Genomic DNA, 66,064 nt, shown 5'->3' with positions numbered 1-66,064 from the left:
CAGTGTTGGGGAGTAGATATACCTGCCTCAGTGTTGGGGGAGTAGATATACCTGCCTCAGTGTTGGGGGGGAGTAGATATACATGCCTCAGTGTTGAGGAAGTAGATATACCTGCTTCAGTGTTGGGGAGTAGATATACCTGCCACAGTGTTGGGGAAGTAGACATACCTGCCTCAGTGTTGGGGGAGTACCTTGATCTGTATTGCTCACATCACCACAGAGGCGAAAGGTTAAGTGCCACTTCATCCCCTTCCTTCCCCTCTGTGGTGGGGGAGAAAGTTCGGAACACTGAGTGCAACCCATCCTCAGAGTAGGGTCGTCCAAGTTCCTATACCGACCCCAACACATCCACAGTCTAGGCTCGTCCAAGCTCCTATACCGACCCCAACACATCCACAGTCTAGGCTCGTCCAAGCTCCTATACCGACCCCAACACATCCACAGTCTAGGCTCGTCCAAGCTCCTATACCGACCCCAACACATCCACAGTCTAGGCTCGTCCAAGCTTCTATACCGACCCCAACACATCCACAGTCTAGGCTCGTCCAAGCTCCTATACCGACCCCAACACATTCTCAGTCTAGGCTCGTCCAAGCTCCTATACCGACCCCAACACATCCTCAGTCTAGGCTCGTCCAAGCTCCTATACCGACCCCAACACATCCACAGTCTAGGCTCGTCCGGGCCGCGGTCTCTCCCTAACCAACCTCAAGGTATTCTCGTCTATGTATGTGGGTGAAGCATTCAGGGACTTGCGATTCGAACAAGGTTCGTCAGCGAACAAAAGTCCGAACGGCATCATTTGTGAGTTGTGTGTAAAGCAATCATCCATTTATAAACAGGGGCTTAGCTTTTGGTTGATGAGGACCGGCTGGATTCGAACAATGGTAGTGAGCCAAGTATTGTTCCAGGTAAGTTCAAACACAATAACATGCGAGATTGTAAACAGAGAACAGCTGGCATAGTGAAGGTAATTTTGGAAGGCTTTTAAGAGGACGGGCTGATGAGTTGTTCGTAAATCACAATTATCATCATAGCATTTCTTAAAAAGTGTTTCAATCATTTCCAATCTTCGAAGTGCACCAGTAAGAATGTTTTACACTTGTAATGTAAATTCAGTTAACGCTTCTCTGGAGCTCCACAATAAGGCATAATAGAGTGCAGCTCTTGAGTCTTTGGCGGTGTTCATGAGCTAAGGAACCAATTCCCTGAAAAAAAGGAATTGGTCGCATATCGGCCAAAGGTTATCTTGATTCTTGAGGTTATCTTGAGATGGTTTTAGGGCTTAGCGTCTCCGCGGCCCGGTCCTTGAACAGGGTCTCCTTTTTTTGCTACACACCCCCAGGAAGCAACCCGTAGCAGCTGACTAACTCCAAGGTACCTATTTACTGCTAGGTAACAGGGTCATCAAGGTGAAAGAAACATTTTGCCCATTTGTCTCCGCCTTCACCGGGGCTCGAACCCGGAACCTCAAGACTACGAATCCGAAGCGCTGTCCACCCAGCTGTCAGGTGCTCCAATGTATCCAATGCCATTGAAAACGAAGGTGTATAGAGAGCCCAACGGTCTATATATTGTTTGGATTCAACACTCTCTATACGGTTAGCGGGGCCACCTGTACACTAAAGCAGATATATCAGTCAGGGTGAATACACATAGGTAGTCCCACACCAGCTGGCTACCATTCCTCCAAGGATAGACAACACTGTGTTTCCAAGTGGTTGGCACACTGAATTTCCAAAATTTTGGGACTATAGAAATCGAAGTTCTCCCTCTGCTGGGCACTGGGGCTGTGGCAAGTCTATTTACTCCTGATGATGTAAATAAATCTAGTTGTTAAATCAATATCTATAAGAGAACGTCTGTTTGTGTGTCCAATTTTGGAGGCCAGATGATTGGGTCACCCAATCTTTGCAGGGAAAACATAGGTTGGTCGGGGTCGCCAAAATTAAAGAGAGAGCAGCATGTCATGATCACATACTGACCCCTCCCCAGTATATATTTTGGAAAAATAGAGCATTAAAATATAATTTGGGGGTATAGTAATATGAAACGTTATGCATTGCTCTCTGGAAAATTATATTTCTCTTTTTTTCTAACCATCATACTTTGCACGTAGTAGCATACAACAGACGATCCTCCACAGTTTCGAAAGACTTTCTGAAGCCCCGCCTCTTTTTCAAAGCCAAAGGGAAACTATTATATTTTTTAATATTTCACACCCTCAAACATATGGTTGATACAGCGCCGGTCGTACATGTTGGGCATCATTCCTTCCCTCCGTCCTATTCCAGCTCCTTGTCCCTCATATCCCAACTCCTTGTCCTCATACCCCAGCTCCTTATCCTCATACCCCAGCTCCTTGTTCTCATACCCCAGCAAATTGTCCTCATATCCCAGCTCCTTGTCCTCATATTCCTCTCAAGTGCTATATAGTCGTACTGACCTATAGCACGTTCTCCTCATAAGAACCTCTTCTTCACCCCCCCCCATCCTTTCCCCACTCAAGCATTGCTTTGACCTTCAGTTTTACCCAGCTTAGAAGACGCGCCTCGCCGACTATGCTTATTTTAAAACAGCGACAATTGGTCACATTTAACGCACGAGAACTTGTGTGTGTGTGTGTCTCTGTGGTGAGTATACCGCGGGAGCTCCCAGAGCGTCATTACTCCTGCCCCTGGGTAGGAGTAATGACTGACACACGCGCTGCGCAGTGTGCTAGGAATACTGAACATTTTTTCCCACGCGGGCAGATCGCATGGTGTTTTGTTCACCGCTGATTATATAGACGTTGTCACGAATACTGTATTAATAAATTGTTCCTCAGTGGCATTAGAAATACAAGCTAGTTTTTTGGGGGGTCTGTTTTGTATGAAAAGCCCAATTAGGCGTTGTAATGAGTTACGCCGCTTAGATATTTCCTGTATAATTGAAGTTCGTTAGATTAAGACTTGCAAACTAATGCAAGTTGTGAAATGGAATTTGCAGATAGCTCTTGCAAGCATTGTTTCTTTTGTTGGGTCTATTATTCGTACACTGCTTCAAAACTAAGCAATGGAGGCGCGGCTGAGATAAACAGATCTTTGAAACGAGTCACAGGTGGTAATATTATGGTTGCTAAAACTATCAACACTAAATAAAAAAAAACAGTGGAAACAGACGAGAATAGTTGAGTAAAAGTAAGATTTCCGTAAATAGTGGTGGTAGTGGTGGTGCTGGTGGTGGTAGTGGTGGTGGTAGTGGTGGTGGTAGTGGTGGTGCTGGTGGTGGTAGTGGTGGTGGTAGTGGTGGTGGGGAGATTACCGTCTATAGTGGGGTGCAGTGGAGGGGGGGGGGGATTACCGTCCCTAACAGAGGGCTCACACACAGGTTCTTGTGTGTCCAAATCACATAGATTGTCCTGATAACTTTTTAGGAATCAGTATCCACGTTTAAGTATCCATGGTGAGATCCCGTCTGGACCAACAGCCTTTCTAACATCCAGATCCAGCAGGTGTCTCTTGATCTCCTCTCTCGTAATTTCGAACTCTTCTAAGGCCGCCTGGTTTACCTCCCTTTCTCCTAGCACAGTGACCTCACCTTGTTCTATTGTGAAGACTTCCTGGAACCTCTTGTTGAGTTCTTCACACACCTCTCTGTCATTCTCTGTATACCTGTTCTCGCCTGTTCTAAGTTTCAATACTTGTTCTTTCACTGTTGTTTTCCTTCTGATGTGACTGTGGAGTAGCTTTGGTTCGGTCTTGGCTTTGTTTGTTATATCATTTTCAAAACTTTTCTCTGCTTCTCTTCTCATCCTGACGTACTCATTCCTGGTTCTCTGGTATCTCTCTCTGCTTTCTGGTGTTCTGTTATTCCGGAAGTTCCTCCACACCCTTTTGTTCAGTTTCTTCGCTTCCATACATGCCCTATTATACCATGGATTCTTCTGTTGCTAAGCGGATTTTTCCCTTTGGGCCGGGATGAACCTGTTTACTACCTCCTGACACTTTTGGGTAACATAGTCCATCATACCCTGTACAGACTTATCTCTGAGGTCTGTATTCCAAGGTATTTCACTTAGGAAACTTCTCATCTGTTCATAATTCCCCTTTCGGTATACCAGCCTTTTGATGTGTGTGTGTGTGTGTGTGTGTGTGTGTGTGTGTGTGTGTGTGTGTGTGTGTGTGTGTGTGTGTGTGTGTGTGTGTGTGTGTGTGTGTGTAAATCAGGATAAATAAACACGTGATTAAAAATGTGACAGTGTCAGACCACGGACGAAAATTGGAACAGGAATTACCTTAAGTACTTTCGTATATTAATACATCTTCAGAAGGAGTCCTTCTGAAGATGTATTAATATACGAAAGTACTTAAGGAAATTCCTGTTTCAATTTTCCTCCGTGGTCTGACACTGTCATATATATATATATGTCGTACCTAGTAGCCAGAACGCACTTCTCAGCCTACTATGCAAGGCCCGATTTGCCTAATAAGCCAAGTTTTCATGAATTATTTGTTTTTCGACTACCTAACCTACCTAACCTAACCTAACCTAACTTTTTCGGCTACCTAACCAAACCTAACCTATGAAGATAGGTTAGGTTAGGTTAGGTAGGGTTGGTTAGGTTCGGTCATATATCTACGTTAATTTTAACTCCAATAAAAAAAAATTGACCTCATACATAATGAAATGGGTAGCTTTATCATTTCATAAGAAAAAAATTAGAAAAAATATATTAATTCAGGAAAACTTGGCTTATTAGGCAAATCGGGCCTTGAATAGTAGGCCAAAAAGTAAAAAGTGAGTTCTGGCTACTAGGTACGACATATATATATATATATATATATATATATAACTGAAAACTCACACCCCAGAAGTGATTCAGTTGTATATAGTCCTGGGGACCATTCAGGCTTGTTTGCATTTGTGTTCCTCACGTGTGCCCCAAAGAATGAGGTGATTTGATAAAATGCTATGCCCAAGATTACCATCCGAGTGCCGGCGGGGAAGTGGTTCATATAGCCTCGGCTATCACTTCCTTATGTCCGGTCGTGATGGTCAAGCGGATTAAGGCGTCCCTGTACATACCAGTTGTGGGAGTATGGGTTCGAGTCACTTCTGGGGTGTGAGTTTTCAGTTGTATATAGTCCTGGGGACCATTCAGGCTTGTTTGCATATATATATATATATATATATATATATATATATATATATATATATATATATATATATATATATATATATATATATATATATATATGTGTGTGTGTGTGTGTGTGTGTGTGTGTGTGTGTGTGTGTGTGTAAATCAGGAAAATAAACACGATTAAAAATGTGACAGTGTATATATATATATATATATATATATATATATATATATATATATATATATATATATATATATATATATATATATATATATATATATATATATATATATATATATATATTAACCTCATGTATCTCAAAATAAAATTCATGGTTTCAAAAATTATTGTATATATTATTTGTAAATTCTCTAATATCAGTAAAATATAGTGACTATCAAATCCATCTATTTTGGCTAAATTCCCACCCGGGTTTTCCCTATGCGTAAGTCCCACCACAACAGTTTGATTAACCCCATTAAAATAAATGAGACAATAACACATGCCAGAGTGTGACATCTTTCCCACTGTGCTTCGTCAACACCCGCAAGTGTTGCCTCGTTGCTGGAAGTCAACCTCACCTCTGCAGGTGTTTGTTGTGTTGCGCGTTCATTGTAACACCTGTCAACACTCCGACATGAGAAGGTCTTAATAAAGTCCGCAAATGTGAGTCCGTGATACCCGAAATGTGATAAAAGTCCGTGAGCGCCACGTTGAGACGCAGATGTCAAGCTTAGAGTTATCTTAAGTTCTTCTCGGTAACTCGTGGCATCTCAGGGTGTTCTTGGCTTTATATTGACATGTTACCAAGCAACAGACCCACACACACTGGTGCTCCTCCAGCCAAGAACTCACATCTCGACGCATCGTAGTGAAGCAGGAGTCACCATGATGTCTGTCCGACACGTCGTGGTTGTGTGGTGTCTGGCGTGGTCCGCAGCCTCCGCCAGAGATGAAGTAACTGTTGACGAAATGCAGTCATCGTTGGTGTCGCAGTTGGTCTTGTCCCACCAATCAGAGGCGCTGCAGCTGCTGGTTAATGCCACGGAAACAGCGCTCCGCCTCTTAATGAAAGGTTTGGTTATAGTGTACAACTTCTTAACCTTTGTAAATGCGGGAATTTGGGCACATAAGTATTTGACATGCAGTACCAATTACTGTATCCTAACACGAGTCATTAGTCGTGAGATTAATGACTCATTAGTCGTTATATTGGTATTTTTTTCCTTATGACATTTTTCAGTTGATGTTTAGTGACTTTAGTGAATATAATTAGTGATCGTGAGCCTAATTTATTCCAAGTAACCTTCGAAGAGTAAACAATAGTCTTAACACGACCTCGCAAACATAAGTGTTACAAAGACTTCACAAACAACAGTGTTACCACGACCTCACAAACAACAGTGTTACCACAACCTCACAAACAACAGTGTTACCACGACCTCACAAACAACAGTCTTAAAACTATTGTTTATGAGGTGGTGTTAAGACTATTGTTTGATAGTCACAAACACTAGACGAGTGAGTGGTGATATTACAATGAGACTGTAAAGTGTTCCAACTGTCTGTTTGTACCGTCCGGATGTTCAGGCTATTAAGAACGGATTTTCCCATTTTTACAGCTTTCATCGGTTTGAAAGCAAAGAAGAGACCTGAAAATAAAGTGTGAACAAGTAGAGCAAAATGTAATGACTTGGATTTTCTACATATAATACGTTCTTTCCTAATTAATAAACATTGATAATTATATATATATATATATATATATATATATATATATATATATATATATATATATATATATATATATATATATATATATATATATATATATATATATATATATATATATATCATAGCCTCGGAGAAAAGCACACACGACGTATTAGAAGAGATTTTTGGGACCCCCCCCTCAATGCCGTTTTATATTATATATATACTTAAGATTCAGAATCACAATGCGGATTCAGAGCTGGCAGGTCCACCATCGACATGGTCTTTTCCCTCAGACAACTGCAGGAGAAATGCAGGGATCAGAAGCAGCCACTCTTCGTAGCCTTCATAGATCTGACGAAGGCCTTCGACCTCGTCAGCAGGGATGGCCTGTTCAAGATCCTCCCCAAGATCGGATGCCCACCCAGGCTCCTCAGCATCATCAGATCTTTCCAAGAGAACATGAGGGGCACCGTGGTCTTTGATGGCCTAACATCAGACGCCTTTGACATCCGAAGTGGAGTAAAGCAGGGCTGCGCACTGGCTCCAACCCTATTCGGGATTTTCTTCGCAGTTATGCTGCTGCACGTCTTCGGATCTGTCACGGAAGGCATTTACCTTCTGGACCAGGTCAGATGGAAAGCTCTTTAACCTCGCCAGGCTGAGAGCCAAGACGAAGGTTCGGCTGAGGTGTCTGCGCGACTTCCTTTTTGCCGACGACGCAGCAGTCACTGCCCACTCAGCTGAAGACCTCCAACGGCTCATAACCCGCTTCAGCGAGGCCTCTCAGGCTTTCGGACTCACCATCAGTCTGAAGAAAACACAAGTCATGGGACAAGGAGTGGACTCCCCACCTGACATCAGCATCTCCGATTCCAAACTGGAAGTCGTTCACGACTTCGTGTACCTGGGCTCCACAATCTCTGACTCCCTCTCTCTTGATACAGAGCTAAACAAACGCATCGGTAAGACATCTACTACCATGTCCAGACTGACAAAGAGAGTGTGGGCCAACAATAGGCTAACTGAGTATACTAAGATTTAGGTGTACAGAGCCTGTGTCCTGAGAACTCTTCTTTATGGCAGTGAGTCTTGGACACTCCGCGCCCGTCAGGAAAGACAGCTGAATGCCTACCACATGCGCTGCCTTAGACACATCTTGGACATCACCTGGCAGGACAAGGTGACAAACAACAACGTCTTGGGTAGAGTAAGAATCACCAGCATGTACACAATGCTGAAACAGAGACGAATGCGCTGGCTCGGGCACGTTGTGCGAATGGGCGACGGCAGAATCCCCAAGGATCTCCTGTACGGAGAGCTGATGCAGGGAAAGCGTCCAACAGGCAAGCCCCAGCTACGGTATAAAGACGTATGCAAGAGGGACCTGAAAGCCATGGACGTCGATCTTGCTATATGGGAGACACTGGCTGCAGACCGTTCAGCCTGGAGGCAGTCTGTTCAAAGAGGTCTCTCCAAGTTCGAGGAGTCACTTGCCAAGGAATCGGAGGCAAAGAGACAGAGAAGGAAAGCCGGTAGCCAGGAAGACAGACCAGAATCGGACTTCGTTTGTGCTCGGTGTGCTATTGACTGTCACTCTCGGATTGGCCTCAACAGTCACACCAGACGCTGCACCAGGATTAACAACTAGGGCGCAACTCCATAGTCTCCCGAGACTGAAGGATACCTACTACTACTACACTTTATACTATAATATATTCATATATAATATAATATGTATGACTGATGGATGCCTACTTATGTAAACCACACATATACTTCATTTCACTTATTTCGATTTTTTGTTATCTGTAAAACTGCATTATTCTTAATAGTTATAATTATTATGTTTATTAGTTTTAAATAGTTGAAGGTTTGATTATTAGGAATGCTTATAAAGAGTTAAATAGCTCATTATTCTTCAGATGAGCTGAATAATATATGTTGCTCTTCTTTTGTGGATTTTATTAAAAGTGGCCAATAGTGTTCGATCTGATGCCGTTGTAGTATTGCAAACGACAAACTGAACTTCGTTTTAATATAAGATTTATTGACATTTAATGTATTTTTCATCCCAGTTCACCAAAGACACCTAAGTTCACACCGAAGTGGGAGCCGGTCGGCCGAGCGGACAGCACACTGGATTTGTGATCCTGTGGTCCTGGGTTCGATCCCAGACGCCGGCGAGAAACAATGGGCAAAGTTTCTGTCACCCTATGCCCCTGTTACCTAGCAGTAAAATAGGTACCTGGGTGTTAGTCAGCTGTCACGGGCTGCTTCCTTGGGGGTGGAGGCCTGGTCGAGGACCGGGCCGCGGGGACACTAAAAAGCCCCGAAATCATTTAAAGATAACCTCAAGATAAGACATTATTCCAATTGAATTTTGCCTTTATCTTCAGGTTAAATAAAGTGCATTTTTCCTCACTGATAACACTATAGTTTGCTCATCCGATTCTTAACTATTGGACGGATCTACAATATTTACCATATTCACCGATTCAAAATCATTTTCACAATTATTTAAACGTAATGCCAAAAAAGTTCGTTGATGTTATCTCTGGGATACCGTTTGGATAGTTCAAAATCATCTATGCGGATTGTGATTGCTTATGTAAACAGTCTTGTTCCCTTAGTAAATTCAATCGATGTCAATTTTAATTTTATGCAGTTTTCGTAAAATGAAATATATCAAGATGAACTCAGATCAATAAAAAGTATTTGGCTTCACTTTGTTATTTTCTGTTTACAGAGATATCGTGTCCACCGCCTTACACCAGAGTGCTGGACGAGTGCTTCTTCGTCAGCAAGAAGAAGCTGAGCCACAGTGATGCTCGTACACACTGTCAGGGGATGGGGGGCGACCTGGCCACCCCCAGGAACCCCTACGCCCTGGTCTCTTATCTGTACGACAGAGGAGGTACGCTGCTGTCCACCTCTTGAGTCCTCATCTTGCAAATTAATGCTTATTTATAATACTTTTTAATTATCAAATAATCTCTTTGTTCTTAGAAAATGGGTTGTTGAGTTTGTGGCTGCATGAAATAGAAACGCAAAACTCAAGTGAAGGTTAGTTTAATAGGCTTGGGACTATTTACTTGGCGACCTTTGAAGGAAATAGTGCTATATTAATTGTTTTCTTATATAACATAGTAATAGCTTCATGCAATGCCAGCGGTAAATGGCTTTCCTTTCTAATTATTTATGAACAGAAATTGACAATGTGTTTTCTAAAGTGAACAAATCCACAAGGGCCGTGACGAGGATTCGAACCTACGTCCGAGAGCATCCCAGACACTGCCTTAATCGACTGAGCAGCGACATGGTATAAGAATTGCAACCAGAAATTCTACTGAATTTACCTGGATCCTGCAGCCTCTCCGAGACACAAACCAGGATTTTACACAATTCCCCCCATTCACTCGAGCTATGGCAATAGGCCGTTCTACCTCTTCGCCCTTACTTTATTACACACTTTCTGTGTTCTCAGAGCTCACAGATTTTGCTGATTAAGCTTTTACTAAAATTAATATCCTTATAGAGTATTCTTATAATCGCTCTGATATCGTCTTTATAATTCGCCTAATTTCTCACCGACATTTCACTAGAAGGCAATTACAGAATTCTAAGATTTTGACAAGTTAACCATTTAAATAAAGCCAGTATTCAAACCGTACGAAATACAAAATGAATTCCTCGCGGTCTGTTTAGGAGGAAGAGAGGCGGGAAGCCGGTGATGTATTGAGAAAGACTACACAGTGCGGTGTTGCACTGGGAATTGCAACAGACTGCCTGTGCTATCTTTTTTCGGTTTTGAAAACCATATTATGAAAAGTGATTGACATAGTAGTATTACCTGGAGTGGTTTTGGGAGTTCCTCTAACCCCCCCCCCCCCAAGCCAAACCAGGGGCCGGGCTTTTCTTGCGAGAACTTGATCCAGAAGGCTGTTGCTTGGAGCGGCTCACAGGCCCACATATATCCACTGCAACCCGGCTGGTCCAACATTTCCTGCAGGTTCTTCATCGGGTCTAGTCTGCATTTCCTACCATATCTTTCGCTCCAATATGTGGCTAATTTCGCTGTGTATATTAGGGTACCTGGCTTTCTAGTGTTGTCCTGTATGTTGAATATGATACCTCTTTCTCGTCTTCTTGCTAGAAAGTGCTTAGAGCCTTGATAGTACTTAGAAAGTGATAAGAGCTTAGAGACGATCCCAGTAGCTTAGGTGCGTAATCGTATTTATACGTACCGTACAAGTTTTCTGTATTCCCTCTATTTGAGCAATCTCTCCTGCTCTGAAGGTGGAAGTGCGTATCGAGCAGTACTCATTTCGGGACAGCACAAGTGATTTGAAGAGTAAAAAATAAACATTGAATCCCTAAATTTGAAGGTTCTCATAATCCCCGCTATCATTTGCCCGGTTGGTGACTTACTTGATTTCTTATACTCTTTAACCGTCGTTAGGTCGTCTGACATCATTATTCCCTGATACTTCACACGTTTTCATTCAATGAGGAGATTTCATTGTTTTTTTACCATGCATTTCGCTCCCGTTCTTTAATTTTACAATACATTAGTATAGTTGTTAAAATTCGTGTTATTTTCTACCGCCCAATTGATGACTTTATTGACATTAGCTTTTAGTTTTTTTGTATTCCTCAAAATAAATTTTCATGCTGATTTTTGTGTTTGTTTGCAAAGTATGATACGAAGCTGTCTTGTATTTTGGCCTGTATCAGATAGGAGAATGAGATACAGCAGTGGTGCAATGACTGTACCCTCGTGTATAGGAATTTTCACTGTGCCCAGACTTGATTTTGTTTGACTGTTACTCTTTGCAATCTGTTAGGCAGAAATTCAATATTCATCGCCATGCATTACTTTTTTTTTGCTAACGACCTTCATTTTTTGTATTATTATTATTTAGGGGGGGGGAGTCACATTTATGAAATGGCCCATTACAAAGTGCGTGTTCACAACATCTACATTTAGTTTTTCTACTCATGGTATCTTGATTTTGTCACAGTGATCGAGTAATTACGGGAGACTGGATCTTCTCGCTCTAAATCCATGTTGAGGTGGATTGTGAAGTTCATTGTTCTCCACAAAACTAGAGATATGGCTCCTAATCAACTCTTTTAAAAACTTAACTGTGTGTAATGATAATGCGAGTGGTCTATATAGTTTATTTTTTGGTTTTCTCCTCTTGTGGAGTGGAGCAATATCTCCTGCTTTGAATGATCAGGATATCTACCCTGTATCCATTCCTTCCCCCAATCATTATCCTGATCCCTTCCAAGTGCTATATAGTCGTAATGGCTTGGCGATTCTCCCTGATAAATCCCTTCCATTACCTTGCATCCAGACATACAACATACTCCATATTACACTGAGCGCTTTTGGTAGTGGAACTTTGCATTTCTTTATAAAAATAGAGTTCCAGGAGTCGGAACGCGGGGCTGGATGCACAGGCATGTTGCAATTCATCTTTCAAAGTCTGGAATGTTCGTGCTAATACCAGTATTAGTATAATACTAATAATTGTAACCCATCCTTCTAATAGAACGTCGCATTTTGACGTATACTCTACCGAAGGCAAAAAAAATCGTCGTACTAGAAAATGGCAGCGACTTGTGAAATTTACATACTGTCCCGTTTTCTGTTTTGGGTAACCCGCTCTCGCACAAGACAGCACATATATGACTTATTGCTTATGGTAGGTTAGGATAAAGGCACTCTAGCACGACAGTTTCTTGACGTTGGGAAAAAACTTAGGAAGACGGGCTGTATATATATTGTCCAATTTTTGGGTATATTTCTTACACAAAACAAATATTCCTGGATCTTCGACTCTAACGGTGCATCTTTATTTTAACAGAAATGTTCGTCTGGCTTGGAGCAACAGACGCAAATTCCGTGGAGTGGCGTTGGTTTGACGGCCGGCTCGTCGCTGCGGACTTGTGGGTGCGAAAATCCAATGGGAATGAACCCAGCGAAAAGAACAGATTTGGGGAGGCTGAAGACTGCTGCGAGATGTGGGCAGACTATCATCCTCCTCTTAACGACGAGGTGTGCAACACGCCAAAGATATTTGCGTGTCAGTTTAATCAAATGTAATAATTGGTTGCTCTCATTTGTGTTATAGAGTGTCAATATTTCATTCAAAATGATCTGCTACCAGAAATTTTAGCCAAATAGCCCCAGTTTGCTAACTGTAGGTAGTAACTAAGTGATTGTAACCTATCCACCGCTGCCCACTGGATGGGGGGCGGTGTGCAGGACAAATATATAAATTTTGACACTAGCTCTCCACATATGTCAGTTGCTTAATTTAGAACCTGTACTTGAGGTCGATCTCGAACCCATTGTTGATGTGATGACTTATATTGAATTTTGTAACTAGCTCATCAAGATTGTAACTTGCTTAGCTAAATGAATTGTGGGGTTCAGTCCCTGAGCCCATTATGTGCCTCTGTAACCCTTTCCACTACCGCCCACAAGATGGGTATGGGGTGCATAATAAATGAACTAAACTAAACTCTCATTTGTGTGACTGGTTCTGTCATTTTCTTTGTAGTCCCAAACTTGGTTTAAAAAAAATTTCTGATTTTAATATTTTTAGTTTGTTTCCAATCAATGTTATGTCTAGAGTAAGACAACAACAACGTAAAGCCCTTTATTTGGACGTCTACGATTGTGCCGGGACTAGTGAAATCACGAAAAATAAACACGTGATTAAAAATGTGACAGTGTCAGACCACGGAGGAAAATTGAAACAGGAATTTCCTTAAGTACTTTCGTATATTAATACATCTTCAGAAGGAGTGATTTTACAGGTCAAGTATAAGACATAAATAGGCCGAAGAGGCCATTTGTTGTTTTTTGACAGTTTTGAGCCTCAATATATATATATATATATATATATATATATATATATATATATATATATATATATATATATATATATATCATGTATCTCAAAATAAAATCCATGGTTTCAAAAATTATTGTATATATTATTTGTAAATTCTCTAATATCAGTAAAATAAAGTGACTATCAAATCCATCTATTTTGGCTAAATTCCCACCCGGGTTTTCCTTATGCGTAAGTCCCACCACAACAGTTTGATTAACCTCATTAAAATAAATGAGACAATAACACATGCCAGAGTGTGACATCTTTCCCACTGTGCTTCGTCAACACCCGCAAGTGTTGCCTCGTTGCTGGAAGTCAACCTCACCTCTGCAGGTGTTTGTTGTGTTGCGCGTTCATTGTAACACCTGTCAACACTCCGACATGAGAAGGTCTTAATAAAGTCCATAAATGTGAGTCCGTGATACCCGAAATGTGATAAAAGTCCGTTTGCGCCGCGTTGAGACGCAGATCTCAAGCTTAGAGTTATCTTAAGTTATCTTATCTTCTTCTCAGTAACTCGTGACATCACAGGATATCCTTGGCTTTATACTAACATGTTACCAAGCAAAGGACCCACACACACCGGCGCTCCTCCAGTCGAGGGCTCACATCATCCCGACGCATCGTAGTGAAGCAGGAGATACCATGATGTCTGTCCGACACGTCGTGGTTGTGTGGTGTCTGGCGTGGGCCGCAGCCTCCGCCGCAGATGAAGCAACTGTTGACGAAATGCAGTCATCGTTGGTGGTGTCGCAGTTGGTCTTGTCCCACCAATCAGAAGTGCTGCAGCTGCTGGTTAATGCCACGGAAACAACGCTCCGCATCTTAATGAAAGGTTTGGTTATAGTGTACAACTTCTTAACCTTTGTAAATTCAGGAATTTGGGCACATAAGTATTTACCATACGGTACCAATTACTGTACCCTAACACGAGTCATTAGTCGTGAGATTAATGACTTATTAGTCGTGAGATTAATGACTCATTAGTCGTGAGATTAATGACTCATTAGTCGTTAAATTGGTATTTTTTTCCTTATGACATTCTTCATTTGATGTTTAGTGACTTTAGTGAATATAATTAGTGATCGTGAGCCTAATTTACTCCAAGTAACCTTGGAAGAGTAAAAAATAGTCTTAGACAATAGTCTTAACACGACCTCACAAACAAAAGTGTTACAAAGACTTCACAAACAACAGTGTTACCACGACCTCACAAACAACAGTGTAACCACGACCTCCCTCACAAACAACAGTCTTAAAACTATTGTTTATGAGGTGGTGTTAAGACTATTGTTTGATAGTCACAAACACTAGACGAGTGGTTGGTGATATTACAATGAGAATGTAAAGTGTTCCAACTGTCTGTTTGTACCGTCCGGATGTTAAGGTAATTAAGAACGGATTTTTCCATTTTTACAGCTTTCATCGGTTTGAAAGCAGAGAAGAGACATGAAAATAGATTGTGAACAAGTAGAGCAATATTTAGTGATTTGGATTTTCTACATATAATACGTTCTTTCCTAATTAATAAACATTGATGATATATATTATATATATATATATATATATATATATATATATATATATATATATATATATATATATATATATATATATATATATTATTAAATATGACCGAAAAAGTCGAAAAATCAGTTGTGTATTTGTGAAGTCTTTGAAAATGTAATAAGTTTTACGAAACGCGCCCGTGTCGCGTCAGACTAGAAATAAAAATGAATTTTGGAGAAGTGATTTTTGATTTACCTCCAACAGTGAAGCGTAATGTACGAAAGATTGAGAAAATTCGTGTTAGAATTATTAATCTTACTTTTTCGGTCATATTTAATAATATATGTCTACAGGAAAGACTGCTACCAAAATATACTAATATATATATATATATATATATATATATATATATATATATATATATATATGCGAACAAGCCTGAATGGTCCCCAGGACAATATGCAACTGAAAAATCCCCATTTGGTAAAATGCTATGCCCAAGATTACTATCCGAGTGCCGGCGGTGGGGTGGTTCAAATAGCCTCGGCTATCACCTCATTATGTCCGGTCGTGATGGTCAAGTGGATTAAGGCGTCTTGTACATACCAGTTGTGTGGCTCCTGGGAGTATGGGTTCGAGTCACTTCTGGGGTGTGAGTTTTCAGTTGCATATTGTCCTGGGGACCATTCAGGCTTGTTCGCATTTGTGTTCCTCACGTGTGCCCCAAAGAATGAGGTGATTTGGTAAAATGCTATGCCCAAGATTACTATCCGAGTGCCGGCGGTGGGGTGGTTCAAATAGCCTCGGCTATCACCTCATTATGTCCGGTCGTGATGGTCAAGTGGATTAAGGCGTCTTGTACATACCAGTTGCGTGGCTCCTGGGAGTATGGGTTCGAGTCACTTCTGGGGTGTGAGTTTTCAGTTGCATATTGTCCTGGGGACCATTCAGGCTTGTTCGCATTTGTGTTCCTCACGTGTGCCCCAAAGAATGAGGTGATTTGGTAAAATGCTATGCCCAAGATTACTATCCGAGTGCCGGCGGTGGGGTGGTTCAAATAGCCTCGGCTATCACCTCATTATGTCCGGTCGTGATGGTCAAGTGGATTAAGGCGTCTTGTACATACCAGTTGCGTGGCTCCTGGGAGTATGGGTTCGAGTCACTTCTGGGGTGTGAGTTTTCAGTTATATATATATATATATATATATATATATATATATATATATATATATATATATATATATATATATATATATATATATATATAATGTCGTACCTAGTAGCCAGAATGCACTTCTCAGCCTACTATGCAAGGACCGATTTGCCTAATAAGCCAGAGCCATTGTTTCGTGTTCTGTCTTGTGTTTAGGAATTTAATACCCTATTAATGTATATTATATATATATATATATATATATATATATATATATATATATATATATATATATATATATATATATATATATATATATATATATATATATATATATATATATATATATATATATATATATATATGCAGAAAGCTGCATGAACGCGCAAGCCATATATCACTTCACGAATGATTTGGCTTCACTTTTTTATTTTCTGTTTACAGAGATATCGTGTCCACCGCCTTACACCAGAGTGCTGGACGAGTGCTTCTTCGTCAGCAAGAAGAAGCTGAGCCACAGTGATGCTCGTACACACTGTCAGGGGATGGGGGGCGACCTGGCCACCCCCAGGAACCCCTACGCCCTGGTCTCTTATCTGTACGACAGAGGAGGTACGCTGCTGTCCACCTCTTGAGTCCTTATCTTGCAAATTAATGCTTATTTATAATAGTTTTTTAATTATCAACTAATCTCTTTGTTCTTAGAAAATGGGTTGTTGAGTTTGTGGCTGCATGAAATAGAAACGCAAAACTCAAGTGAAGGTTAGTTAAATAGGCTTGGGACTATTTACTTGGCGACCTTTGAAAGAAATAGTGCTATAGTGATTGTTTTCTTATATAACATAATAATAGCTTCATGCAATGCCAGCGGTAAATGGCTTTCCTTTATTATTATTTATAAACATAAACTGACAATGTGTTCTCTAAAGTGTTTTGATATAAAGGCTTTTGTTTCAAGCTCTTATAATTTACGACGAAATGGAAACACACTAACTACACAGTACTCAGCTTTTTAACTCTGGTGTCTCAGAGCTTCAGAATTTGCTGATTAAGCTTTCACTAATATAATACCCTTATAGAGTATTCTTATAATCGCTTTGATATCGTATATAACTTCTCACCGACATTATTACCGACATTTCACTGGAAGGCAATTACAGTATTCTAAGATTTTGACAAGTTAACCATTTAAATAAAGACAGTATTCAAACCGTGCGAAATACAAAATGAATTCCTCGCGGTCTGTTTAGGAGGAAGAGAGGCGGGAAGCCGGTGATGTATTGAGAAAGACTGCACAGTGCGGTGTTGCACTGGAAATTGCAACAGACTGCCTGTGCTATCTTTTTTCGGTTTTTGAAAACCATATTATGAAAAGTTATTGACATAGTGGTATTACCTGGAGTGGTTTTGGGAGTTCCTCTAACCGCAAAGCCAAACCAGGGGCCGGGCTTGTCTTGCACTACTAAAAAGGTTAGCTTAGGTTGTGATTTTCTATTCAGCTTTTCAAGGTAAACTCAAATATTCACAATAAATTAGTATGTCACATATGCACTTATTCATAAGCAAGATATTGACTATATGCAAGTGCGAGAACGGGTTGCACATATATCCACTACAACCCGGCTGGTCCAACATTTCCTGCAGGTTCTTCATCGGGTCTAGTCTGCATTTCCTACCATATCATTCGCTCCAATATGTGGCTAATTTCACTGTGCATATTAGGGTACCAGGCTTTTTAGTGTTGTCCTGTATGTTGTATATGATACTTTTTTCTCGTCTCCTTACTAGAAAATGCATTATAAGAGCTTAGAGACGATCCCAACAGCTTAGGTGCTTAATCGTATTTAAATGTACCGTACATGTTCTCTGTATTCCCTCTATTTGAGCAATCTCTCCTGCTCTGAAGATGGAAGTGCGTATCAAGCAGTACTCAAGGCGGGACAGCACAACTGATTTGAAGAGTAATAAAAGCATTGAATCCCTAAATTTGAAGGTTCTCATAATCCCCGCTATCATTTGCCTGGTTGGTGACTTACTTGATTTCATATTCTCTTTAGGCGTCGTTAGGTCGTCTGATATCATTATTCCCATTATTACGACAGGGTTGAAAGGGTTGGTTCGGTTTCAACCCTTTTAACCCTGTCGTAGCTCAGTCGATTAAGGCAGTGTCTGGGATGCTCCCGGACGCAGGTTCGAATCTTCGTCACGGTCCTTGTGGATTTGTTCATAATCCTGATCCCTTTCAAGGGCTATATAGTCGTAATGGATTGGCGATTTCCCCCGATAATTACCTTCCATTACCTTGTATCCAGACTTCTTCTCCAAACTACACTGAGCACTTTTGGTAGTGGAACTTTTCATTTCTTTATAAAAATAGAGCTCCAGGAGCTCTATCGATTGTTTCAAGCGCGGGTTGGACAAGTATATGAGTGGGATTGGGTGGTTATAGATAGGAGCTGCCTCGTATGAGCCAATAGGCTTTCTGCAGTTACCTTTGTTCTTATGTTCTTCTTATGTTCTAGGAGTCAGAACCCGGGATGGTTTCTGACTCTTGGATGGGATGCCTGGATGTACAGGCATGTTGCAATTCCTCTTTCAATGTCTGCAATGCTCGTGCTAATACCAGTTCTATTGCAACTCCATCCTTCTAATGGAACGTCCCATTTTGACGTATACTCTACCGAAGGCAAAAAAAAACGTCGTACTAGAAAATGATAGCGGCTCGTGAAATAAACATACTGTCCCATTTTCTGTTTTGGGTACCTGTGGTAGGTTAGGATAAGGGCACGTTAGTACGACAGTTTCTTGACGTTGGGAAAACCCTTAGGAAGACGGGTTGTATATATTGTACAATCTTTTGGCTATTGTTGTTGTTTAAGATTCAGCTACTGGGAACAAAACGCTCCAAGTCGCACGGACTATGGTGAACCCGTAGTAGACTCACCTGGTACTGTATCGGGCCTATAACTTGGTGCTCGATCTTTTGGTATATTTCATACACAAAACAAATCTTCCTGGACCTTCCACTCTAACGCCGTATTTCTATTTTAACAGTAACATTCGCCTGGCTTGGAGCAACAGACGCAAATTCCGCGGAGTGGCGTTGGTTTGACGGCCGGCTCATCTCGGCGGACTTGTGGATGCGAAAACCCGATATGACGGAACCCAGCGGAAAGGACGATCGTGGGAAGGCTGAAGACTGCTGTGAGATGTGGGCAGACTATCATCCTCCTCTTAACGACGCGGTGTGCAACGACCTAAAGATATTTGTGTGTCAGTTTAATCAAGTGAAATAATGGTCATTTGTGTGACTAGTTCTGTTATTTTTTTGTAGTCCCAAACTTGGCTTAAAAATTGGTTCAGAGTTTAGAATGTAAACATTTCTATTTTGTTTCCAGTCAATATTATGTTTAGAGTTAGAGAATAACAACGTAAAGCCCTTTATTTGGGCGTCTACGATTGTGCCGGGACTAGTAACACACTTCCCTGTATATCTGGTATATATATATATATATATATATATATATATATATATATATATATATATATATATATATATATATATATATATATATATATATATATATATATATATATATATATATATATATATATATATATATATATATTTTATTAAATATGACCGAAAAAGTAAGATTAATAATTCTAACACGAATTTTCTCAATCTTTCGTACATTATGCTTCACTGTTGGAGGTAAATCAAAAATCACTTCTCCAAAATTCATTTTTATTTCTAGTCTGACGCGACACGGGCGCGTTTCGTAAAACTTATTACATTTTCAAAGACTTCACAAATACACAACTGATTAGAACTTGCATTTCCCTGATTTTATATCTACTTTTGAGTGAGGTGGGAAGGGTGATGTGGCATTACATTTGAGTGAGGTGGGAAGGATGATGTGGCATTAGAGGATATTAATAGGGTATTAAAAGTATCAACACAAGACAGAACACGAAACAATGGATATTGAATAGAAGTGTTTGTAGAAAGCCTATTGGTCCATATTTCTTGATGCTTCTATATTGGAGCGGAGTCTTGAGGTGGGTAGAATATAGTTGTGCAATAATTGGCTGTTGATTGCTGGTGTTGACTTCTTGATGTGTAGTGCCTCGCAAACGTCAAGCCGCCTGCTATCGCTGTATCTATCGATGATTTCTGTGTTGTTTACTAGGATTTCTCTGGCGATGGTTTGGTTATGGGAAGAGATTATATGTTCCTTAATGGAGCCCTGTTGTTTATGCATCGTTAAACGCCTAGAAAGAGATGTTGTTGTCTTGCCTATATACTGGGTTTTTTGGAGCTTACAGTCCCCAAGTGGGCATTTGAAGGCATAGACGACGTTAGTCTCTTTTAAAGCGTTCTGTTTCGTGTCTGGAGAGTTTCTCATGAGTAGGCTGGCCGTTTTTCTGGTTTTATAGTAAATCGTCAGTTGTATCCTCTGATTTTTGTCTGTAGGGATAACGTTTCTATTAACAATATCTTTCAGGACCCTTTCCTCTGTTTTATGAGCTGTGGAAAAGAAGTTCCTGTAAAATAGTCTAATAGGGGGTATAGGTGTTGTGTTAGTTGTCTCTTCAGAGGTTGCATGGCTTTTCACTTTCCTTCTTATGATGTCTTCGATGAAACCATTGGAGAAGCCGTTATTGACTAGAACCTGCCTTACCCTACAGAGTTCTTCGTCGACTTGCTTCCATTCTGAGCTGTGGCTGAGAGCACGGTCGACGTATGCGTTAACAACACTCCTCTTGTACCTGTCAGGGCAGTCGCTGTTGGCATTTAGGCACATTCCTATGTTTGTTTCCTTTGTGTAGACTGCAGTGTGGAAACCTCCGCCCTTTTCCATGACTGTTACATCTAGAAAAGGCAGCTTCCCATCCTTTTCCGTCTCGTAAGTGAAACGCAGCACGGAACTCTGCTCAAATGCCTCCTTCAGCTCCTGCAGATGTCTGACATCAGGTACCTGTGTAAAAATGTCGTCAACATACCTGCAGTATATGGCCGGTTTCAAGTTCATGTCGACTAAGACTTTTTGCTCGATGGTACCCATGTAGAAGTTTGCAAACAGGACACCTAGGGGAGAACCCATAGCGACCCCATCTACTTGCTTATACATATGCCCATCCGGGCTCAAGAAGGGTGCCTCTTTAGTACAAGCTTGGAGTAGTTTCCTCAGAATACTTTCTGGCATGTCAAGAGGAGTACAGGCTGGATCACGATACACTCTGTCGGCTATCATTCCGATTGTCTCGTCCACAGGTACGTTGGTAAACAGCGATTCTACGTCCAACGAGGCTCTTATCCCTGTGGCCCGTGCGCCCCGCAGTAAGTCCACAAATTCCTTTGGAGACTTCAGGCTGAAGGCGCAAGGAACATAAGGAGTCAGCAGGCCGTTGAGTCGCTTTGCCAATCTGTACGTGGGTGTGGGTATCTGGCTAATGATTGGCCGAAGTGGGTTTCCAGGCTTGTGCGTCTTGACATTTCCATACGCATATCCAGGTTTATATTCCCCAATGATCTTTGGCAGGTGGAGTCCGGATTTCTTGGCGTTCACAGTTTCGATCAGTTTGTTGACCTTTGCTTTTAATTCGGCTGTAGTGTCCTTCGTTACCCTTTGGAACTTAGTTTGGTCAGAGAGTATGATGTTCATTTTCGCCAGATATTCGTCTTTTTTAAGAATGACATATATTGGCGACTTGTCACCTCTCCTGACAACTATCTCCTTGTTCTCGCGAAGGCTTTTAGCTGCCGCTCTAAGCTCGGGGGACAGTATGGTGCTTCTGTAGTTGCCTCGATTCTTTCCTCCTTCTGCAATAAGTTCTGCTTGTAAGGTATCTTTGGTAGTGACCTTCTTTTGTGTCTCGAGGTCGAATATGTCGTCCAACAGAATTTCCAACTCCACTTTCCGGGCCATTTCACTCGGTCTGGACATAACATGACAGTTTATGCCCAGATTTAGGAGAGTGACTTGGTCCTCAGTGAGGTTAATTCCTGCAAGGTTCAGGAAGCCATCTCTTGGTCGTGGAATTGCCATAGGTCCTCCATATAATGTTGTTAGTTTCTTGATAATCCTTGTTTCAGTGCTGAGGTGATGTTGGTCTGTGAGGATGTCGAGGTGTTGTTCAATGCGGGTACGGATACTATGGTCGATGTTGCTATTTCTCCACTCGTTTGTAGCATGAAGTAGTTGCGTTTTTTTGTCTTTGATTTCATTCTCTGCCTTGTATATCTGATCACGAATCAGATCCTGGCGATATTTTATCGTGAAGGCTTGATTCCTTGCTGCTGGGTCGTGCACTTTAACATTAGTATATTTTGGTAGCAGTCTTTCCTGTAGACATATTTTATTAAATATGACCGAAAAAGTAAGATTAATAATTCTAACACGAATTTTCTCAATCTTTCGTACATTATGCATTATGCTTTCGTACATATGCATTATGCATTTCGTATATATACATTATATATATATATATATATATATATATATATATATATATATATATATATATATATATATATATATATATATATATATGTATGTATATATATATATATACTCTACCTTGCACATTTGATGAATATATTCATATACTTCCTTATACACCTCTTGAGGATACCTTGAGGTTATCTTGAGTTGATTTCGGGGCTTTAGTGTCCCCGCGGCCCGGTCCTCGACCAGGCCTCCACCCCCAGGAAGCAGCCCGTGACAGCTGACTAACTCACAGGTACCTATTTACTGCTAGGTAACAGGGGGCATAGGGCAAAGGAAACTCTGCCCATCGTTTCTCACCGGCGCCCGGGATCGAACCCGGGACCACAGGATCACGTGCCCAGCGTGCTGTACGCTCGGCCGGCCGGCCCCATATCTTATATATACCAAATCATACCTCATATAAAGGTACAGTATACCCATACATGAGTACTTCCTTGAGCACATGGTATATATGCATATAAATATAAATTTCCTTATGTACAGTCGCGGTCAAAAATCTTTTTCCATGGGTAGGAGGGATGGGGTAGTGGAGGGGGGTGTGTGTTAGACATACCTTGAGGTTACCTTGAGGTGCTTCCGGGGCTTAGCGTCCCCGCGGCCCGGTTGTCGACCAGGCCTCCTGGTTGCCGGACTGATCAACCAGGCTGTTGGACGCGGCTGCTCGCAGCCTGACGTATGAGTCACAGCCTGGTTGATCAGGTATCCTTTGGAGGTGCTTATCCAGTTCTCTCTTGAACAGTGTGAGGGGTCGGCCAGTTATGCCCCTTATGTGTAGTGGAAGTGTGTTGAACAGTCTCGGGCCTCTGATGTTGATAGAGTTCTCTCTCAGAGTATCTGTTGCACCTCTGCTCTTCAACGGGGGTATTCTGCACATCCTGCCATGCCTCCTGGTATGGCATGGCAACACTGCTTTTCGAGGCGCCAAGATGTTTCCACAATTAGCCGCATTGTTTTTGTTTTATATTGTCGACTAATTTAATATTTGCAATGTATTTGTTGAGAAAAACTGCTTTTTACTGTTAATAATTTTAATGAATGCTATTTGGTATCATAATTCTCTTTTCGTGCCAAACTGGATCATGTGATCAACGACAATCCAGGAAGTGTGTAACACTCCTTATGGCTTCCATTGGCAATAGTAAATAACCAGCATATAATGAATGAAAGCCGAAGTTTCAGCCCCGCTCCTGTGCCAGGTAAGTCCATCATGGGCTCACCATAGCCCGTGCTACTTGGAACTTTTAGTTTCCAGTAGCTGAATATTAAAGAACAACAACGAATGCAAGCCCAGGTCGCTTGTGTCATTGATTACGATTGGACCTTCAGACAGATTGTTATTATACTGTTTTATACAACATACTGCTATATGTTGTTATTATACTGTTGTTATTATAAGTTTAGATTTAGGAAAGACTTGGGTAAATACTGGTTCAGTAACAGGGTTGTTGATTTGTGGAACCAATTTCCGCGTAACATTGTGGTGGTGGGGTCCCTCGATTGTTTCAAGCGTGGGTTGGACATGTATATGAGTGGGATTGGGTGGTTATAAATAGAAGCTGCCTCGTATGGGCCAATACGCCTTCTGCAGTTGCCTTTGTTCTTATGTTCTTATGTTTTAATAGTATCACCAGTTATATAAGTACTGTTTATTTTCATTATGTATGCCTAGTAGTTACATACCAATATGATTTTTTGTTTTGTTTTTGTTTTACTGTGAATGTCCTTATTTGTGTTTAACATTATGCTGTTTTATTGGCTAATAAAAAGTGCAAATAGCATCTGAATCTGTATTAGCTATAGAGGAGGGAAGTGCGCATGAGAGAAAGAGACAAATAGAAGCAGTAAGTTATATGATTAGATATTAAATTAAAAAAAAAGATTGTTTTAAAATGTGTGATACGGTTATAATAGCTGCATATTTTTAATTTATTATTTGGTAAATACTCATTTCGTTTCTAAAATTTCATTTCTAAACCAAATCTAGTAATTACCTAAGTGTAGTTACAGGATGAGAGCTACACTCATGGTGTCCCGTCTTCCCAGTACTCTTTGTCGTGTAACGCTTTGAAGCTACTGACGGCTTTGGTCTCCGCCACCTTCTTAATTAATTTGTTCCAACCGTCTGCCATTCGTTTTTGCGAAATTGAATTTTCTTAAATTTCTTAGATATCTTATTTTTTTAGTTAGCTTAAATCTATTATCTCTTGTTCTTGAAGTTGCAGATCTCAGAAATTCTTTCTTGTCAATTTTGTCGATTCCCGTGACTATTTTATATGTAGTGATCATATCACCTCTTTTTCTTCAGTCTTCTAGTTTTGGTATATTTAATGGCTCTGGCCTCACCTCGTGGCTCTTGTCTTTCAGTATTACACACTTCTCCTCACTTACCAAGTAGACCAACGTGTTAGCAAGTTATCCTTGTGGCGAACTGAGCAATCCTGTACCTTTGGGAAGAATTATTAGTTGTAATTAGCGCAGATAGGATTAGTGTAAAACTTCCTGGAATGTTGAATTCTTAGGGAAAAGTTATGTGGAATTAACAGGCATCTAATTGCCTGTCATAAAACTTCTGAGATTTGGAGCAATTCTATTTCTCTTGATCTAATTGCTTCATTATTTAATTGCAAGGCTTTGCACCTTTACTGTTGATGTGCTTCTTAAGACACGGGCCTCTTACAACCGCTGCATATTCCAACTTTGGTCTCACAGTGGTCGTGAACAATGGCTTTAGTATTTCACCATGCATGTGTTGAAAAGCACTTCTGAAATAAGAAAGTGTAGTATAGGTTCCTCGCACTAAGTTCTTAAGTGGTCTTTGGATGATATTTATATATATTTAGTACCACTCCTAAATCTCTTTCTTTGTCAGAATTTTGCAAAGCTTTTTCCCAATATTTTGTAGGTTGGGTGTGGCCTATTTTCTCCTATTTCACATTCCATAACGTGGTATTTATTCACCTTGAATTACATTTGCTAAATTGTGCTCTGTGCACTTATTTTATTCAGGTCTTCTTCAAAGGCATGGCAATCGTCTAAGTTTCTTATCTTCTCCAGTATCTTCACATCATCAGCAAACTTGTTCATTTATAACACCATATTCCTTCCGCTAAGTTGTTTGTAGACAATAAACATTACCGGTGCAAGAACTGGACCCTGTGGTACTCCGCTGTAAGACAGCTACAGTTACGAGAATACATATGCCTGAGATCTTCACTGTATTATCAAGGAATTTAGTAAGAGTCTTTCATAGCATTGGAATTTTGATGTTTCCAATATAATACTAGCAAGGATTCTAGTAATGTTGATGTTTATTATTGACAGTATTAGACTTTTTAACGTTTAAAAATTTCAAGTTCATCGTAGCATTATATTAGATTTTTTTATGTTTACTAGTCATTGATAGTATACTAATTGTGAAGGTGTATATATATATATAAAGAAAAAAGGTAAGGGGGTGGTAGGAGAAAAGCACACAGAAACTGTATTGGAGGGGACCCACATTCCCTCCAATGCGTTATGTGTGGTTTCCTCCGAGGCTATGGGTCCCCCTTCTTCCAGCCAGAGGTGGTACTCCCTTCCCTATATATATATATATATATATATGTCGTACCTAGTAGCCAGAACTCACTTCTCAGCCTACTATTCAAGGCCCGATTTGCCTAATAAGCCAAGTTTTCCTGAATTAATATATTTACTATAATTTTTTTCTTATGAAATGATAAAGCAACCCTTTTATCTATGTATGAGGTCAATTTTTTTTTATTGGAGTTAAAATTAACGTAGATATATGACCGAACCTAACCAACCCTACCTAACCTAACCTAACCTATATTTATAGGTAAGGTTAGGTTAGGTAGCCAAAAAAAGCTAGGTTAGGTTAGGTTAGGTAGGTTAGGTAGACGAAAAAACATTAATTCATGAAAACTTGGCTTATTAGGCAAATCGGGCCTTGAATAGTAGGCTGAGAAGTGCGTTCTGGCTATTAGGTACGACATATATATATATATATATATATATATATATATATATATATATATATATATATATATATATATATATATATATATATATATATTCAGAATACATTCACGGAAATCATCATTTGTTTCACACGGAGGTCAATTTAGTACGCGATAAGCATTTATATTTTGCTTGAGATGCAAATAGATGCACTCTACATGGCCAGAGAGGTGAGGGCCTCGACCCTTGGGGGTGGTAGAGGGGGAGGGGGGTGAAACCTCGTCCAATTTGGGTGAGGTTTCGACACTCGGTAGTGAAACCTTAACCAATGCGATGTACTAATCAAAAGTACGGGAAGCACACACACACACACACACACACACACACACACACACACACACACACACACACACACACACATATACACACTTACACACTTACACACACACACACACACACACACACACACACACACACACACACACACACACACACACACACACACACTCACACACTCACACACACACACACACACACACACACACACACACACACACACACACACACACACTCACACACACACATACACACACACACACACAAGGCACTTTGCCTGCCACTCTCCATAGTGTATAGTAAGTCACTAGAGACGGGAGACCTACCAGAAATATGGAAGACGGCGAATGTGGTCCGAATATACAAAAAGGGCGACAGACAAGAGGCACTGAACTACAGGCCAGTGTCCTTGACTTGTATACCATGCAAGGTGATGGAGAAGATCGTGAGAAAAAAACCTGGTAACACATCTGGAGAGAAGGGACTTCGTGACAAATCGCCAACATGGATTCAGGGAGGGTAAATCTTGCCTTACAGGCTTGATAGAATTCTACGATCAGGTGACACAGATTAAGCAAGAAAGAGAGGGCTGGGCGGACTGCATTTTCTTGGATTGTCGGAAAGCCTTTGACACAGTACCGCATAAGAGGCTGGTACATAAGCTGGAGAGACAGGCAGGTGTAGCTGGTAAGGTGCTCCAGTGGATAAGGGAGTATCTAAGCAATAGGAAGCAGAGAGTTACGGTGAGGGGTGAGACCTCCGATTGGCGTGAAGTCACCAGTGGAGTCCCACAGGGCTCTGTACTCGGTCCTATCTTGTTTCTGATATATGTAAATGATCTCCCGGAGGGTATCGATTCATTTCTCTCAATGTTTGCGGACGATGCTAAAATTATGAGAAGGATTAAAACAGAAGAGGACTGTTTGAGGCTTCAAGAAGACCTAGACAAGCTGAAGGAATGGTCGAACAAATGGTTGTTAGAGTTTAACCCAACCAAATGTAATGTAATGAAGATAGGTGTAGGGAGCAGGAGGCCAGATACAAGGTATCATCTGGGAGAGGAAATTCTTCAGGAGTCAGAGAAGGAAAAAGACTTGGGGGTTGATATCACGCCAGACCTGTCTCCTGCAGCACATATCAAGCGGATAACATCAGCGGCATATGCCAGGCTGGCCAACATACGAACGGCATTCAGAAACTTGTGTAAAGAATCATTCAGAACTTTGTATACCACATATGTCAGGCCAATCCTGGAGTATGCAGCCCCAGCATGGAGTCCATATCTAGTCAAGGATAAGACTAAACTGGAAAAGGTTCAAAGGTTTGCCACCAGACTAGTACCCGAGCTGAGAGGTATGAGCTACGAGGAGAGACTACGGGAATTAAACCTCACTTCGCTGGAAGACAGAAGAGTTAGGGGGGACATGATCACCACATTCAAGATTCTGAAGGGGATTGATAGGGTAGATAAAGACAGTCTATTTAACACAAGGGGCACACGTACTAGGGGACACAGGTGGAAACTGAGTGCCCAAATGAGCCACAGAGATATTAGAAAGAACTTTTTTAGTGTCAGAGTGGTTGACAAATGGAATGCATTAGGAAGTGATGTTGTGGAGGCTGACTCCATACACAGTTTCAAGTGTAGATATGACAGAGCCCGATAGGCTCAGGAATCTGTACACCTGTTGATTGACGGTTGAGAGGCGGGACCAAAGAGCCAGAGCTCAACCCCCGCAAACACAACTAGGTGAGTACTAGGTGAGTACACACACACACACACACACACACACACACACACACACACACACACACACACAGCTATAGGTACACCAGCAGGACTCCAAGCTCCACAAACCCTCATTATATCATATATTATCATTATACGAGCCTTATTATCGAGAGATTCGACACTTATTTATATCGGCGACTCAAACTGCCGGCAGGAAAACGAGCGTTCGAGACGATGAAGTCATAAGAGACTCAGAGCCATAAACAACACATTCCACCTTCTGCCAGTGATTACAGGATGTGTCTCAACCGCCCGTACGGCTCGCTCAATCACGGTGTAAATAGCTGTTACCATGCCCCCTCCGTCAATCACTCTCCCCCCGTCATTTAACAAGGTTACAACATCCGTTTTAGCACTCGGATCGTTTTAATTTCTATACTCAGTTCCGCCCTGGTGATTATACGGGGAAGCTCAGGTTGTGGGACTTCTACACTGAAGCCAAGATTGTCAGAGAATGCGTTGACTCCTGATCCGGTGGTTCTGGTTGTGTCCGGTGGTTCTGGTTGTGTCCGGTGGTTCTGGTTGTGTCCGGTGGTTCTGGTTGTGTCCGGTGCTTCTGGTTGTGTCCGGTGGTTCTGGTTGTGTCCAGTATGCCTTGTTATGTCCAGGATAGCGTTTGAATGGCATTGAAGGGGAATTGAGCCAGAATTGGCTGGTTGCAAAGACTTCACCAAATATGACATGTGGTGTACACGGCCTCAGTTGTGATGTCAGCCATTGGTAATGTCCAGCGCTTTTGTTGTCACCAAACAATATTTCCCACCTCTGTTGTCAGTGTTCAGTCATTCTCATCTGTTGTCGCCAGTCATCTCATTCCCACCTTTGTTGTCAGTGTTCAGTCATTCTCATCTGTTGTCACCAGTCATCTCATTCCCACCTTTGTTGTCAGTGTTCAGTCATTCTCATCTGTTGTCGCCAGTCATCTCATTCCCACCTTTGTTGTCAGTGTTCAGTCATTCTCATCTGTTGTCGCCAGTCATCTCATTCCCACCTTTGTTGTCAGTGTTCAGTCATTCTCATCTGTTGTCGCCAGTCATCTCATTCCCACCTTTGTTGTCAGTGTTCAGTCATTCTCATCTGTTGTCGCCAGTCATCTCATTCCCACCTTTGTTGTCAGTGTTCAGTCATTCTCATCTGTTGTCACCAGTCATCTCATTCCCACCTTTGTTGTCAGTGTTCAGTCATTCTCATCTGTTGTCGCCAGTCATCTCATTCCCACCTTTGTTGTCAGTGTTCAGTCATTCTCATCTGTTGTCGCCAGTCATCTCATTCCCACCTTTGTTGTCAGTGTTCAGTCATTCTCATCTGTTGTCACCAGTCATCTCATTCCCACCTTTGTTGTCAGTGTTCAGTCATTCTCATCTGTTGTCACCAGTCATCTCATTCCCACCTTTGTTGTCAGTGTTCAGTCATTCTCATCTGTTGTCACCAGTCATCTCATTCCCACCTTTGTTGTCAGTGTTCAGTCATTCTCATCTGTTGTCACCAGTCATCTCATTCCCACCTTTGTTGTCAGTGTTCAGTCATTCTCATCTGTTGTCGCCAGTCATCTCATTCCCACCTTTGTTGTCAGTGTTCAGTCATTCTCATCTGTTGTCGCCAGTCATCTCATTCCCACCTTTGTTGTCAGTGTTCAGTCATTCTCATCTGTTGTCGCCAGTCATCTCATTCCCACCTTTGTTGTCAGTGTTCAGTCATTCTCATCTGTTGTCGCCAGTCATCTCATTCCCACCTTTGTTGTCAGTGTTCAGTCATTCTCATCTGTTGTCGCCAGTCATCTCATTCCCACCTTTGTTGTCAGTGTTCAGTCATTCTCATCTGTTGTCGCCAGTCATCTCATTCCCACCTTTGTTGTCAGTGTTCAGTCATTCTCATCTGTTGTCACCAGTCATCTCATTCCCACCTTTGTTGTCAGTGTTCAGTCATTCTCATCTGTTGTCGCCAGTCATCTCATTCCCACCTTTGTTGAGAATAAATGTAAAAATCCTGCTTCAGATTATATATATATATATATATATATATATATATATATATATATATATATATATATATATATATATATAATCTTCGTTACAACTTTCATCGACAATTTATTTAAAAAAAAAATGTGAGGCAACAACCATAAATAATAATTTAGCGAATTACTGCAGGACAAAGCTGATGATTCCCCCCCACCCCCACCCCCCATAGATGATATTACACGAAGAAATCCACAAGGGCCGTGATGGGGGTTCGAACCTACGTCCGGGATGATCCCAGACGCTACCACCATTTCATAGCCCATACCAGAGCATCCCATCTCGCTCATCCCATGACTGCCATCAGGTTAATGGAGGTCCGGCTATTGACGGCTTCTGCTTTATCTAAGGTGTAATGTTCATGCATTAGGTGAAAATTACAAGTTATTTTATTAAGGTTAAGTTGACAACAACAACAAAAGGGCTGGCCAGTAAGACAATGCAACTAATACTTATACGCAATACGCTACTTAGAATAAGTAGAGAACAAGGGAGAAAATATATATGGGCGAATTACTGACTGACAGTGTCTATATATATCTATATAAAAGTTGCTGATGAAGCTGTAAGAATCTGAAATAGCTGCTGGTGAAGCTGTATAATTACCCATTTTTGACAGTCGTTACGATATCTCGCCCCATTATAACGCTTTATAACCCCCCATTATAAACGCCTTCCAGAGAGAGTGAGAGAGAGAGAGAGAGAGAGAGAGAGAGAGAGAGAGAGAGAGAGAGAGAGAGAGAGAGAGAGAGAGAGAGAGAGAGAGAGAGAGAGACCTACATTCACCCACAAATGACACGTAGGACTGCCAAGGGGAATACTGATGCTAGGAGGTATACACATTAATGTGTAATGAGAACTATGGGTGTGTGCACGTCTACGTTTGCGTATTATTCGTATCATGCAAGATGACGTCTGGTGTAAAGCTCTGACGTCATCTCCGTCGACAAGCCTGTAAAGGATTCATAACCTTGTACAACCAATGGGAAGAGCCCTTTGGTCGTCAGCGAGATCACCACCTACGTGATTGGATTGCTGTACATTACGTGCTCCCGTGCCACGCGCGTGATTCGACCGCTCTACGTCACGTGCTTCCGTGCCACAACAGAGTCTTCACAGAGAACCTCACTTCTCTGCGATCTCTTTGAGCAGACACAATCACATTTTGAAGTGAGACTTACTCGAGGCCCAGCTCCTCTGCAGACTCGATTGCCTGCTTCAGAGGAGTGAAGCAGCAGCCTCTGACGGGACAGCAGCAGATCAAAGATCCCGGGTGAGACAGAAACGGTTGAGCACGTTTCCTTTCCCCCTTGTATCCTCTATTTACATAGTTGTCCATATGGGGCTCCCGGGAATCAGGCAACTGTTGTGGGGTTGCCTCATGGGAAAGGGGGAAAGGTGAGGCAGGGGGGGGGGGGGGGAAGGGGACCTAGATACAGACCTAAAATACATATGTACAATAGCATGTATTGTGAGAGAGTACAGCAGAATACAGCGCAATCAACTTACAACAGATCAACGTTCATTTACAGCTTGAGTCAGAGAACAGAGAGGCAACGGCTGAACAGAACAATTTAGGTCATAGACTAGAAGAAGTGGTTACTGAGAAACAGAGAATCGGATCAGGACTAAGAACTAGAAGACAGCAGAGTTGAATACATCTAAGAAGAACTGAACACAATACAGCAGAAAAGGCGACAACAGCCAAGAATAACATAAAACAACAGAACGTGAAACTATCCTTTAAGTATAAACCCGTTCTTAACTCTGCATAAAAGAACTCGTCAATTCATACAACTCATGTACAGTAATAATAATAATGCTAAAACATTATTTTTATTTCGTCAACTAACGACATGATTAGCGTTTCCCTCTGAGGGTGAGAAGCAGCAACGATCAGATATATATATATATATATATATATATATATATATATATATATATATATATATATATGTCGTACCTAGTAGCCAGAACGCACTTCTCAGCCTACTATGCAAGGCCCGATTTGCCTAATAAGCCAAGTTTTCATGAATTAATATATTTTCTCAATTTTTTTTCTTATGAAGTGATAAAGCTACCCATTTCATTATGTATGAGGTCAATTTTTTTATTGAAGTTAAAATTAACGTAGATATATGACCGAACCTAACCAACCCTACCTAACCTAACCTATCTTTGTAGGTTAGGTTAGGTAGCCGAAAAAGTTAGGTTAGGTTAGGTTAGGTAGGTTAGGTAGTCGAAAAACAATTAATTCATGAAAACTTGGCTTATTAGGCAAATCGGGCCTTGCATAGTAGGCTGAGAAGTGCGTTCTGGCTATTAGGTACGACATTATATATATATATATATATATATATATATATATATATATGTCCTGGGGACCATTCAGGCTTGTTCGCATATATATATATATATATATATATATATATATATATATATATATATATATATATATATATATATATATATATATATATATATATATACACACACATAGAAGACACTTAATAAATATTACAGAAATGTCAATGGAAATTATAAAAGTACCGAATCGAGAGAAATCTTGTCACAATTCCACCTTACAGACGTATTTCGCTGCGACCTGCACAACGCTCCATGATCAAATAAATGTGTCCTCTCAGAGGGAAATTTGGATCAAGACCTATATCGAAGGGTGATATAGGTATCAGCTATCACTGGAGCTATATCACAGCGGTGATGCGATATAGCTTCTTGGTATATAATCACCAGTTCCCGACTTTCCTTAACGCACCGTATTAGACGAATCGACTACTATTAGCTTTTTAATGCAACAGATATCTATGACGAGAGATATCGGGTCACTTTGACAGGGTTCAGGGAACCAAACGGATGGGTGGAGATGGGAGATAGGTAGAAGACATGACCATACTGGCAAGAAATCTCATGGTATCTGAATAACTAATGGAAGGACATGAAGATAAAAAAAATATGTTGCATCATGCTTGCTTGAAGAAATGTTTCGGTCGGGAACTTCAAACGATTTTAATATCTCTCTTTCGTTTTCTAAAATATAAAAATATTCTATGGATACTGTATTTATTTTTTTTAAGATCACAGTGGGTGGGAATCTCCCGGAATCCTAATAACTAGCGGCGAGAGATAATACTAATTATAAATTTATATTTAGGTAAAAGTACATGTATATTGACCTGGATAACATGTTGCACTACACTTAAGAAATGTTTTGAACGGTTACTTCAACATTTTAATAATTTATCTGTCACTCTAAAATGAATGTTGTCTATGAATATGGTAGGATTTTGCTCTAACTTTCTTTTTAATCTACTTACCATCATGTAGTAACTCATGAGAGACAAGCAACATATCCAAGAGTGTTTCAATTACAAACAAAAATGAACAAAATCCGGCGTCACTTATTTATGAAGAAAATTAAGATGGAATATTATGGTTGAGTCTTCATTCAAAATCATCTAATCTCGTTAACAATACTTTCGCCACACTTCATTATTTAAAAAAACAGGAATTAAAAACAACAACATTAGAATGCCGGGTTTGAAAAACATAAAAGTAGTTTCAGAGACATGTTCTCCGCATTGAAGATTGTGAAAAGAATTTACCATTTTTGTAATCTTATCCAAGTCACTTGAAATGAGAGAAGAGCAGTGGCAAGTTACTGAAAAGATATATATGTTCCAGCAAAATACAAGAACATGTTATAAATTATGAGGAGAAAGCCCTAAGCCAAAATGACTATGGAAGGGGAAATGAGGATAGGATAGAATGTGGGATGCTAATATGGAGGGAAGGAACGAATGCTAAACTCAACTGGACAGTCGGGGATCGAACGCCGACCATGCAAGAGGCCAGGTCGTCGCTCTATCAATCAGAGCAAGAAAATAAAGCCTCATGATTTAGGAAGTATCAAACTCCCCCGCCCGCCATCCTGTTACCTAGCGCAGTAGTCTACGTATTCGGCTAATAACAGCTTTTTGACACACTGTATTCCCCTTTATATAGTCTAGGGTAGCTGCACAATTGCAGATGTACCTTAATGTTTTAATAAAAAAAAAAATCCGAGAGTTCGATCACCGGGCGGGACAGAGATGACTGGGCAAATTTCCTTTCACCTGATGGGAATTATTCACGTAGCAGTAAATAGGTACCCCTGAAGTTAGGCAAGTTAGCTAATTAATTAGTGAGTTAGGTCAAAAGTTGTGCGTTGTATCCCATGGAAGGTTTAATCATTTATTATTTATTTGTGCGTTGTATCCCATGGTTAAGGGAGACCTAGATCAGCACAACAGGTTTCCTGCCCAACAATAGGAAACTACAAGGTCAACCAGATACCTAACCAACCTATTCTTGAAACCTGTTCACCTGTCACAATAATGCTAGCTGACAAAACAATTAATTCCATGACTTGAACAATAGAACAGCAAGTGATGTAATTACACAATGAAGAATGGACGCCGGTTCAGGTAGTGGAAATTAGACACCCATTAACCCACACATCTGAAAATTTTAGAACGCGTCGACTTGATCATAATGGTTCAGGAGGGACTCAAACGACGTCACTCCCTTTATTGACAGTTTCAGGCTAGGTGTTAAATTTTCAGTCACGTTATCGTGACTTACTGTCTACATAGGGGAAACAAAACAAAATCTTGTCTGAGAGAAGTATCGCATTTTCACGGTAGAATGGTTGGGAACAGACAGGAAAAAGAGGAGGTTTCTGTACAACCTATACAGATTCAGGTCGCAATAACTGACAGAACTTAATTGGTTAAGAAACTGCCTGCCAATTTAACGACAGTAAGAGGCACAAAAATTAGGAATTAGGAAATGTCGTTATAGAGTACTGCTAGGACTTCAGAACGGAAATATATTCAGAAGCCTCCAGTAAATTCCAATTGTGGAGCCCTGGGAGCTGCTGAGGTCCATCCAGAAAGACTTGGGGAAAAGATGTAGGGTGCAGTCGTATGAATGGCTACTAAACTTCATCCTTGTTAAGTGCAAAGTCATGAAACTTGACATGGGAATGAGGAGGAGGAGTAGGAGGAGGAGGAGGCCAGAGTAACCATCACAAGACTGAAAGTACCGGGGCTAAAGAGAAAATCTGTGAGTAATCTTTGAAATCGAACCTTTCTTCGGAGGCGCACACAAGTAGAACCTCAGTCAAATACTGCTATGTTGGCGAACGCCAGGACCGCCATCATGAACTAAAACAAAGGATGATTTCAAAACGCATTATCCCAACACATGTCTGTACAGTGTTAGAGGTATTGAGTATCAGTGTATTTCCCATTATAGTAGTAGTAGGCATCCTTCAGTCTCCGAAGACTATGGAGTTGCGCCCTGACAGGGCGCAAAGCCTGGGTAGGTAGATATGGAGGAGAAGCTGTTACCCATGCAGCAGGTCCCCCCTCTTCACGTTGCTGAAATTATCCAATAGAAAGGCAAATGCCAATACACATGGTTCCAGCAACGTCGCAGGAGCTGCCAGAACGAGGTCGACGTCAACAACGAACTGCCTTAGGGGCTCCTCCCATAATAGTAGTAGTAGTAGTATCAGTGTGAACCCTTTTCTCTCCCAAAGTCTCCTAATAAAACTCACAAAACGACGATTGAAAAGAGAAGTTTAGATATATGCTACAAGACTTGTCCTGGAAATTAAAGGACTGAACTACGGAGACAGGCTGAATGTCCTAAAGCTAACGCCACTTAATGAAAGGCGAGCGAGAAAGAGACACACACGACATGCTCCAGACATATAAAATACTCAGGGGATATCGATAAAATAAACAGAAGCAGGACGTTTAAGTTGAACGTTATCGCATTGAGAAGACTTGCTAACTAGATACTAGCAACATAGATTCGAAAAAGGGAAATCTGGAAATAATTAGCCACTTGAGGAGTTCTTCAAGTGAAGTGATTAAAGTCTACCTTCATCCATAGTTTCAAAATCAAATCCCAAAGACGAGTAGGATCGGAAACCATTGCATTAGACGACCTATAGTTAGAAAAGCGGGTCGTTGAAACTGACAATCTGTCCTCATAACTCTTTGTTAGTAAATACTCTTCACGTGCATAACTAAATTTGTTAACAATCGATACCAATTTAGAATCGCGGAATCGAAGCCTGCAACTGCTCGTTCAGTCTCGTGTTATGTACACACTCACTGTTGAACCCTCAGACTGTTAAACCGGTTCCAATTTGAATACGGACGTGTGCATGTATGGTACTAGCACGCTAACCACTCATTATATGCTACTGGAACTATCAGAGCTGCCGAGTGCTACTGGGACTATTAAGGCTGCCGAGTGCTACTGGAACTATCAGAGCTGCCGAGTGCTACTGGGACTATCAGAGATGCCGAGTGCTACTGGGACTATCAGAGCTGCCGAGTGCTACTGGAACTATCAAAGCTGCCGAGTGCTACTGGGACTATCAAAGCTGCCGAGTGCTACTGGGACTATCAAAGCTGCCGAGTGCTACTGGGACTATCAAAGCTGCCGAGTGCTACTGGGACTATTAAGGCTGCCGAGTGCTACTGGGACTATTAAGGCTGCCGAGTGCTACCGAGCTGTTTAAGCCACGGGAGGAGCGGGAGGTAATTACCTTAGTGTACGCCACAGGGGGGCAAGGCTTCTACACGCACCAATGGTACCGTGGCGCCCTCCCGGATACTTCGATGGTGGTCGTTGTCCACAAGAGAAACGGTAGTGATCACCGCGTCGATAAGAACGAGAGAGATGGTGCTGCCTTGCTGAGCGATCGACTCCATCTTGCCCTGAAGAAGAGGAGGGAAGTCGATCTCGCCCTCAAGAGAGGGGGCAGTCGATCTCTGCTTTATATGCAATTTCTGCTGAAAATACTAACGGCTGTGTGTGTGTGACGAGGCTGCCGCATGCCATACACCTCAGGCCGCATGCGACACAGCACATGCCACAACCCCATGGGCTTTGCAACCCACGCATCATCATCAGTATCAGCATCTTCAACAAGAGATGAGGACCACCTACCTCCTTCCTCCTCCACGCCGGCCACCACCCAAGACAACAGGTGAGGCGTCGTGTACTATTAACCAGGAACAAAGTGGATCAGTTAGGGTCGTGTCGCTAATCTCAGACGCTGTTCACTGGAGGGTGAAATGAAGCCGTTCTTAATCCTCGCGCCGCGCTACTGTGGAGATCAGCGCTCCCTGGGAGACCTCAGCCTCGCCGTACGCGTCTAAAATGAGAGAAATTTCCCAGAAAATGTTTTGATTAGTTTTTATTTTTATTTGTGAAACTGGCCAGCAAATACTAGTAAATGTGTTTATTAATTTTTTTTATCAAACTGGCTAGCAAATACCAGAAAATATTTTTATTAACTTAATTTTTTTATCAAACTTGCTAGCAAATACTAGAAAATGTTTTTATTAATTTTATTTTTTTATCAGACTTGCTAGCAAAACTAGAAAATGTTTTTATTAATTTTTTTATCAAACTGGATAGCAAATACCAGAAAATATTTTTATTAACTTTATTTTTTTATCAAACTGGGTAGCAAATACCAGAAAATTCCTTGGCTTGTTTGATATTTAATTCCTCGGGCTATTTAAGTGCGCGCCTCTTAGGAGTTCGAAGCTAGTTAGCTTAGTCTTGCTTAGCGTTTCGTCTCCTTGATAGCGTGACATTGCACAGCGGGTCCTGCTTGACGTTGCAATACTCTGATATGCTTGATCATACACAGTTTGGTTTAATCACTGCATTTACTGCAACACTTACCCCTAAAAACTTTGCAAGTTAGAGCAATCTAAATACTTATAGTGATTAAGCCTTTCAATCCGTTACAGATAAATATTATCTGTAACGGATGGAAAGGAATCGAGTTTTAAAATTGTAATAACAATTCAGTGTTCTAGATTTCAAAATTGAACGAGAGATACAATTATTTGCAGATTATGTTCTTCACTCTTGCAGGGTGAGCGTTCAAGTGGTTGGACTCCTATTCCTTCAATCCGGTCCCTACTATCCTTGCTTCTATCCTTATATCTCTTCCAAGTGCTATATAGTTATACTGACTTAAACAGTGTTTTCTCGTCACAACTTCTTTCGGGAAGCCGGAATAAAGACCGAGTAAAAGTTATTAAAAGTAAAAAGTAAAAGTTAAAAGTTATTTTGAGACATTCCAAGATTTAGAGAAGATGCCGTATTGAGCCTTATTTTCAGGGGAAGAGTATCTATAAAAATGTTTTGAACTAGACACAACAAACGACTAAATCAGACTTCGGCTCATGAAACAATGACGAGGATCATAGAAAAAATTACAATGGAAGCAGCCCCTCACCTAACCACCTCCGCCCCCCATCTCCGACCATCTATTCTATCCCCCCCCCCCAACCACCACCCTTCTCTCTCTCTCGTGGTATGGTCGCCCCCATTCCCACATCTTCTTAATGCTCCGCAACACAATCCTACTCCTGTGAGCTCCTGACCTCTCCTTCAGTGCCCGGGGTCAGGCCCCGCTGCTCTTTTACTAACAAACGACCCGACCTTTTCCTAGTGAATTCTATACTCTCTCATACCCGACTCTCTCTCTCTCACACACCCGACTCTCTCTCTCACACACACTCGACTCTCACTTACTCACTCACACACCCTGACACACTCTTTCTTCCCCCCCCCCTCCTTCCTTCGGACACTTTTCCACACTACCGAACACACACAACATCCGTTCCTTCCCCCCCCCTCCACGAATCACCCCAACCCCCTCCACGAATCACCCCAACCCCCCCTTCTCCAACACTGTCACTTTCATCTCCCTCCTTCCCCCCCCCCCACCTCAGACCGTCCCTTAATGCTGCTAATCCCAACCACCACCACCACTATCACCACCACCACTATCACCACCACCACTATCACCACCCTCAACCCTGGCTCATCCAGATTCAGCTCATTATGACCCCCTTTCCCTTGACTCCTCTATACTATCTACAGCAACATCAACCCCCCCCCTTGCCCCCCTCTTCACCCCCCCCCCCTCATCCATCCTCTCCAATACATTTTGACGCAGCTTTTCCTCTGTAATATTACCTCTCTCACTGCTAATATTACCTCTCACTGCTAATATTACCTCTCACTGTTAATATTACCTCTCACTGCTAATATTACCTCTCACTGCTAATATTACCTCTCACTGCTAATATTACCTCTCTCACTGCTAATATTACCTCTCACTGCTAATATTACCTCTCTCACTGCTAATATTACCTCTCTCACTGCTAATATTACCTCTCACTGCTAACATCGCTCTCTAAAAATCCTCTCCCAGATGTTTACTACCTCCTTTCGTCTCTCTCCCCCCCCCATCTCCCTTATATTATCCTAACCCCTGCCAAGTGCTATATAGTTGTAATGGCTTGGCGCTTACCCCCCCCTGATAGTTCCCTTCACTTCGAGCCCTAACCCATGTTCCACCCGCTCCTGTAACAAGTGCCGGGCCAGCAAGGTTAGAGTGCATATGTGGGCCTGCGGGGCCGATCCAAGCAACAAACAGCCTGTTGGACCAAGTTATCTCAAGACGAGCTTGACCCCATGCTGGGCTGAGGGGAGGGGGGGGGAGGAGGAGGGGGTGTAGAGCGTCCAGAACCCACGCCAGGTATCAATCCCCCCAACCATTACCCCCATTATCTACTATAGTGTCTCTACTCTAATTATCTATAGTGTATCTATAGTATTATCTATAGTGTATCTACTCTAATTCCACAAGAGGTCCCGAAGCGTAGTGGTCAGTGCAATCGGTTCTCAACCCAAAAAGAAATGCCCATGGTTCGAATCCCACGGCCAGACGGAAACGTTCTGGCATGTTTTTCTTTCACCTGAGACGTCTGTTCACTTAGCGGTAAATAGGTACCCGGGAGATAGGTAACTATATTGTGGGTGGCATCCAGACAGTTAGTAGTTATTTCGGAGAATTGAGAGAGGGGGGGGGGACCTCTAAAAGGCAAGCAGGCTTCCTGTCCCCAGCAGTGTGAAGCCAAACCTCATCTGTACTATCCAATTTTTTCTTTCCTTTCTCATCTCCACCTTTCCCACCTGCTCTGAAGGAAGGAGCGGGATATTGGGAGATGATTGAGACCTGAAGAATGGAGAATATTGGTTGTAGACTGAAATCTCCCGTAGGAGTCTTGATAGTGTGAAGAGGATCCTAAAACACAGAAGAAGTGACTACTTTACAATCTTACGGGAGACAACCTTATCAAAACAGAGGCCGGATATTAAAGAACAAAACACAAGAAAGGCTCGATATCAGCAGAAAACCAGATAGATATAAGATAAAAAAAAATAATTAGCATAGAAATTACGGTAAGCCCCGGAATGCAAAGTATATATATATATATATTATATATATATATATATATATATATATATATATATATATATATATATATATATATATATATATATATATATATATATATATATATATATACACACACTTGAACCCTTATGCTTAACAAAGACATAGACAAGCGACGAAAATAGGATAAACAGGAGTTGACTTCCTAGTTCAGAGAAAATACAAAGTTAAGGAGACGGACATACCATCGACCCCAACGCCAATAGAATACATAAATATTTTAAAAACTAAACTCTAATTTCGTCTCTTACATTCAAGCACAGATTCCCACAGGTAATATACATTGCCTTGCATTTAGAATTTACCAGCAAACATGCATAAAAAAAAAAGAATTAGAAGAAATCAATTTATACAGAGAGCGTTGTCAGGGATGATTGCTTGACAACGGCAGAGCGCAATATCAAAATAAAATTGGGGTCAGCCTGGCAAGACACAATCTTTTGTTTAATGGAGTGAAACATGCTTTCTCCGGGGAGTACAAGGCGAACCCCGAAGATAAATTGGTCAATGGCTTCTTTATCGGAGGGTAATCGCTGCATAAATCACACAGGCAGCGTAACGTTATGTAAAACCAGTTGCTCTTTCTTCACCGCTGGTCTGTGATCATCTACGCGTTCCCTCGCAGACCTGCGGATGGTTATAGTTTGTGTGTGGCTGTGAGGGGTATTTACATTTACCTGGGCTCTAGCAGACTCGAACCGTGGACCCCACGTGTGTGTGTGTGTGTGAGGCCCCCCAAGCTCTATCGACCGAGCTATTGAGAAGTCTTAATAAGGAAAGTTTCCAGAAGCAGCATATCCTGCTGCCAAATTGGAATTTTTCGACTTTCCCCGCGAGTTTATTTCCACATAAGTAGACGTTTTATTTGAGTATTTTTGTGTTTTTTTTTTTTCACGCAGTGTCAGCCACGTTGGTGGTATTAGTGGTGGTGCGAACCAGCTGGTAGTTCTTATAGGAAACAACACGTTTCTTCCTACTCTTCATCAATCATCGGGTGATGAGTTTGGGTGTCAAGATAGTTTGTATCACCAGAACTGTTAATCAAGCCCCTCACCCCCCCCCCCCGTACCATATATCAGTGCCCGTACCAATGCCAACGACGTAACCCTTTCAAGTTAATTATGGGTACAACCTAGTAACGGATATATAACAATTTATATCCACAACTAAACTAAATCTAAATAAAAAATCTAAATCTAAATAAAAAATCTAAATAAAAAATCTAAATCTAAATAAAAAGTCTAAATCTAAATAAAAAGTCTAAATCTAAATAAAAAATCTAAATCTAAATAAAAAATCTAAATCTAAATAAAAAATCTAAATAAAAAATCTAAATCTAAATAAAAAGTCTAAATCTAAATAAAAAATCTAAATCTAAATAAAAAATCTAAATCTAAATAAAAAATCTAAAATAAAAAATCTAAATCTAAATAAAAAATCTAAATAAAAAATCTAAATCTAAATAAAAAGTCTAAATCTAAATAAAAAATCTAAATCTAAATAAAAAATCTAAATCTAAATAAAAAATCTAAAATAAAAAATCTAAATCTAAATAAAAAATCTAAATAAAAAATCTAAATCTAAATAAAAAGTCTAAATCTAAATAAAAAATCTAAATCTAAATAAAAAATCTAAATCTAAATAAAAAATCTAAATAAAAAATCTAAATCTAAATAAATCTACCACAACTAATTATCACCAGGCTATTCGGTACGAAAATATGTTAAATACTTTTTCAATTGCAAATTAATGCACAGATAAGTTGGAAGATAATAAATGCAACGATATGCAAATTAGCAAATCACGTAGATGAGAAATGTAATAAATTATTAAGATGGTAATCCTTTCGATGTAAATACCCGACTCGAATACCTTTGAACCCTTAACCACAACTGGCCATGCAATACGTTGAACTTGCTACCACAACTGATCATGCAATACGTTGAACCTGCAACCACAACTGATCATGCAATACGTTGAACCTGCAACCACAATTGATCATGCAATACGTTGAACTTGCTACCACAACTGATCATGCAATACGTTGAACCTGCTACCACAAGTTATCATGCAATACGTTGAACCTGCTACCACAACTGATCATGCAATACGTTGAACTTGCTACCACAACTGATCATGCAATACGTTGAACCTGCAACCACAACTGATCATGCAATACGTTGAACCTGCTACCACAATTGAACATGCAATACGTTGAACTTGCAACCACAACCATCCATGGAACACCACGAATCACCTACCACACAGTTACCAGGAGTGGGAGGGTGGAGGGTTGGGGCGAATTGGTTCTACCACATCCCTGGTGACCTGGATTACGAAAAAAAATGAAAACAAAATAGCATTGTGTGGTGATCGATCATGTCGACAAGAATGCTTGGACATCCAACACGGGAAGGGGTAACCTGTCACAAGGAATAAGACAAATTGCGCCTTTAGCTATTCGTCTTCGTAAGATGAAGACGACGTCGGCGCCTTCAGGGCCTGTCATTGGGTCCTTGGGAGACCCCAAGAGGTGGGTTTCAGGTATATATCTTTCTTCATATATTTTTTTTCTTTCAAATCTTTTCTGAAAGGTTTTCACTACGTTCATACAGAAACGCCCATGCGGGCACAAATTGCGTATTTCGTAAGCATAGACGAAGATATGAAAAAAAACAAATGAAGGGGTTTTGAAACATGGCATAAGACTGGCGAGAAAAAAAAGTTAAACAAATCTTGAAGGTTTGAGCCCAGGAGTTGAACCATGACCAGTATAGATCTAGAAGAGTACAGAGACGTGCCGGGTAAGGAGGAGGAGGAGAAGGTAGGGGGCGTCAGGGGGGGAGTACCCAAGGGGGCACAGACTGCAGCCAAATACCCAGTTCATGATGCAAGGTTCAAGAGTGACAGGATTGGTTCGACGTTCAATTAACACTGATGGCGTTGATTCAGTGTGGCTTTAGGATATTGTTCAGCCACCGAGCCTTGGGAGGGGAATTTACATTAATGATGTAACTATGAAAATAACGCTGATAAAGTGGATTTAAACGTACATATGGATTCTACGTCGATTTAACGTGGATTTAAAGTGGCTAATACGTTAATTTAACGCTTCACGAGTATGGTTTGCTTGCTACGTTTGACGGCCAAAACGGTTCAGTTCCAGGTTTCACCCACGCTCTCCCTAGCGAACATTAAGGATCCCGACGATTCCTCGCGTCAACAGTATCAGGTGAGAAAGAGCCTGGTTGCTACGCAAGCCCGAGACAGGTGGACCGAAAACTGCCGCACATGGACTTTTGTTCATGCCTGAAAATTGGTCAGAGAATTTTGGCTACTGGAATTTAAATTCATAAAACTGCAATATAGTCAGCCCTTGACAGGAAAGATCACATTGCTTGGGCAGTGCAGAATGGAGACATTATATATATATATATTATATATATGCGAACAAGCCTGAATGGTCCCCAGGACAATATGCAACTGAAAACTCACACCCCAGAAGTGACTCGAACCCATACTCCCAGAAGCAACGCAACTGGTATGTACAAGACGCCTTAATCCACTTGACCATCACGACCGGACAAAATGAGGTGATAGCCGAGGCTATTTGAACCACCCCACCGCCGGCACTCGGATAGTAATCTTGGGCATAGCATTTTACCAAACCACCTCATTCTTTGGGGCACACGTGAGGAACACAAATGCGAACAAGCCTGAATGGTCCCCAGGACAATATGCAACTGAAAACTCACACCCCAGAAGTGACTCGAACCCATACTCCCAGAAGCAACGCAACTGGTATGTACAAGACGCCTTAATCCACTTGACCATCACGACCGGACAAAATGAGGTGATAGCCGAGGCTATTTGAACCACCCCACCGCCGGCACTCGGATAGTAATCTTGGGCATAGCATTTTACCAAACCACCTCATTCTTTGGGGCACACGTGAGGAACACAAATGCGAACAAGCCTGAATGGTCCCCAGGACAATATGCAACTGAAAACTCACACCCCAGAAGTGACTCGAACCCATACTCCCAGAAGCAACGCAACTGGTATGTACAAGACGCCTTAATCCACTTGACCATCACGACCGGACAAAATGAGGTGATAGCCGAGGCTATTTGAACCACCCCACCGCCGGCACTCGGATAGTAATCTTGGGCATAGCATTTTACCAAACCACCTCATTCTTTGGGGCACACGTGAGGAACACAAATGCGAACAAGCCTGAATGGTCCCCAGGACAATATGCAACTGAAAACTCACACCCCAGAAGTGACTCGAACCCATACTCCCAGAAGCAACGCAACTGGTATGTACAAGACGCCTTAATCCACTTGACCATCACGACCGGACAAAATGAGGTGATAGCCGAGGCTATTTGAACCACCCCACCGCCGGCACTCGGATAGTAATCTTGGGCATAGCATTTTACCAAACCACCTCATTCTTTGGGGCACACGTGAGGAACACAAATGCGAACAAGCCTGAATGGTCCCCAGGACAATATGCAACTGAAAACTCACACCCCAGAAGTGACTCGAACCCATACTCCCAGAAGCAACGCAACTGGTATGTACAAGACGCCTTAATCCACTTGACCATCACGACCGGACAAAATGAGGTGATAGCCGAGGCTATTTGAACCACCCCACCGCCGGCACTCGGATAGTAATCTTGGGCATAGCATTTTACCAAACCACCTCATTCTTTGGGGCACACGTGAGGAACACAAATGCGAACAAGCCTGAATGGTCCCCAGGACAATATGCAACTGAAAACTCACACCCCAGAAGTGACTCGAACCCATACTCCCAGAAGCAACGCAACTGGTATGTACAAGACGCCTTAATCCACTTGACCATCACGACCGGACAAAATGAGGTGATAGCCGAGGCTATTTGAACCACCCCACCGCCGGCACTCGGATAGTAATCTTGGGCATAGCATTTTACCAAACCACCTCATTCTTTGGGGCACACGTGAGGAACACAAATGCGAACAAGCCTGAATGGTCCCCAGGACAATATGCAACTGAAAACTCACACCCCAGAAGTGACTCGAACCCATACTCCCAGAAGCAACGCAACTGGTATGTACAAGACGCCTTAATCCACTTGACCATCACGACCGGACAAAATGAGGTGATAGCCGAGGCTATTTGAACCACCCCACCGCCGGCACTCGGATAGTAATCTTGGGCATAGCATTTTACCAAACCACCTCATTCTTTGGGGCACACGTGAGGAACACAAATGCGAACAAGCCTGAATGGTCCCCAGGACAATATGCAACTGAAAACTCACACCCCAGAAGTGACTCGAACCCATACTCCCAGAAGCAACGCAACTGGTATGTACAAGACGCCTTAATCCACTTGACCATCACGACCGGACAAAATGAGGTGATAGCCGAGGCTATTTGAACCACCCCACCGCCGGCACTCGGATAGTAATCTTGGGCATAGCATTTTACCAAACCACCTCATTCTTTGGGGCACACGTGAGGAACACAAATGCGAACAAGCCTGAATGGTCCCCAGGACAATATGCAACTGAAAACTCACACCCCAGAAGTGACTCGAACCCATACTCCCAGAAGCAACGCAACTGGTATGTACAAGACGCCTTAATCCACTTGACCATCACGACCGGACAAAATGAGGTGATAGCCGAGGCTATTTGATATCGTATATATTATATATATATATATATATATATATATATATAGCTCATCCTCATACTCTTCCAAGCTACGTTCGACCCCACAGAGGAATTCGTCAATTTTAAAAGTACTTTGTATCCAAAATGGGGTATTTTTTCCTAGTATTATTGTATATTATTTCGAGTATAATTAGGCCTATGTTCGGTTAGGTTAAGCGTATAGTTACTCCTAGTCATTTTGCTTTTGTATTTGCCGTACGGGGATGAATTAAGCATTTAAAGAACATTAGGCAAAGAACAAAACGATGCTCAAAGAGAACATGTTCTCTAGCGAGAACATAAGTGGTGAGCCGTGAGCAAAGTGCTTTTTCCATTCATAAACAGCGGGATTATCGCACTGGATTATCGAACATTTGGCTATTGCTTATGAGAACATTGGCCGGTACGTCGCCAATTGACATTGGGAGCATTGTACATATGAATGAATAAGTGGGTGAATGAATAAGTGGGTGAATGAATAAGTGGGTGAATGAATAAGTGGGTGAATGAATAAGTGGGTGAATGAATAAGTGGGTGAATGAATAAGTGGGTGAATGAATAAGTGGGTGAATGAATAAGTGGGTGAATGAATAAGTGGGTGAATGAATAAGTGGGTGATATAAGTGGGTGAATGAATAAGCTGCTACATGAAAGCTTTGGTTCAGTGTTGGTTACAAGACTTATCAGCCACAACTGGTAGGGTTATAATAAGACTCTCACAACATACAACTAATCAACCAGCAAGTGTACTATAGTAAGCTCTTAACGCATATACACGGAGAGACGGAACAGACCTCTGTGTAAATATATATCCTCTTGGTGTCTTATTGTTTTTTATACTCTCCTAAAGAAACAGAATTGAACTAATGAACGTAAAACTCCTTCCCCCCCCCCCCTTACCCCCATTCCGTGTACAACTGTTCAATCACGCCAACATTTCAGGTCTGGTGTAGGTTACTATTTTGAGTGTTCGAGCTGCAATATTGAATGTGTGCGGATTACCTTACGATACCTTAATTCTCACACTAGTAAACAAACAGGTATGACTTACCCTTAAGTGTTTACTTCCACTTTAAGTAAGTTGCATCTTCCACCACGCTGGACCACAGAACAGCCACGAGTCACACCTTCACTTACAGACACTTAACTACACTAACTTCCACATCCTGAAGACTATATAGACCTTTAAGACCTGGGATACGATTCATATTGCTAAAACGAGACCAGAGACAATCTACTCAAGAGGCCTCGACTTCCCGTGTTTTCACAGTCCAGCCCGTCCTCCAAACAAGGTCCCAAAAGTGAATCCATGCATCCGCCAAACCCCAGCTGTTTATGAATGAAAAACGGTTTACACACGACTTACATCTGTTGACGTTCGAACACTTCCGGAACAAGTGCTTCGCTGACGAATTTTGTTCGAACCACAACGCTACAAATGCTTCACCCATGTACTACAAATACAAATAATCGCCAACAGAACCCAAATATATAGGCTAACCTAACTTATGCCTATATGTGCACAATATGCTAATATATTATAATATTAATTTATATTTGAGAAAAATCCTGTTTTGAATGAACATCATGTTAAAATGTACGAATGCGTCTGTGGGGTCGACCGCTGGATGTAATGGACTTGTGGTGAGGACGGGTTGCACAAATACCAATAATCGCCAACACAGCCTAAGTGTGTGACCTAACCTAACCTAACTTAGACTGAACTATTAAACAAATTCTAATATGGTGGTGGGTGGAACCGAACCTGGGGTGACTCCAGAGGTGCTCAGAACACAGGCATCGTGGGCGTGCATTAAGCCATTTGTGAGACTTTCTGTGAGCACGCCTCGGGACGCATCGGGACTCTGATCGACCCGACCCAACCGGTGCTCGGGGAAACACCATCGGGTTTTACAAATGATATATTTCAATCAGAGAACTTAAAAATGTACTTACGTTAATTTAGCACCTCCAAATAGTGTCCTTTTGAAGGAGCAGAATATGTTCTCCAAGTTATCCAAAGTTTTCTCCACTTATTATCGATCTTTTTTCACTGTTTTCTAAAATAAATGTGAATTGACTTTTCGTATTTCAATTAGGAAAGGTTCGTTCTCTGGCGATCCTAGCCCCAAAGACGTGCATTTGACGCCATAAACCCCAAGAAACCAGATTGACTGCTTTTCTAATTCTTATCTTCAAGAAAGTAGCTGAACGGACTTCGGCGACAAATTGCATACTGTTTAACAGAGTTATAATGGCTGGATCACTGGGAATACCCACCTTCAGAAAAATATATATATACATAGGTCTTTAGAAGAGCTAGCAATTATCTGTAGCTTTCTTAAGGTATTTGAAGTTCATATTCTTGTGGCTTCTAGACAGAAAAAAATTCTTAAGTCTTATTGATACAGCCATAGAGGTAACAGTTTTTTTCTTTTAATAAGTATTGTGTAGACTAATATTTTTACTGAAGGTATTTTTTCTAGTGAGTTTTTTTATTATTCGAATATTTTTCAAAATCTGCTTATCTTTACTTTATATAAAATCAATCCCTTTCTTACTGATAGTGTTATCTTCTCCTTCTTGTTTAGCTTCAATCCTAGTGCTTTCTTGGCAAAAGATTTACATTATAGATTATATATTATACATGCTAACCCTTCTTAGTTCCTTTCCAACACGCACACACACACACATACAAGAATGACATACAAGAACCAGCAAGAATGAGAGGAGAAGATGAACCAACAATGCTTGATTTGATATTTACCCTAAATGAGTGGGATGTAAGGGAAGTTAAGATGGAAGCACTCTTGGGAATAAGTGATCACAGTGTATTGAACTTTGAGTACCTGGTAGAGCTAGGAATTATCCCCCCCGAAAAAGAACTAGGAAACAAAAGGCTGGCATACCGAAAGGGGAATTATGAGGAGATGAGAAGTTTCCTAAGGGAAATACCTTGAGACACAGACCTCAGAGCTAAGTCTGTACGAGATATGATGGACTATGTCACCCAAAAGTGTCAGGAGGCAGTAAACAGGTTCATCCCGGCCCAAAGGGAAAAGTCCGAGAAGCAAAAGAAGAATCCATGGTATAATAGGGCATGTATGGAAACAAAGAAACTGAACAAAAGGGCGAGGAGGAACTTCCGGAATAACAGAACACCAGAAAGCAGAGAGAGATACCAGAGAACCAGGAATAAGCATGTCAGAGTGGGAAGAGAAGCAGAGAAAAGTTATGAAAATGATATAGCAAACAAAGCCAAGACCGAACCAAAGCTACTCCACAGTCACATCAGAAGGAAAACAACAGTGAAAGAACAGGTATAGAAACTTAGAACAGGCGAGGACAGGTATACAGAGAATGACAAAGAGGTGTGTGAGGAACTCAACAAGTGGTTCCAGGAGGTCTTCACAATAGAACAAGGTGAGGTCACTGTGCTAGGAGAAAGGAAAGTAAACCAGGCGGCCTTGGAAGGGTTCGAAATTACGAGAGAGGAGGTCAAGAGACACCTGCTGGATCTGGATGTTAGAAAGGCTGTTGGTTCAGATGGGATCTCGCCATGGGTACTGATAGAGTGTGCAGAGGAACTTTGCTTGCCACTCTCCATAGTGTATGATAGGTCACTGGAGACGGGAGACCTACCAGAAATATGGAAGACGGCGAATGTAGTACCAATATACAAAAAGGGCGACAGACAAGAGGCACTTAACTACAGGCCAGTGTCCTTGACTTGTATACCATGCAAGGTGATGGAGAAGACCGTGAGAAAAAACCTAGTAACACATCTGGAGAGAAGAGACTTCGTGACAAATCGCCAACATGGGTTCAGGGAGGGTAAATCTTGCCTTACTGGCTTAATAGAATTCTACGACCAGGTGACAAAGATTAAGCAAGAAACAGAAGGCGGGGCGGACTGCATTTTCTTGGATTGTCGGAAAGCCTTTGACACAGTACCGCATAAGAGGCTGGTACATAAGCTGGAGAGACAGGCAGGTGTAGCTGGTAAGGTGCTCCAGTGGATAAGGGAGTACCTAAGCGATAGAAAGCAGAGAGTTACGGTGAGGGGTGAGACCTCAGATTGGCGTGTGTGTTTGTGTGTGTGTGTTTGTGTGTGTGTGTGTGTGTGTGTGTGTGTGTGTGTGTGTGTGTGTGTGTGTGTGTGTGTGTGTGTGTGTGTGTGTGTGTGTGTGTGTGTGTGTGTGTGTGTGTGTGTGTGCGCACGCGCGTGTGTTAGAGAGAAATATATATAGTAGATATATTAGAGGAGAAATATATTGTTAGAAAGCCGGGCTCCAAGAGCTAATATCTCGATTCTGCAGACATAGATTGCAAATACAAATAGTAAATACACACACACAATATATTACAATTCACAATTAATATAAGGAGATTATCGGAAAGGAATTATGAACACGTTATTGCAATGAAAGCGGAAAAGCAACCTAAATTACTACACAGTCATATAAGAAGGAAAATGTCGGTGAACGACCAAGTGACAAGACTAAGGAAAACAGAAGAGGCATATACAGAAAGCAACAAGGAAATCTGGGAGGTACTGAATGCCTGTTTTCATTGTGTTCACAACCGAGCCTGAGCAGCTCCCATTGTTAGAAGAGGAGGTGACCCAAAATGAGAGACTAACGGATATAGAAGTGATCGCAGAGGAGGTAATGAAACAGTTGACAACACTGGATGAAACTAAAGCAGTTGGACCAGACAATGTATCCCCGTGGATACTAATAGAGGCAGCGCAGGTCCTCAGCGTGCCTCTGGCAAGGCTCTATAATGAGTCACTTACGAAGGGCGAGTTGCCTAATTGCCGGAAGAAGGCAAATGTGGTGCCAATTTAAAAAAAAAAAAAAAAAAACGTTAGAGGCACTTAACTACTGACCAGTATCACTAACAAGAACCCTCTGTAAAGTACTTGAAATAATAATCAGGTTAGGATTGTTTACAAACCTAGATAATATTAGGTACGTAAACAAACACCAACATACGTTCAGAGACGGGAAATCATGCCTAACAAACCTTCTAGAATTCTATGATAAAGTTGCAAGAATAAGACAGGACAGAGAAGCATGAGCAGACTGCATATATCTGGACTGCCAAAAAGCCTTTAATACAGTATAGGTACCTGGGAGTTAGACAGCTACCACGGACTGCGTCCTGGAATGTGCATGCGTGTGTTAGAGAGAAATATATGTAGTAGGCATAATAGAGGAAAAATAGATTGCTGAGAAAGGCGGAATCCAAGAGCTAATAGTTCGATTCTGCAGGCACACATAGCAAATACACACACAAAAAAAAATTAACAGAAATCACGTAACAGAAACCACCAGAGTGGAAATACTGAATATATCGACTACGGTATACAACCCTTCCCAAAATAACAGAAGATAAAGACAGAAGTTACTATAACACTAGACCAACACTTCAACTGCACATTGGAAGGTACATAGAGCATAGATACATAGACATAGAAGGAACAATTAACTAGGGACTTAAACTAGTAATATAGATAAAATAAAAAGACCTCATGGAGGCCAAGACACATGGAGCGCCAATTTTCAAAACCCAGCATGTCACAGAAAATAAAAAATGGATCCACAAGTAAATAAAAAAAATGGATCCACAAGAAAGTTATCCCCAACCAGCCATATATTGCCCAATATTCAACTTGAACGAGTTAGTCATAAAGAGGAACAAGCCTGTTTGGGAACTCTCTATAGCCAATAGGAACGACACATCAGAGTCTAAAACAACTAATTAACATTCTGTAGAAACCTATGTACCTCCTACCACATCCAAGACGCACAGACACCTACCATTCCAGCCAACCAATAAGAATGCAGGGCCAAATTAATTACCTCGTACTTGTCGACACGGTAACTACATTCCTCTTTTCATCACACCCGCATATATATTTTTTTCTTTTTCTATGCATTTTCCCCTCTGCCTCCAAGTATGCTAAGTTGTACCTTAGCGAAACGCACCAGGCCCATTATAAGTGTACAATGATCTTTGGAAAGTTAAGTTTCAATAGCTTTACCATGTGAAGAGTAACCCAAGAAATTATGAGAAGTTTCGTGTTAGAAAGATTTATATTATCCCTTACTGAAGTATCACTTTGGTCTAGTGGTGCAGCTCTCTATTTGTATCCCGTCATGCAATGTAAATAAAATCTTACTGCACTTTATTTTACAGTTTTTATATATCAAATAAATCACTCATAATAAATGAAAATATTACTTCTAATTTTCGCCATATAATTCTGAATCGCGCAGACATATACTAAACCAAAATACAACTGTAGGAAACAACAAATAAACCGAATTAGATATTATAGTTGATTCTCAGTGTTAAATGCACTGCATGACCCTTAACCGCCAATTGACCTTTCATACAAAGCTCGCGCAATTCATCTACCCTCGCTAATTTTTTGTTTCCATGCAACAAGGAAAATGTTTGGCACGGGTGTCAAGCATTAACCAAAATACGGCGTCAATGACCCATTGTTGGTTCTCCAGAGGTAATTTTATTATCATCATTAAGAAGAATACCATGAAAGTGTAGTGTGTGTATATATATATATATATATATATATATATATATATATATATATATATATATATATATATATATATATATATATATATATATATATATATATATATTGTTTATTTTCGTGATATACACACACATATATATATATATATATATATATATATATATATATATATATATATATATATATATATATATATATATATATATATATATATATATATATATATATATATGCAGAATAACTACATGTGAAAAAAAGAAAATGCTTAACGCGTCTGATGAAGGCGAATTAGCCGAAAACGCGTTAAGCATTTTCTATTTTTTACATGTAGTTATTCTGCATATATATATATATATATATATATATATATATATATATATATATATATATATATATATATATATATATATATATATATATATATATATATATATATATATATATATACATGTGTAACTTACCCTTAGAATAATACAGCGCTCCCCCGTCTATTATCTTAACCAGCAAATTGTTCCATAGACCAGCTATACCCCAAACCGGTATTTACCCAGGTCTTTCCTGACTCTGAACTTGCCTAAAATACATAACCATTGGTTCATGTTCTATTTTGTGTTGATATGCTTCTAACACCTTATTATTAACATCTCCTTTGTCATACCACAGAGGTGATCGTAGTCCAGGATAATGTAACAGTACCATTCCTCCTTAAAAGAAATCTTTAAGATTTATTTAACAATTAATTCCTAAAGTTAGCGTCTATGCAGATGCTTGTACATTGACATTTTCAGAAGACTAAGAAAGAAGATGTAAAACCCTGGAATAAAAGTCTTTAAAACTAGTTTATCTCGTGACGGCGTTGGTATATTGCTAATTCCCATGGAAGAGACCGCAATTGATTGCTATCTCACGAAGCTGCAAAAATAAATCGTGCTGTCATAAGGCATGACAAAGAAATACTGATATATATACAATCCGTCAGTGACTATTTTTATAATGTTGAAATTGACGAGAACCTATCGTTCAGAAGACATTCTAAATATATTGCACTCAAATATGTGTTAGGAAACAAATATAGCGAGCCTCAGGAGTGATAGCGCATTAAATAGATACACATACAACTCTTAAATAAGATATATCATGGTATACCCACCACTGAAATGAGACACCTGACCCACAGTCTTATCTAAGAAGTGGTTGGACAAAATTCAACAGAGGGCCGCACATTTATAGCGAGAAGCAACAGGTTTCATGGACTTGACCCAGTCCCATACATCCAGAATCTCATATAGGCAATATGACTATCATAAAACATATCGGTAATGTGATTATAACTGTATTTTTTTTTTTACTAAGAATACACGCTCTCTTCCTACAATTTACCTTCTCTACAACTCCGTCTCTCTCAAGATTAAACGACTAAATCAGAGGTACGCTATATGGCAGCCAGGTCAGCGGCCCTTCACGGCAAACTTCGACGGTTTCATCACCAAAAATACGAAAAGTTACAAAACGCATTTTGGTGACCAAAGTTCACCGTCGATTAGAAAACTTACAAATCTTGTAAATAAATGGTTGAGTTTTTGGCATCTCATTATCGGGGGGTCATGAAGTCTAATAGGCTTATCGAGATTCCCCATAGATCTAGGCCAATTACTGGCCCTCCTCAGGAGGCAACCTACAACAAATTCCCGTGTATTTAACAGCAGGTGCATCAGGTGAAAGGAAACGTTGCTGAAACACTTCAGTGCTGCGCCGCGGGAACTTGCCACAGTGCTAATAACACACACCAGCACTAAACAAAAGGAAAAAAAAACGCATTGCCACAGATAATTATAGGAAAAAAAAAAGAGTACAGCGTTGCAAAAAATCCAAAGAAATTTCACGAAAAAGAAAAGATGCAATATAATAATAATAATAATAATAATAATAATAATAATAATAATAATAATAATAATAATAATAATAATAATAATAATAATGATGATGATAACAGCAAAAAGTATCAAGAAAAAATACATTTCAACAAAGAGAGAGCACGCAAGGGTTAATCAAGCTAACGTAACACTTAATCTTTATATACACAGACACTTGTGGCAAAGTGAAGGCGAGAGAGTCAAGAGAACTCTTTTAAGATAACTTGATAGGTGAATGACTAGACTGTTTATCCTGTAATCTACAGAGAGAGAGAGAGAGAGAGAGAGAGAGAGAGAGAGAGAGAGAGAGAGAGAGAGAGAGAGAGAGAGAGAGAGAGAGAGAGAGAGAGAGAGAGAGAGAGAGAGACAGAGAGAGAGAGAGAGAGAGAGAGAGAGAGAGAGAGAGAGAGAGAGAGAGAGAGAGAGAGAGAGAGAGAGAGAGAGAGAGAGAGAGAGAGAGAGAGAAATAGAGACAGACATACAGACAGACAGAGCAACCAGGGCTGCTAGGAGGGGGCGTTGGAGAGAGAACTAAACATCCGTGCATAACAAACACAAAATACCTGCAATAATCATTAACGTCAGTCAGTGGCCAATTTATATGTGACCTGAATAATTAATCCAATTTCACCCTCCGCAAGTCGCCATAAACAGCTCTGAGAAGAGGAAACATTTCATCTGCTTCCTCTCACTCACACACACAACAAGTGTTGCTTTTAGACGATCAGAACAGAGGAAATACAATGAATAAATCAGGCACAATATCAGATTCTCTCTCTCTCGTAGACTTGAGGCAAAGTGAAAATCACACCTGTTACTCCATCTATCATTTTATCTATCTATCATTAGCATTTTATAAAGCAACGAATCACCTTCTGTGGTTGATTGTTCAATAAACCCTTGAACTATATGTTTAACACATCTCTAACCCTGTCCATGGAGGACAGAAGAAAATGTATATATGCTGGTTAGCATTGTAAACGTTTGGCCACGTCTGTGGTAGAAATTAATAATAATAAAAAAAAAAATCCCTCTATCATCCTTCCAATATGCAGGATGGCTGTGGGTCATGCAATAAGGTTAGCAAATTTCTAGATGTTACCACTGATAGGCAAAAGCTCAAGTACCTCTGGGAGTTTGAAACTTCTGCTGATGTGGATTTAACAAAATGTAAACTCTGTCAGCAGAACTATTCGCATACTTTGCGTCATTATATAAAGGAATGTGAAAAAATCTCGGAATTCAGAGATAACACCATCAATGGAGTCCAACAAATGTGTAAATACTTCATTCATAATGATGTGCTGCCAAGAATCTTAGCCAAGTATCCAAAATTTGCTTACTATAGGTGCAGCCTGCACGTGACTGTAAAACTGCCGCCCAGTTGGGTGGGTGTGGAGCACGTGACTGTTAAGCTGCCGCCCAGATGGGTGGGTGTGGAGCAAGACCAGTAACTATGTGACTCACCATAAGTGTAAAGTGCCCTGTATAGTGACTGTTGTGATCCTCTTGTTGAATCACTTGTGATAAAAAATGATTATTGATATGTATGTGTATTTGTGTACATGGATGTATATATATTTGTACATGTGTATGTAACAGTAACAATTGCGTAACAAGCTTCACAAGATTTTCACTTGCTTATCTAAACGAATTATGGAGTTCAATTCCTGAACCCGTTAAGTGCCTCTGTAACACTCTCCACCACCGCCCACGGGAAGGGTATGAGATGCACAATAAAGAAAAAAATCATTGAAATTCTCTCCATGATTCATGACGGGAGTGAAATGGGATATAGTTCGAGGTTCCGAGTAATTGAAAAAAACTCCTAATTAACCTGTAAATTGCGCCATAATATAGATACTGAATACATGTAAGTATAAACATACATGTATATAAATATATATTTATATATATATATATATATATATGAGAAAGTCAGTATGACCCATGGTCTGGGTGCTAGTACAGTGGTCAAGGCGCAAGCTTTGGATTCCCAAGTGAGTGGGTTAGAATCCTCTTAATGGCTCTTACTGTTTTTCTCAATGATACATCATGTTAATGTGATTTCATCTCTGCATTCGTTATTCAATATATATATATATATATATATTGAATAATATATATATTGAATATATATATTGAATATATATATATATATATATATATATATATATATATATATATATATATATGTATTATATATATATATATATATATATATATATATATATATATATATATATATATATATATATATATATATATATATATATGTATTATATATATATATATATATATATATATATATATATATATATATATATATATATATATATATATATATATATATATATATATATATATGTATACGTGTTCTGAAGCACCACATTAACAAAGGTTTACGGGTCTTTGTTATCAGTTCACTAACGAAGCATGTCGTCATTTTCACTATGAAGATGAAGAGCATGTTTACCGCTGTCTTGAGACAGCAACGAATGATACCTTGGAGGAGACACGAGACTCGATGACAGGGAAGGCATTACTGACTGTGCTGAAAGTACATGTACTTACCTGGCTATTAACTTAATTGGTCACGACAAAGTCTTTCGTATTCTTTAATATCTTTATTTTTGTCTAGACACACTGTATGACTTTTATAATGTGTAATTTAAGTTGTTATCTAAAACTACGATGTATCTAACTTATCATTTCCTTGACAAATGCATCCGGAAATCAATATCAATTAGCCAGTCTTACAGCACCCTTAATTTCTGATTGGTTTTGAGGATACGGCAATTAGCATTCTTTAAGTAAGACTGGAATGAGTAGCAGTTAGCGAGACTGGCTGAGGCTTACAGGGACCTGCGCAAGCTGGCAGGTAATTATTAGTGGGAAAGCGTTAAGCCAGAATGACTGGCTTAGCGCTAAAGACTAGCTTAGCGCGGATATTTCCACGCAGGAATATCTCAGCAGAAGCAAATTTTCTATACAAACGTCCTCACAAGATCAGTACAAGCGTCCTCAGAATCTTCAGTAACCCCCAAGGGTCTGATACTGTTGAGAAATTAAGTAAAAAAATATGTTTATTATCTTAATGACAAGTGATTCTTTTATTATTAGCTAATTGTAAAGCATTTACCAATAAATTGCAATAATCAATTGTAAAGCAGCGGTTAATAACCAAAAAGTGTCTTATAACCCAACGTAGACATTTGACAGCGAAAATGACAACGTTTGGGTCCGTGGTGAACCCTTATCAGTTTGGACTTGATAAGGCTCAAGGTAATGAGGGAAATATACACTGAGAGATGTACTCAGTTTCTCGGTGTGTATATGCACTGAAAGTTTACTTTAGTCCTGAACAATGTTGAGGACTATAAAGTATATTTGCTGGCTGGTCAGTAAGGTGTTGTGGAGCACATAATAACCCTCCTGCGGTTATCTTGAGGTTATCTTGAGATGATTTCGGGGCTTTTTTTTAGTGTCCCCGCGGCCCGGTCCTCGACCAGGCCTCCACCCCCAGGAAGCAGCCCGTGACAGCTGACTAACACCCAGGTACCTATTTTACTGCTAGGTAACAGGGGCATAGGGTGAAAGAAACTCTGCCCATTGTTTCTCGCCGGCGCCTGGGATCGAACCCAGGACCACAGGATCACAAGTCCAGTGTGCTGTCCGCTCGGCCGACCGGCTCCTCAAATTCCTCCCGGCGGTAAATAGGCTTAAGACCAACACCAAATTTGCTGGTTGGTCAGCCAGAAATTGATGAGGTTATAAATAATATCCTTTCAGAAGTTGATAGACCATAAGCTCTGCAAACAAAAAAGTACAAGACTGCCTGAAACTTCACCATTTTCCTTTCATATGTACTCATTTGGCTATTACTTTTTTTTCAGACACGCTATTGTGAGATTTCTGTTAAATATATCTAAATATTTGTGTACTTTCTTTTGTCTTCAAATATTAATCTGGAAACAAGTCTATAAAACCTATTTTAATAATCTAATACACCTGGACGCTCTAAATAACGAGATGCTGGACAAAAACAATATATACCTGTATACCAAAACCAGGTTTTGATTATATTGACTACTAATTCATGGGAATATCTGCGTTATTTTGCAATATTTACGTTCTAAGGAGTGACTGAGGGTTTGAAACAACGTCTAGATTTGAGGCCAAGATATGTGAGACCGGAGAGGCCTATGTCTGATATATTTGAAGATGCATTTAAGGTTTGGTTTACCTTATGGACAAGCGGGGTGCCGCAAGGATCATTTTAAGACCCATTTTCTTCCTGAGATACATGGTATTCATGTTACCAAGGAAGCATGTAGCGTTTACATGTATTCTCGTAACCTATGTGTAATGTAATTTCGACGTGTATTTGATGATCTCAGTGCCAGAATTCATCAAAACTGCTTTAACCAGGTAAAATTGAAGATATAATTCATAGTTTGTCCTCCTCCTTGTATTCCTCCTTGTACCCTCTTCCTCCTACTCCTCCTACCTCCTCCCCCTCACCTGGATATAATCACAGGTGATCGTCTCGTATCTCCGGGTTGGGTCACGACGTGAACCTCAACCTTTCTCCCCGACGAAAATCGGGAGGACATGTTTACTGAAATGGCTAATTATCGGGGCGCCACCGCGCGTCCTCCTCCTCCTCCGTATTCCGGAGAAGCTTAGCCCTCCACCCCTCCATTACTCCCACTTGCTGTGCCTGGTTGCCGTGCAGCGGGTGGGTAGGGAACCCACCTTACCTGCAGCTCACGCACCTGTCTCCCATACAACTGTACATGGTTGTCTCTGGTTGAGCAGAACACCCACCTACAGCCAGCGCCCCCCCCCCCCACCATCCCTTCTCCACTTGTACATGGTCGTCAGTGGTTGAGCAGACACACACACTTACAGCCCCTAGTATTTCATCCCCAATTGTACGGGGTTGTCAGTGGTAGACCAGAGCACCCACTAGCACTTTCTCCCCTCCCCCCCTTCCTTCCCACCTGCACCTCGTCGTCAGTGGGGAAATAATCTACTAATTAAGCACTATTACATTAGACAGATGTTCAACAACCCTGTTTCACCAGCCTTCATTTCTCAGGACGGGACAACGTACGTTATAATTCCTTTCTAAAGGAGTCATTTGTAAGGGGTCTGCTTGGGGTGGGGGTGTAGAAGGCATGGGACGTGATGGGAGAAAGGAGAAGATGAAGAGAAAGAGGGAGAGGATGAGGGAAGGGAATGGAAGAGGAGGAGAAGGACAAGAGTACAATTACATTGGCAAGGAAAGTCTGAGAAAATATTTTGAATTATTTGCCATTGATTTAAAATAAAAATTAAAATAATAATAATAATAATAATAATAATAATAATAATAATAATAATAATAATAATAATAATAATAATGAGAAAATCCGTAGGAGGCGTGATCAGGGTTCGAACCTGTGCGGCGGGTGTTGCCAGGAACATTGATTTCTCATTGATGCAGTCACGTTAGTGTAATTACTCTCTGCGTATTGAAAGAGGAGCGTCAGAGGTAGAACATGTCTGGATGACAGAGCCAGAGTGCATGGGGGAGCGACTGTGTGAAAATCGTATTCCGGCTTCAGTATTGAAGCCTCAGGACACCCTTGTGTGTTCAGTAGAGCTACAGGTTGTAATTCTTATATCATGTCTTGGTCTATTGTCACTAGAAGAAGCGTGTGCTTGGGAACACCCACCGCATAGGTTGTTCAAGTTCCTTGAGCTCATGTTCCAGCTCCTTGACCTCTTGTCCCAGCTCCTTGACCACATGTTCCAGCTCCTTGATCACATGTTCCAGCTCCTTCACCTCTTGTCCCAGTTCCTTCACCTCCTGTCCCAGCTCCTTGAGCTCATGTCCCAGCTCCTTGAGCTCATGTCCCAGCTCCTTGACCACATGTTCCAGCTCCTTGACCTCTTATTCCAGCTCCTTGATCTCATGTTCCAGCTCCTTCACCTTATGTCCCAGCTCCTTGACCTCTTGTCCCAGCTCCTTCACCTCATGTCTCAGCTCCTTGGCCTCATGTCCACCTACTTGACCTCATTTCCTCGTTCCAGACGGTACCATATAATCCTCCAGGCTTACGATGCCTTCGTCTGAATGTTACTTACATGCTGGTTGAACTTTGTTACCTAACTCCCTACCTACCTACCTACCTAGCTGCTAATGATTCCGGTAAGCCATGTCCCCGCGGCCCTGTCTCTAGCCAGGTCAGGTCTCAGACCAAGCCTGGCCAAGCAGGCAGGTACACTCTCACCTGTTGATAATTAAGTGGTCCGCACAGGTGCACCTGAGGAAGCTACACAGGTGCTTATTTAGGCTGATGGACCTGCCTCCTTCCTAGTAATTAAGGGTATTTTGGCCATCGTCTCAATGGTAACCTATTCCCGGGATGAGATTTTTGCTGCACACGTCTCACATCTCTGGTATTTTGTCTTATTTTTTTTTGTTTTTGTTTTTGTTAAAGGGGGGGAATTGTTGATTATAATGAAGAGGGTGATATTGTAGACGAACGATATCTCATGTAATTATTCGCTTGTTACAAAGGAGTTATATATTTACTAGGGAACACAGGTGTTTTTTAGATAGATGTATATATATATATGTATATATATATATATATATATATATATATATATATATATATATATATATATATATATATATATATATATATATATATATAACGTGATAATTATTATATATTTATTATTTATAATATTATTATAATAAATATTATAATAATAATTGTTGTATTTAATAATTATCACTGTTCCTTGTGCTTCGTCATGAAGGAAGCGGGCCTCGGGTGAAAGAGAGCTGTGACGATCACTGTCAGGAACCCGTAGGTGCGGGACCGGGCCGACCACCTCTCGGGGCTCGTGCGGCCCCCCAGGCTCTGCTTCAGGAGGCTGGGGTCGTTCTTGCCCTTGTTGGGGTGGTTCTTCTCCGGCCCCGACCATGGCGGTCTCCGGGGTTGGAGTCCCTGTGTGCCTTCGTTCACCAACTTCCAGGTCAACTCCGGAGCTCACAGTTCCTGCGACGGCGCTGGAACCAATCGGATTGGCGTTTGCCTTTCCACTGGAGACTTTCGGTGCTTTGGAGACTGGAGGGGGGGGGGGGGAAACCTGCTGCATGGGTAACAGCTTCTCCTCCGTATCAACCCTACCCTGGCTCCGCGCCCTGGAGAGGCCACCCCTGACCGACAACCAGAGCGCAACTCAGTAGTCTCCTGAGACTGATGGATGCCTACTACTGATTTACGTCAACAAACCCAATCATCATGAGAGAGACGCATGACGCGGGTACCAAGTCGTGCTTGACAGCTGTGCCAATACAGGTGATTGGCGTGAGGATAATGAGGTACAGTATGAGGTAGTTTATACAAGCAACCCATGTAGACCCCCCTCCCCCCTCATACCTCAATGTCAGCTGCCACACACCGTAGATAATTCATGATCAGGAATCTATGCATGATCACATATGTAAGTATGATCAGCTACATATATGAATGACACCACAAAATCTACTCGTGATCGAAAATTGATGCCTTGAATAGTAAACAAGAGGGAACGTGTTTATACATTGTATTTATTTCATGAATACAGGTTTTTGTTTGAGTTAAACTGGTGAAAGCGATATTAAGCGTCTTTGAGGAAGATTGTGTATAGCAGCTGCCTGACAGAGTAGTGTACATATGTGTGCGTGTATATATATATATATATATATATATATATATATATATATATTTGTATATATATATATATATATATATATATATATATATATATATATATATATATATATATATATACAAATACAAATATATATGTGTGTATGTGAGCTGACTGACAGAGGATTTATAGAACTTAATAAAAGAGTTATTTAAGCTTTGAGTGTCTTGTCAAGGAGACCATTGTGCAAATGACACCATCCGTCTTGCTGATAGCTTTATAAAGGTCACTCGAGGATAGGAATGAAAGATACAATGTTTATGTCAGAGTCACTAATGAAAGATACAATGTTTTTGTCAGAGTCACTAATGAAAGATACAATGTTTTTGTCAGAGTCACTAATGAAAGATACAATGTTTTTGTCAGAGTCACTATATAAGGCATATTTAAGATCGGAATTGAGAATAAACACAAATTTCTTGTTTACACAAGATGGTACAGGAGCAGACGACATCTGACTCCTGTTATCAGGCTGAGAGCTTTTCCTCTCTCGTGAAAAGGAAGTTTTTTTCCCATCCGCGGAAAGCTCAAGGAAAGCCTTAACCTACTAGTTTCCTCCTTGGCACACGCCAAAAAATCGGTTTTACTCCCAGTCTTGAACTACCGCTGGGTGAACGGGGTGGGGGGGGGGGGGTGCTCCATTTATGGACTAGTTCCCAGTCAATCCTCATCACGTTTGGCCACAGATTTGTACAAGGGGTGATGTTGTCCTTGATGATATGGAGATCAGGTAGATTCATGTGGTTTATCACATTCCATCTGCTTGAATCATCTGAGATTCGATCTGGGACTTGAACAATCCGCCGTTCATGTGAACGAAATGTTATCACCCACACTACTACTACCACTACCACTACTACTACTACCACTACTACTACTACTACTACTACTACTACTACTACTACTACTACTACTACTACTACTACTACTACTACTACTACTACTACTACTACTACCGTAACTTGAATCTTGTAAGACATGGGTGAGGGAGGAGATGACCGCCCCCAGATATATCTGTGTGTGTGGGGCTCCGGGGAAAGGTTTACACGTCTCAGTTGGGTAGCAGTTAGGTGCTTGTGAGATCCTTGTTATGGGCCCTCTATGACATGTTTGGCAAGACGACGTTTCCGTACTTTTTTTTTTTTTAACTTGCAACGCGTTCCACTCTCTGTGCAACCAGGCTGTTCTCTCATCTAATGCCACGAAATGTTCACGCTATATCTTGAGGTTATCTTGAGATGATTTCGGGGCTTTTAGTGTCCCCGCGGCCCGGTCCTCGACCAGGCCTTCACCCTCATGAAGCAGCCCGTGACAGCTGACTAACACCCAGGTACCTATTTTACTGCTAGGTAACAGGGGCATAGGGTGAAAGAAACTCTGCCCATTGTTTCTCGCCGGCGCCTGGGATCGAACCCAGGACCACAGGATCACAAGTCCAGCGTGCTGTCCACTCGGCCGACCGGCTCCCTATAGACCACGTCCAAATTCCAAAGTCCGAGTCCAAATTCCGGTGTCTGAGTGAAACTAAAAGTACAGTCCACCCGGTCGGCCGAGCGGACAGCACGCTGGACTTGTGATCCTGTGGTCCTGGGTTCGATCCCAGGCGCCGGCGAGAAACAATGGGCAGAGTTTCTTTCACCCTATGCCCCTGTTACCTAGCAGTAAAATAGGTACCTGGGTGTTAGTCAGCTGTCACGGGCTGCTTCCTGGGGGTGGAGGCCTGGTCGAGGACGGGGCCGCGGGGACGCTAAGCCCCGAAATCATCTCAAGATAACCTCGAGATAAGATACCTTAATTCTGTAAGGGATTTATTGAAACATAATTTATATAATGCATAATAAAATCACAATAGTCTGATGAATCAATACAAAAAATAAAATGAAAAATAGGGGATCCAGAGTTCAGACCCCCACACATGATAAATAAAATTTCCAATTTGATATTTGCCCAAAAGCTTAACCTCTTTAACGTGAGAAAAAATATTTATTCATATATGAATTACAATCAAAATCTACTTCCATAAACTGTTATACATTTACAATTGAGTTTATTGAAAATTTCAGTTCATATACTTAAGAGAAAGTTACAGTACTATGACGTAAGTCTCAATACTATGACTTAAGTCACAATACTATCAGTAAGTCTCAATACTATCAGTAAGTCTCAATACTATCAGTAAGTCTCAATACTATTAGTAAGTCTCAATATTATCAGTAAGTCTCAATACTATTAATAAGTCACAATATTATCAGTAAGTCTCAATACTATTAATAAGTCACAATACTATCAGTAAGTCTCAATACTATCAGTAAGTCTCAATACTATCACGTAATTACGTTAATTATTTCATGGGGAATTATAATCGCTTTATTTCATTGTATTAAGTTTGTGTTTACATCTGGTTCTCTTGGGTGACCTTACAGGTGGACATAAGCCTTCCATGACTAGTATCAGGTGGACATAAGACTTTCATAACTAGTATGGTAGTATGTAAGGTAACTGGCATGCTAGCTACCACTGACGCCATTAGGTTGGGTGTTGGGCTTAAGGCCTGCCAATCTCTGGAGGATTATTAAGACCACCATAATAGGTGTGACGATGTCAACGCCATCTGTTGAGCACACCCGACCCCATTTTCTGTTCCCCCGGTGGAAGACTGTGAGCTTAC

General features: G+C 40.9%; 3 protein-coding genes across 3 annotated transcripts; all 3 read left to right on the top strand.

Annotated features, from left to right (window-relative positions):
• The first annotated feature begins 5,934 nt into the window (after window positions 1-5,934).
• LOC138349457 (pulmonary surfactant-associated protein D-like) lies at window positions 5,935-13,374 on the top strand. Its single transcript, XM_069300167.1, has 3 exons — window positions 5,935-6,200; window positions 9,588-9,755; window positions 12,715-13,374. Exons 1-3 carry the CDS (start codon window positions 6,014-6,016, stop codon window positions 12,951-12,953), a joined length of 594 nt encoding a protein of 197 aa, XP_069156268.1. The 5' UTR covers window positions 5,935-6,013; the 3' UTR covers window positions 12,954-13,374.
• Window positions 13,375-14,323: 949 nt separating this feature from the next.
• Window positions 14,324-19,730, top strand: LOC138349456 (CD209 antigen-like protein B). The gene is made up of 3 exons (XM_045738821.2): window positions 14,324-14,587; window positions 16,859-17,026; window positions 19,469-19,730. The coding sequence occupies exons 1-3, from the start codon at window positions 14,398-14,400 to the stop codon at window positions 19,708-19,710; spliced, it is 600 nt and encodes a 199-aa protein (XP_045594777.2). The 5' UTR covers window positions 14,324-14,397; the 3' UTR covers window positions 19,711-19,730.
• A 9,994-nt stretch (window positions 19,731-29,724) lies between these two features.
• On the top strand, window positions 29,725-32,265 carry LOC138349909 (mucin-3A-like). The gene is made up of 2 exons (XM_069299900.1): window positions 29,725-30,927; window positions 32,026-32,265. Exons 1-2 carry the CDS (start codon window positions 29,725-29,727, stop codon window positions 32,263-32,265), a joined length of 1,443 nt encoding a protein of 480 aa, XP_069156001.1.
• Window positions 32,266-66,064: the final 33,799 nt, after the last annotated feature.

Source organism: Procambarus clarkii, chromosome 43, assembly GCF_040958095.1.
Source record: "Procambarus clarkii isolate CNS0578487 chromosome 43, FALCON_Pclarkii_2.0, whole genome shotgun sequence".
In the NCBI taxonomy this organism is placed as follows: domain Eukaryota; kingdom Metazoa; phylum Arthropoda; class Malacostraca; order Decapoda; family Cambaridae; genus Procambarus; species Procambarus clarkii.
This window is presented reverse-complemented; position numbering and strand designations above follow the sequence as displayed.

Bases quoted from the DNA above. Each gene is read 5' to 3' on its own strand.
- LOC138349457 (XM_069300167.1), top strand. From the start codon at position 6,014: ATGATGTCTGTCCGACACGTCGTGGTTGTGTGGTGTCTGGCGTGGTCC. The intron at 6,201-9,587 runs GTTTGGTTATAG...TTCTGTTTACAG, and splicing joins GCTCCGCCTCTTAATGAAAG to AGATATCGTGTCCACCGCCT. The intron at 9,756-12,714 runs GTACGCTGCTGT...TTATTTTAACAG, and splicing joins TTATCTGTACGACAGAGGAG to AAATGTTCGTCTGGCTTGGA.
- LOC138349456 (XM_045738821.2), top strand. From the start codon at position 14,398: ATGATGTCTGTCCGACACGTCGTGGTTGTGTGGTGTCTGGCGTGGGCC. The intron at 14,588-16,858 runs GTTTGGTTATAG...TTCTGTTTACAG, and splicing joins GCTCCGCATCTTAATGAAAG to AGATATCGTGTCCACCGCCT. The intron at 17,027-19,468 runs GTACGCTGCTGT...CTATTTTAACAG, and splicing joins TTATCTGTACGACAGAGGAG to TAACATTCGCCTGGCTTGGA.
- LOC138349909 (XM_069299900.1), top strand. From the start codon at position 29,725: ATGTCAGCCATTGGTAATGTCCAGCGCTTTTGTTGTCACCAAACAATA. The intron at 30,928-32,025 runs GTCAGTGTTCAG...ACCAATGGGAAG, and splicing joins ATCTCATTCCCACCTTTGTT to AGCCCTTTGGTCGTCAGCGA.